Source organism: Equus asinus, chromosome X (assembly GCF_041296235.1).
Source record: "Equus asinus isolate D_3611 breed Donkey chromosome X, EquAss-T2T_v2, whole genome shotgun sequence".
In the NCBI taxonomy this organism is placed as follows: domain Eukaryota; kingdom Metazoa; phylum Chordata; class Mammalia; order Perissodactyla; family Equidae; genus Equus; species Equus asinus.
In genome coordinates, this window is record NC_091820.1 from 60,294,872 (window position 1) to 60,366,960 (window position 72,089).

General features: G+C 37.0%; 1 protein-coding gene across 2 annotated transcripts; it reads left to right on the top strand.

The window, feature by feature from the left end:
* The first annotated feature begins 7,077 nt into the window (after positions 1 to 7,077).
* Positions 7,078 to 59,122, top strand: MAGEE2 (MAGE family member E2). Of its 2 annotated transcripts, none has more exons than XM_070502626.1 (2): positions 7,078 to 7,202; positions 56,981 to 59,122. In XM_070502626.1, the coding sequence occupies exon 2, from the start codon at positions 57,021 to 57,023 to the stop codon at positions 58,590 to 58,592; it is 1,572 nt and encodes a 523-aa protein (XP_070358727.1). In that variant the 5' UTR covers positions 7,078 to 7,202; positions 56,981 to 57,020; the 3' UTR covers positions 58,593 to 59,122. The 2 variants fall into 2 exon arrangements, with proteins under 2 accessions (XP_070358727.1, XP_014690800.1); XM_014835314.3 differs by lacking the exon at positions 7,078 to 7,202 and adding an exon at positions 56,795 to 56,892.
* The last annotated feature ends 12,967 nt before the right edge of the window (positions 59,123 to 72,089 follow it).

Consider the following 72,089-nt stretch of genomic DNA (forward strand, 5'->3'; position numbering starts at 1 on the left):
AAGAAAAAGAAAAAATGATGATGACAGTACCCGCCAGCTTTAGCAAGGCAGAGAGAGATTGTGAAAATATTGCTCGCCAGCCTCCATCCCTGGAGATTATCACAGCAGGCCCCCACTTCTCCAGCCAATGCTTTAAGATTAGCAAATAAATCTCTTTCACGTAAAGTCTGGTGCTTTTCAAATGGCTGCTTCTGTGCTGTGCCTTGTGGCAAATGTGTCCATGCACAAGCCCTTTAAGAGTTGTTCCTCAGTTTGCTACAGCCCTTTGGGTCTCATAGATACAAGCTCCATTGGTTTTCAAAGCCAGATGTCTTGGGTTCTCATCTCTCAGGTGCAGGTTTTAAAAGTTGGGATGCCTGATTGAGGTACAATCCCTTCACTCAGAGAGAAGCTCCTGGTTTGTGAGTTCCCACCAAATTGTGGGTTGCCATGCTGGGGGTGGGGTTTATGGTGAGATTGGGTCTCAACTTCTCCTACCTGCTTTGATGTGGCCTTTTTCTTTTTTCCCAATGTGAAACAGCTACGCAGCTAGTTTTCAGGTCTTTTTTGGAGGAAATTTTTCTATATGCAGCTGTAGATGTGGTGTGCCTGTGGGAGGTGAGTTCAGGATATTTCTACATTGTCATTTTGAACCGCCTCCACGAGACAGTCATTTTAAAGTTTTTATCTAGTAAGTTCAAAGCCTGCCTTTCCTTATGGTTAGTTTCTCTTGATTTATTTTATTCCTTTGAATAAGTCATTTCCCTGTTTCTTTGTATGCCTTGCGAATTTTGGTGAAAACTGAATATTTGATGAAACAATCACCTCTGCCAATTTTTGCCAGCTGATTGTGCAGGGGAAGACCTTCAGCCTGGCATGAAGGCTTAAGATCTCAGACGTTTTCTGGGTATGCATCTTCCCTGGGTCTGTGTGTGTGCTTTTTCCTTATTCTCCAACATGCATGGCTGCTTTTAAAAATTTTAATTTCCCTGAGATTCTCGCCCATTTCTTCTCTGAGCCTTGGATGTTCTGTTGAATTCTTTTGCCTGTAATCTCTTGCCCGTGGCTCTGTAGTCTCTCTGCAGATTTCACACACCATAGCACCCAACATTGCTTTCAGTGGCCTCCAACCTGAGATCCAAACTATGTTACAATTTCTGACTGAGCTCCAAGTCAGATGAGACAGAAACAAGAGCATTGGGCAGCCATCAGACAGGCCAGAACACTGGAAACAAGTTCCATTCTTTCTTTCCATCGCAAGGGAGGAACTGGGCAGGTTGTACTGCACCAAGGGGAGAGTGGGGCAAGGGCAAGCAAAACACCACATAATTTCCTACTGTTTTGAGTGTGGCTTTGTCCTGACTGAGCATTCACCTGTTTGCTGAAGATTCTTGACTGATTTCTAGAGCTTTCACAGAACTATTTTAGTCATTCTGTTGTTGTTTACTTAATGTTTCCATGGGGGTGCTTTGTCCTGGAACTTCCTAGTCCACCATATTGCAGACATTACCCCTGCTATGTTGTGTTTTCATTTTTCAATTAATTCAAAATATTGTCTAATTTCCCTTTTGACCCTCTTTTGACTTATTCATTATTTAGAACTGTGCTGTTTAAATTCATAAATTTTACTAATTTTCCATGTCTATGTTATTGATGTTTAATTTGATTCTATTTGGGTAAAAGAAAGCACATGGTATGGCTTCAATTCTTCTAAATCTGTTTAAGTTTGTTTTGTAACACAGAACATGTCCTATCTTGGTGAATTCTTGATGGGCACATGAAAGCAAGTGTATTCTGTTGTTATTACGTAGAGTGTCCTATAATTTTAATTGGGTCACTTTTAAAACCAACTTTATTGAGATATAATTCACATACCATTCACCCATTCAAAAGTTTTTAGTATATTCACTACATGCAACCATCAACACAGTTAATTTTAGGATATTTTCATAATCTCCAAAACAAACCCCACACCCTTTAGCTATCACTCTAATGTTATCCCTTTGCCCCACCCCACATTGGCTCTAAGAAATGATTCATTTACTATCTCTATAGATTTCTCTGTTATGGATATTTCATATGAATGGAATCATCTAACGTGGTCTTTTGTAACTAGTTTCTTTCACTTAATATAATTTTTTCATAGTTCATTTCATGTAGTAGCATGCATTAGTACTTTATTCATTTTCATGACCAAATAATATCCCATTGCATAGATATGTCATTATTTTTAATCTATTCATCAGATGATGGGCCTTTGGGTTGTTTCCACCTTTTGGCTAATATGAATAATGCTTATGTAAACATTCATGTACAAATTTTTTGTGTGTAGATATATGTTTTTATTTCTTTTGGGTATATACCTATCAGTGAAATTACTGGGCTGTGTTAGGGTTCTCCAAAGAAAAATAACTAATTAGATATTTTATATTTAAAGTGATGGTATAAATTCCATTCCAAAGGCAGGAGAAGACCAATGTTCCAGCTCAAGTAAGCAGGCAGGAAGGGAAGAAATCCTCCTTTCTTCTGTTTTTCTTCTATTCAGTCTTTCAACAGATTGGATAATGCCCATGCACATTGAGGAGGGCAATGTGATCCACTCAATCTACCAATTCAAATGCTAATCTAAAACAGAAACACCCTCATGGACCACCTAGAAATAATGCACAACCAGACATTTGGGCATCCTTTATCCAGTCAAGTTGACACATCAAATTGACCATCACATGGCTCATATGGTAACTCCATGCTAAGCCTTTTGAGGAACTGCCAGACTGCTTTCCAAAGCAGCTGCACCATTTTACAATGCCTCCAGAAGTGTATGAGTATTACGATTTCTCCACATCCTTGCCAACACTTGTTGTTACCTGATTTTTTAAATTCTGGTCATTCTAATGGGTGTGAAGTGGTATTTCCATTGTGGTTTTTATTTGCATTTCTATAATTACTGAAGAAGATAAGCATCTTTTCATGTGCTTGTTGGCCCTTTGTACATGTTCTTTGGAAAAATATCTGTTTAAGTCCTTTGTTCATTTTTAAATTGAGTTATTTGTCCCTTTATTATTGAGTTGTAAGGGTTCTTTTTGAATTCTGGATACGTTTCTTATAAGATATATAATTTGCAAATGTATTCTGTGGGTTGTCTTTTCTTTCCCAGTGGTGTCCTTTGAAGCATAAACATTTTTTCTGTTGTTACTCATACTTTTGTTGTCATATCTAAGAATCCTTTGCCCCTATGTTTCCTTGTAAGAGTTTTATAGTTTTATCTCTTACATTTCAGTTTTTTCTCCATTTTGAGTTCATTTTTGTACTTATCGTGAGGTAAAGGACCAACTTCATTCTTGTGCATGTATCCATTCAGTTGTCTCAGCATGTTTGTTAAAAAGATTTTTTTTTCTTTTGGATGATTCTTGGCACCATTGTTGAAACTCAGTTTACCATTGTTATGGATGGTATTGTGTTTCCCCCTAAATTTATATGTTGAGTTCCTAACCCCCAGTACTCCATAATGTAAACATATTTATGGATAAGGTCTTTAAAGAGATAATTAAGTTAAAATGAGGCCACCAAGGTAGGCCGTAATCTCATTTGAGTGGTATCCTTATAAGAAGAGGAAATTTGGACCCAGACGGAGAAACAATCCTGTGAGGACCGAGGAAAAAATGGGCATCTATAAGCTAAGGAGAGAGGTCTCAGAAGAAACAACTTTGATGACACTTTGACCTTGGACTTCTAGCCTCCAGATCTGTGAGAAAATGAATTTCTGTTGTTTAAGCTATCCAGTCTGTGGTGCCCTAGCAAACTAATACAATCAAAAGATGTATGGGTTTATTTCTGGACTCTCAGTTCCATCCTATTGATTTCTATATCTATCCTTGTGCCAGTACCACACTATCTTGATAATGACTGCCTTGTAGTAAGTTTTGAAGTGAAGAAGTGTTTGTACTCCTACTTTGTTCTTTTTCAAGATCATTTTGGCTATTCTTGGTCCCTTGAAATTTCATATGAATTTTAGAATCAGCTTGTCAATTTCTATAAGATGTCAATTGGGATAATGATAGGGGTTTGTCAAATCTGTAGATTAATTTGAGTAGTACTGCCCTCTCAACAATATTAAGTCTTCTGATCCCTAAGCATGAGATGTTTCCCAGTTTAGTTATTTGATTTCTTTCAACAGTGTAGTTCTCAGAGAATGTTTCTTATTTCCGTTTTAAATTTATTCCTTAAAGATTTTATTTTTATGCTATTGTTAACAGATTTTTTCATTTTCAGATTGTTTATTACACATGAATAGAAGCACAGTTTTTATTTATTGATCTTGTACCCTGAAGCCTTGTTGAACTTTTTTTATTGGTTCTAATCATTTTATAACGGTTTCCCTAGGATTTGCTATATACAAGATCATGTCATTGAGAACAGAGATAGTTTTACTTCTCCCTTTCCAATGCAGATTATTTTTATTTATTTTTCTTGCCTAATTGCCCTGGCTACAGTATAATGTTAAATAGAAGTGGCCACAGTGGATATTATTATCTTGTTCTTGATCTTGGTGAAAAAGCATCCAATTTTTCACCATTAAGCATGACATTAGCTGTGGGTTTTTCATAGATTCCTTGTATTAAGTTGAGGAAGATCCCCTGTGCTCCTAGTTTGTTGAATGCTTTATGATGAAAAGGCATTGGATTCTGTCAAATAAATTTTTCTGCATCTACAGAGATGATAATTTGATGTTTGTTTTTTATTCTATTGATATGATGCATTACATTAATTTTCAGATGTTGAACCAACTTTGTATCCTTAGGATAAATCACACTTGGTCATTGTATATAATTATTTTTATCCTTTTACTTTCAATGTATTCCTGGATTTTGTTTAGTGGTATTTTTTAAGGAGTTTTGATCCATATTCAAAAGAGATACTCTGTAGTTTTCTTTCTCGTGATGTCTTTGTTTTGTTTTAGTATCAAGGTAATACTGGCCTCATAAAAAAGTGAAGAAGTATTCCCTTCTTGTATTTTTTGGAGAGTTTGTGAAGAATTGGTATTAATTCTTCTTTAAATGTTTGGTAGAATGTAGCTGTGAAGCCATCTGGGCCTGAGCTTTTCTTTGTGTTTAGATTTTTTATTACTAATTCAATCTCTTTGCTTGTTATAAGTCTACTCAGATTATGTACTTGTTTAGAGAACGTTTTGGTAGTTTGTGTTTTTCTAGGAATTTTACCATTTCATCTAAGTTATCTAATTTGTTGACATGCATATGTTCTAGTACTTTTTAATAAAACATTACATTTGTGTAAGGTTGGTATTAATGTCCCCTCATTCATTTCCGATTCTAGAAATTTTAGTCTTTTCTCTTTTTTCTGGGCTGTCTAGCTAAAGGTTGGTCAATTTTGTTGAGCTTCTAAAAGAAACAGATTTTGGTTTTCTTAATTTTTCTCTTTTGTTTTTCTCTTTTCTATTTCATTAACTTTTGCTCTAATTTTTTATTATTTCTTTCCTTTTCCTTGCTTTAAATTTACTTAGCTTTTCTTTTTCTAGTGTCCTAAGATGAAAAATTAATTTATTTATTTGAGATCTTTCTTCTTTCTTAATATAGGTACAGTCATGTGCTGCATAATGATGTTCCAGTCAATGATAGACTGCATATATGATGGTGGTCCCATAAGATTAGTGTCATATAGTCTAGGTGTGTAGTAGGCTATCCCATGTAGGTTTGTGTAAGTACATTCTATAATGTTTTCACAATGACGAAATCACCTAGTGATGCATTCCTCAGAGCATATCCCCATCATTAAGTGATACATAACTGTATTTACAGCTGTAACTTTCCCTGTAAGCACTGCTTTAGCTCCATCTCATAAGTTTTATGCTGTGTTTTCATTTTCATTCACCCAGGAGTATTTTCTAACTACTCTTGATTTATTCTTTGACTCATTGATTATTTAAGATTATATATTTTTTCAAATTTCCACATATTTGCGAGGTTGTTTTCTGCTATTGATTTTGGTTTTCATTCCATTTTGGTCAGAGCAATGCTTTGCATTTTTTCTAGCCTTTTAAATTTATTGAGGTTTGTTTTATGGCTTAGTATATGGTTTATGCTGGAGAATATTCTAGCACACTTGAGAATGTATATTCTGCTGTTGTGTAAAGTGTTCTATAGATGTCTGTTAGGTCAAAGTGGTTTATAGGACTGTTTATATCTTCTGTTTTCTTGTTGATCTTCTGAATATTCTATTAATTCTTGAAATACAGGTATTGAAGTCTTCAACTATTATTGTTGAATTTCTCTTTCTCCCTTCCTTCCTGTCAGTTTTTGCTTCATGTATTTTGGTGCTGTGTGATTAAATGCATACATGTTTTTAACTGTTATATCTTCCTGGTGGATTGACACTTTTATCATTATAAAATATCTCCTTTTATCTCTAGTATTTTTAAAAGTCTATTTTGCCTGATATCAATAATTTTGTTAGAAAGTGGACATTTTAGATAATATATTATAGGAACTCTAGGTACTGGTCCACCTCCTTACTCTGGTTTTTATTATTACTATTTGGTTGTTTATTTATTTAGTGACTTGGATTATTTTAGTGAAGTCTATTCACTCCCCTTCTCCAGTGGTTTTAAGCCTCTGATATTGCACCTTTGACAGGCACAACTTGTGGTATGCCCACAGTAATCATAGGACAACAGTGATTTTGGTGGAGCTTTGTTCCTCTCTTTCCCTGACCACACCCAGTTGTTGAACTCTGCTAATTGATGACTGATTGCTATATTGTTTTCCACAACACCCTGGAAGCATAAACTGCACTAAAAATTAATACAATCAAATTCCTTGAAGGCATACTTTCTGAAGACAGTGTTTGATATTTGTTTTGACTGCAGAAGAGCTCCTTCCAGGTGTCTTATTCTCTGGGTCTCTCCTGCAAACTAGCTAGCCTAAAATTTATCTTGTATCCTGAATCTCCTCCCAATTGCTTTTTGCCACAATTTCACTATTCTTGAGAGTGTTCTTAGGCTGAAACTTCTCTTTGCTCTGTTGCAGATAGAGTCATTTACTTTGGGAAGCCTCAGCAACAGGTAACTAGGGGCAGACGTAGAAGCACTGTGGTCCTGCTCCTCCCAGGAAGAAAACCCTCTGATTTGGAGCTGAGGGGAGATGGAGCCCTGTGTTCTTGGCTGCAGCAATATGGATTGGAGTCTCCACATCAGTGAGTTGGGAGAGGTAATGGAGGGATAAGTCTTGGTTCAAATACCACAAATTTATATTTCTTACTGAATTTTCATAGATTTTTCTTGAACAGATGCTTCTTCATTTGTTGTTTGCCTTTGGAACCCTTCCAGAGGCTTTAAATGTTTGTTGGGGACTTAAAAATAATTTTCACCAGTTTTACTGGGGTGCAGGCCACCAGACCTCTTTACAATGTCATACCGGATATCAATTGTCTAGGTCACATTTTTTATATTTTTCTTCAGTTTCTTACATATTATTGTTGATTTTCTAACTACTGCTTCTGTCAATTACTGAGAGGAGTGTTGAAGACTCTAAGTATGTTTGTGGATTACTCAAACTCTCCTTTCAGATCTGCAAGTTCTGGCCTCATATGTATTGAAGTACTGTCTTAGGTGACTAAATATTTTTAATTTTTATGTTTTCTCAGTGAATTGATTACTTTATGTATTATCTTTCCTTATTCCTTGTAATATTGCTTGTAGTGAAGTTTACATTGTCTGGTATTAACAAAGCAACTCCTTTTTTCCATCCTGATGTTGTTAACCTATCCATATATTTTAAATTAAAATGGGTTCCTTGAAGACAGTGTATAATTGGATCCTGATTTAATCTAATCTGAAAACATCTGTCTTTTAATTGGGGTATATTCACTTTCTATCCTTGCCATAACAAGCTACCACAAAAATAGCTACTTAAAACAAAACCAATTTTAATGGCATTTCTATAGGTCAGACATCCAGGTGGTCTCAAGTGGTTCTCTGCTTAGGATCTCACAAGGATGAAATAAATTCATCCTGAGCTGAGGTGGTGTCCCACATAGCACAACTAGAAGAACCTACAACTAGAATATACAACTATGTACTGGGGGGCTTTGCAGAGAATAAGAGAAAAGAAAAAAGATTAGCAACAGATGTTAGCCCAGGTGCCAATCTTAAAAAAAAATTCAAGTACACATGGAACATATGCTAAGAAAAACCATATTTTGAGCTATAAAACAAATAGCAATTAATTTTCAAAAGTCCCAATCATACAAGGTATGTTCTTGATAAAGATGGAATTAAATTAGAAATCAATGACAAAACCATATCTGTAAAATTCCCAAATATTTACAAAATAATAAAAACACTATTTAATGACCAATGGGTCAAAGAATAAATCAAAAGAGAAATTAGAAGTTATTTTGAACTGAAAGAAAATGAAAATAAAACATGCCCAAATTTGTGGGATGCCACTAAAGCAGTACTTAGAAGAAAATTTACAGCACTAAGCATCTATAGTAGAAAGAGGAAAGATCTGAATCAAATGACTTCATCTTCCATTTTATGAAACTAGAAAAGTAAGAGCCAATAAAATCCAAAATATACAGAAAAAAAATGAAATAAAGACCAGAGCAAAAAACAATGAAATAGAAACACAAAAATGATAGAAAAATAGCCATAAAACCAAAAGATGTTTCTTTGAGAAGATCAATAAAATTGATAAATCTCCAGGCAGACTGACTATAAAAAAATGAGAGGTGAAGAGAAATATCACCTCTACAGATATTAAATCAATAATAAGGGAATGTTATGATCAACTTTATGCCAATAAATTCAACAAATTAGAGGAAATTAACAATTTTCCTGAAAGACACACACTACCAAAATCATCCAAGAAATAGATAACTCAAGTGGCACCATATCTAATAAGAAAATTGAATGTACAGCTAAAAATCTTCCTACGAAGTAAATTACTAGCTCAGTTAGCATCACTGGTGAATTATACCAAACACTTAACAAAAAGAGATACCAAAATCCTCCAAAATTTTAAAAATTGAAGAGGAAAGAATACTTCCTAACTCATTCTCTGAGGCCCACATTGTCCTAATACTCAGAACCAGGCAACAACATTACTAGAAAGCTGAAATCAATATCTGTCATGAACATAAACACAAAAATTCTAAATAAAATTTTATTAAAATGAATCCAACCATATATTAAATGAATAACAAATACATCATGACTAAACAGGGTTGATTGCAAGAATGAAAGACAGGTTTAACATACAAAATTAATTAGTGTAATTAATCATTTACTCCACTTCAGCAGCCTAGGGTTTCACTGGTTTGGATCCTGGGCACAGACCTACCACCACTCATCAACTCATGCTGAGGTGGCGTCCCACATAGCAGAACTAGAAGGACCTACAACTAGAATATACAACTATGTATTCGGGGTTTTGGGGAGAAGGAAAAAAAGAGGAAGATTGGCAACAAATGTTAGCTCAAGGCCAATCTTTAAGAAAAGAAAACTCTCAACAAACTAGGAATACAAAGTAATTTTCTCAATTTGATAAAGGACATCTACAAACACCTACAACTAACACCATACTTAATGGTGAGAGGCTGAATGTTTTCACACTGAAATCATAAACTAGGCAAGGATGCCCTCTCCCACCATTTCTATTTAATATCATACAGGTGGTGCTAATTCATGCAATAGAAAGAAATAAAACACATCCAGAATAGAAAGGAAGAAATAAAACTCTTTTTAATTTCAAATGTCATGATTGTCTATGTAGAAAATCCTACAGAATCTGCAAAAAATCAAGAAGAACTAATAAACAAATTTAACAAGTTTTAAGGATAGTAAATCAATATAGAAACTCAACTGAATTTCAGTATACCAGCAAGGAGCAACTGAACATACTAACCTTAACAGTAGTATTAGAAATATAAAATATTTAGGGGATAAATTTGACAAAAGATGTAATTCTGTACAGTGATTTGTAAGACACAGAAATTTGTTGAGAGAAGTTAAAGAAGACCAAAAATTAATGGAGAGATATATAAAGTTCCTGGGTCAGAAGATTCAATATTGTTAAGATGTCAATTCTCCCAAAATTGATCTGTACATTCAATTTGCTTCCAATTACATCCCAGCAGTCTTTTTGCAGAAAATGACAAGTAGATTCAATAATTCATATGTAAAAGCAGAAGATCTAGAATAGCCAAGCAGGTTTGAACTAGGAGAACAAAGTTGGAGAAATAAAACTACCTGATTTCAAGGCTTATACTGTTATAGTAATAAAGACCTCATGGTATTAACATGAAGATAGACAAATAGACCATTGGAGCATAAATAGACCCACATATATATGGATAACTGATTTTTGACAAATGTACAAACACAATTCAGTGAATACAGGATCATGTTTCAAAAAATGGTGCTGGAAAAATTGAATATCCATATATAAGAAAAATAAATTTCAATCCATACCTCATAAAATATATAAAAATTAATTAAAAATGGATTACAGACCTAAACCTCAAAACTAAAATCACAAAATATCTAAAAGAAGAAAGAAAATCTTTTTTCAATTTGGATTAGGAAAATATTTTTTATATAGACAACAAAACGCATGATTCATAAAAGAAAAAAGTGAGGAATTGGACAACTGATTTTTGAATTGTATTGTGAAGACAATGAAAAGACAAGGCACACTGTGAGAAAATATTTGCAACCCAAGAAAAAAACTGGAAAAATATTTCAAGAGATTAAGCAAAAAAAGGTGTATGGATTGTAAATGAAAGCAAGATGCTTAGCATCATTGGTTATTAGGGAAACGCAAATTAAAACTAGAAGTCAGAGACTTCTGACTCACTTTACAAAGATTTTAAGACAACTGTTTCCTAATTGAAATATATTTGATATATAACATTGCATAAATTTAAGGTGTACAACATGTTAATATAATACATTTATATATTATAATATGATTGCCTTTGTAGTAGTAATTAGCACTTCTATTATGTAACATAATTATCATTTTTTTAGTGGTTGGAATAATTAAGTTCTAGTCTTGTAACAAGTTTGATGACTATAATACAATATTGAAGACAACTGTCTTAAATAGGGTCAGTGACCTAGAGGAGAATACAAACAGACAATGAAAGGAAATCAGAAAAGTGATATAAGAACAAAATGAGAATATCACTAAAGAGATAGAAATTATAAAAAGTAACAAATTCTGGAGCTGCAAAGTACAAGAGCTGAATTAAAAAATTCACTAGAAAGTTCAGCTGTAGATTTGAACAGGTAGAAGAAAGAATAAGTAAGCTTGAAGACAGGTCAATTAAAATTGTCAAATCTGAGGAGCAAAAGAAAAATGAATTAAGAAAAGGGAATAGATCCTAAAGGATTTATGGGAGACAATCAAGTGGATCAATATATGCTTATGGGTGTCTCAGAAGGAGATGAGAGAGAGAAAAGAGTAGATAGATTATTTGAAGAAATGATGGCAGAAAACTTCCAAAATTTGAGGAAAGACATGAATCTACAAATATAAGAAGCTTGCTGAACTCCAAGGGGTATAAATCCAAAAAAGCCAACACTGAGACACCATATAATCAAATTGTCAAAAAACAAAAACAAAGAGCAAGAAGAGAAAGGTTACTCCTCACATACAAGGGAGACTCAATAAGATTATGAGCAGATTTTTCAGCAGAAAACAGGAAGGCCAGAAGACAGTAGGATGATGCATTTAATGTGCTTAAAGAAAAAAACCTGTCAATCAAGAATACCGTATCTGGCATAGCTGTCCTTCAAAAATGAAAGAAATTAAGACATCCTAAGAGAAACAAAAGCTAAGGGAGTTCATTACCACTAGACCTGCCCTACAAGAAATGATAAAGGGAGTTCTTCAAGTTGACATAAAAGGACATTAGACAATAATTCAAAGTCATATGAAAATATAAAATTCTCCAGTAAAGGTAAATATATGTACAAATATAAAAGCCTGTATTACTGTAATTTTGGTTTATAACTCCACTTTTAACTATTTTATAGTATTTGAAAGACAAAAGTATAAAAACTGTACATCTATATTTATGGGTCCACAATAAATGAAGATGTAATTTGTGACATCAATAACATAAAATGGGGGAGAGTGAGCAGTATTGTAAAGAAATACATTTTTGCATGCAGTTGAAACTAAGTTGGGATCAGTTTAAAATAGATTACTATAACTTTAGGCTGTTTTATGTAATCTCCCTGTCAACCACAAAGAAAATATCCATAGAAAATACCCAAAAAGAAATGAAAGGGAATCAAAATGTGTCATTACAAAAAATCAACTAAACACAAAGGGAATAAAGGAGAAAGTGAAAAACAAAAATGGAGTAAGACATAAAGAAAACAACTAACAAATGGCAATTGTAAGTCCTTCCCTACCACTAATTACATTAAATGTAAACAGATTAAACTCCTCAATCAAAAGACTTCAATTGTAGGACTTCCAGTTTCCAGTTCTGTATATAAGAAGCTTGGAAGTTGCCACTCTGTCCTAATAACAAGTAAGAAGCTGAAGTTTCCTTGGGTGCATAAAAGAGGGGAGGGCACAGGGAAAGCCACTGCCCCCGAGATTGGAAAGACAAACAGGAAGATGCAGGGAGTCACAGGTTACCAGAGCAAAGACTCATGAGCAGAAACTGCCATGGGAGCCAGTGCTGAGGTGTGAAAATCCAAACTGTAATTGGTGAATTACTTGTGGCTCAATGTGAACAAGTGTGAAAGTTAGAATTTCCAGGAGGACCTCCCATAATATTGTGAGATTTATCTCCAGGAGCTCATAGAGGTACCTACAGAAAATATGAGAGAAAAATCCCCTTGCGATTCCAGCGGGGGAGAGGAAAAGGAACCATTTTGAAATACATGGAACACTCTGCTCTTTTTAACAAGGCATGCCCTCAGGGGAAAATAGTTAACCAGAGCCTAAACTGCTGGGGTATTATCAGAACCTAACTGACCTGGGGAAGAGAAATACTCAACTCCAGATGGCTCCAGTCTTCCTTGTGGGAGAAGGGAGAAAAACGGCTCTGGTTCACGCTAGCCAACCTGTCCCACCTAAGTGGGGAGAAAAAAACTGAGAAACACTTGTAAAGTTCACACTCCAGAGCATCAGCTCACTAAAGACTGAGACAAAATCCTAAGACTATAGGATGCTTCCCTTCCCCATATAACTCACCATCTCATTACTAAAGGCCTATATTTGCAGTTCCTTCTGTGATACATCATGTACAGCTATCAAGAAAAATTACAAGGCCTACTTGTAAAAAACACAATTGGAAGAGACAGTAAGCATCAGAACTAGACATGGAAGGGATGTTGGAATTATCAGACTGGGAATTTAAAACACCTATGTTTAATATGCTAATGGCCCTGATGGATAAAGTAGACAGCAAGCAAGAACAGATGGGCAATGTAAGTAGAGAGATGGAAATTCTGTGACAGAACCAAGAAGAAATGCTAGAGATAAAAAACACTATAACAGAAATGAGGAATGCCTTTGATGGGCTTATTACTAGATTAGATATGGCTGAGGGAAGAATATCTGAGCTAGAGACTATAGCAATAGAATCCTCAAAAACTAAAAAGCAAAGAGAACAAAGATGGAAAAAAAGAAGAGAATATCCAAGGACTGTGAGACAACTACAAAAGGTGTAACCTTAGTGTAAATGGAATCCCAGAAGGAGAAGAAAGAAAAGAATAGAAGAAATATTTAAAATGATAATGACTGAGAATTTCCACAAATTAATGTCAGACACAAAACCACAAATCCAGGAAGCTCAGAGAACATCAAGCGGGATAAATGCCCCAAAAACTACATCTCAGCCTTTAATTTTGAAATTACATAAAATAAAAAAATAGGACAAATCCTGAAGGAATCCAGAGGGAAAAAACCTTACATATGAAGGAAAAAAGATAAAGATAATCTCTCTCTTTTTCTCTGCCTGGCTAAAGGTTTATCAATTTTATTGATCTATTTGAAGAACCAGCTTTTCTTGTTGATTTACTCTGTTGTTTTCTTGTTGTTCATTTTGTTGATTTCTGTTCCAATTTGTATTTCCATTACTCTGCTTGCTTTAGGTTTTCTTTTCTTTAGTTTCCTAAGACAGAAACTTAGGCTATTGATTTTAGATATTTAAACATGAATTTAATACTATGCATTTTCCTCTAAGCAGGGCCTTAGGTGCATATCACAAATCTTGATATATTGTATTTTAATTTTAATTTAGTTAAAATATTATTTAATTTCCTTGAAGACTCCCTCTTTCATACGTGTTTTGTTTAATTTCCAAATATGTGGAGGTTTTCCAGATGTCTTTCTGTTATTGATCCTAGTCTAATTATGTTATTGCCAGAGAGCATACTTCATATGACTTCTATTCTTTGAAATGTGTTAAGATTTGTTTTATAGCCCAGGATATGGTCTATTTTGATGAATGGTTTTATGTGTACTGGAGAAGAATGCATATTCTGCTCTTGTTGGGAAGGTGTTCTATAAAGTTCAGTTAGACCACATTGGTTGACTTTTTAGGGTATTTTCACTCAGTATAGAATACTAGGTCGATAGTTATTTTCCTTCAACACTTAAAAGACATATCTTGCTTGTACGGTTTCTGAAGAGAAGTCTGCTCTAATTCTTATCCTTCATGCTCTGTAGGCAAAGTGCCCCTACCCTGGGCTGACTAAAATATTTTGTCCTTGCTGTTAGTTTTTAGCAGTATAATTATGACATGTGTAGGTGTGTATGTGTGTTTTTATTTTGTTTTGTTTTGTATTTAACATGCATGATGTTATCTGAAATTCTTGAGTCTGTAGTTTTTGTTAGTAATTTTGGAAATTTCTCAGCCATTATTTCTTCAAATATTTATTCGGTTCTCTCTCTTCTACTTATAGGATTCCAATGATATGTGTATATTAATTATACCATTTGATATTGTCCCATAGTGCTTGCATATTCTTTACTATTTTCCTACTCTTTTTCCACTTATTATTTCAGGTTGGGTAATTTCTATTGACTCATCTTCAAGGTTAGTGATTATTTCCTCAACTGTAGTGGGTCTACTGATGAGCACATCAAAGACAATCTAATTTCTGTTTTTGTGGTTTTTATTTATAGCATCTCCATTTTGTTCTTTCTTATACTTTCTGTCTTTCTGATGAAAGTAATGATGTAATATTGCCATTTTCTGCTTTTTCCATTAGACATTTTAACACAGGCTTTCAAAGGTTTTCCAACCTCAGCATAATAAACATTTTAAGCCAGATAATTATGTTGTAAGGTGCTGTTCTGAGCATTTTAGGATGTTTAACATCATCCCTGGCCTCCTCCCACTAGATGCCAGTAACACATCTTATGACAGTGATAAATACCTTCAGATATTGACAAATGTTCCCTGTGGGAAAAATTGCCCCCCTTTTAGAACCAGCGATTAAACATGTTAATCATAGCTGTTTTAAATTCCCTTTTTGATAGTTCCAATAGCCATGCCATATCTGAGACTGCTTCAGATGATTTCTTTTTCTCTTCAAACTGTGTTTTTTCACATTTTTTATTATCCCACATAGATTTTTTTGTTGAAAGATAAACATATATAGTAGATACTGAGACAATTTTTTTTATACCTCAAGATTAACAAGCTTTTCCTTCTGCTGGGCCTTTAGTGTGGATGTTTGTGTTCATATAGTCAGGAGTTACACAAGGCTTGAAATTTGCTTAGTTGCTATGGTTGCTATGGTTACCAGAGTTGGAATTTGTTGCTATGGTTATCAGAGTTGAATTTTGTTGTTGCTATGGTCACCAGAGATTTCAAAATCCTCTAGTGACACCCTGTTTTTATCTCTCCTCTTGGCTTGGATCTTTCATTTGTTTTGCACCCCATAGTCTGTCCCTTGCCATTCTTCCAGATGTACTTCATTACAACATTTACTCGAGGTTTGTTAGCCTGGTGAAGGGGAGATGGGTGAAGGGGGCATTCTCTGATGTTCTTTTTTTTTTTTTTTTTGAGGAATATTAGCCCTGAGCTAACTGCTGCCAATCTTCCTCTTTTTGCCGAGTAAGACTGGCCCTGAGCTAACATCCATGCCCATCTTCCTCTACTTTATATATGGGATGCGCACCGTAGCATGGCTTCTTGCCAAGCAGTGCCATGTCTGCACCTGGGATCCGAACCAGCGAACCCCAGGCCACTGAGAAGTGGAACATGCAAACTTAACCACTGTGACACCGGGCTGGCCCCTCTGATGTTCTTTTTAAGCCTCAGTTTTAGGCAAGTATTCTGAACCTGGGTTCTGAGGTATGTTCTTCAAAGTATTCTTACCCCTCCTCCAAATGTAGAAGCTTCTAGGGAGAAGAAATGGGTGCCATTTTGGTAGTGATCTCCATTCCCCTCACTGAACTGCAATGGCTTTCCACTAATGTGCTAAACTGAAGATGGGGTCTTTTGTTCTGTAGTGCAGATAGAAGGGGGAAGGATGTCGGTCTAGGTTGATTTGGGCAGTGCTTGTTGTTTTCCTCCAGCCAGAAACATCAGGGAACTTTCTTAGAATTCTCTTCAGTCTTGCCTGTGGGGTTTCTGGGGGGAAAAATCCTGCAAAGGGGTGAGAACTCACTTATGCCTAAGGCCACCAAGGGCTTCATGCTCTCATGCTAGTCCATAATTGGCCTTTAGCAGTTGGCTAAATATTTCTAGTTTAATATTTCTACAGCTTATATGGCACTCAGTGACATCTATTCTCAGTAGACAATGATCCAGTCCTGTCTTTCTCTGAAAGCAATTGTACCCAGATTTCAGGTCGATCACCCGCACTTTGACTTTAGTTCTCTGACAGCTTCAAGAAAAGTTGTTAATTCACTTTTTGTCCAGCATTTTTCTTGTTGTAAAGATCAAAGTGATGCTCTTTCCGCATCTCTATATCTTCCAGCTGAAATCAGAACCTACTGTTATAAACTTTTAAGGATATTTAAATAATAAAAATAACCTTATATGTTTTCCCACACGTTTATCATTTTTGGAGACATTCATTCCTTCGTGTATATCTATATTTCTAACTGGTATCATTTTCCTTCTGTATAAAAGGCTTTATTTAACATTTTTTGTGGTGTGGATCTGCTGCTGATGTAAGTCTGAAAAAGTCTTCTTTTTAGCTTCATTTTTTTGAAATATTTTTTTTCTTGGTATAGAATTCTAGGCTGACAGTTTTTTCTTTGAGTACCTGTATAATCAGAGTAATCCAGAGAAAAATAACCAACACAATACAATAAGAGAGAGAAAGAAAGACAGAGATTTATTGTTAAAAATTGGGGGATCAGAGGGAGAGAAGGAAGATGGCAGCATAGGAGGATCCTGAGCCTGCCTCCTCCCATGGACACAACAAACTTACACCTATCTGTGGAACAGTTTCTTCTAAAAGAGATCTGGAAACTGAAGAGAACCTCCACAAAATGCGAAAACAAAGAAATGGGAGTAAGAGCCAGAGACTCAGTGATGCAGAAGAAAAATCCACACTCTAGACATGGCATTTCATGGTCAGGAACAATTTCAAAGGTACAGAGAATTTCCTGGAGGAGCAGGGGATTTGAGCTCTACATTAGGCACCCCAGCCCTTGGGTCCAGTAGAAGAGTGATGAGACTCCAAAGTCACTGGCTTTGAAAATCAATGTGGAACATGCCAAGGAAAACTATAGAACTTCAGGGAAAAGAAAACCTGTCCTTAAAAGGGCCCATGCCTAGACTCACTTGACCCAGAAACCAACACAAAAACACAAGTGTGTAGTCCATTCATAAAAGAGACTCACTGAACTTGGAGCCCATCCCAGAATCAGGAGGTGGCTTTCACCCTCCCCCCAGGGAATAAGACACTGGTGGCAGCCATTTTTGTGACCTAGGTCAGCCATGCTGACACAGACTCTGGCAGGTGTCATTTGGAATCCCTTCTCCAGACTGGTAGTGCATGGGGCCTGCCCCACCCATTAGAGAGAATGTGGCAATACAGCACAGCCAGGCAGTGTAAGTAGCCTACCCAGGGACCTGCCCTTCCCACCAACATGCCTGAAATAGTTGTGTGCTGCCACTATCGGGGCCTGTCCAAACCATTAGTGCACCCAAGGAACTTGTGCACTGTCTGGCTGCATAGCCTGCCTATGCCTGAGGTTTGCCCTACTGAAGAGTGTACTGGCAACAGTTGTATTGCTGGGCCACAAACCCAGCTGCACTGGGGAACAGACAAGCCTACCCACATGCCTGCAGCAATAGCAGCCCTGCCACAACAGAAAGGCACATGCAGCCCACACAGGAGACACCCTTGGAGCATTTGGCAACAGTGACAAGAGGGGAGCATGCTGCTGAGCCCCATAAGATATCTCCTACATAAGACCACATTTCTAAGATTGAGAAACATAGCTGAACCTAATATATAGAAACAAGCACAGAGAGATAGGCAATATGAAGATACAAAGGAATATGTTCCAAATAAAAGAACAGAACAAATCCTCAGAAAAACAACTAAACAAAACAGAGATAAACAATCTACCTGAGAAAGAATACAAACTAAGGGTCATAAGGATGCTCACTGATCTTGAGAGAAGAACAGATGAACACAGTAAGAATGTCAACAAAGAATTAGAAAATGTAAAAAAGAACCAATCAGAGCTGAAGAATACAATAATTGAAATGAAAAATTCACTAGAGAGAATCAGCAGCAGAGTAAATGACATGGAAGAATGGATCAGTGATCTGGAGGAGAGAGTAGAGGAAATCACCAAAGCTGAAGAGAAAAAAGAAAAAAAGAATTAAAAATAATGAGGACAGTTTAAGGGACTTCTAGAGAACATCAAGCATACTAACATTCACATTATAAGTGTTACAGAAGGAGAAGAGAAAGACAAAGGGGCAGATAACTGATTTGAATAAATAGTAGCTGAAAACTTCCCTAACTTAAAGAAGGAAACAGACATCCAGGTACAAGAAGCACAGAGAGCACCAACAAGATAAATCCACAGAGGCTCACACCAAGATACATTATAATTAAAATGTCAAGAATTAAAGAGAGAATTCTAAAAGCTGTAAGTTATGCACAAGGGAAACTCCATAAGGCTATCAGTTGACTCTTCAGTAGAAACTTTACAGGCAATAAGGGAGTGGCACAATACACTCAACATGCTGAAAGGAAAAAAACCTACAACCAAGAATACTCTACCCAGCAAGGTTATCATTCAGAATGGAAGGAGAGATAAAGAGCTTTCCAGACAAGCAAAAACTAAAGGTATTCATCACCACCAAACTGGCCTTACAAGAAATATCAAAGGGACTTCCTCAAGTGGAAAAGAAAAGGCCACAAATAGAAATAAGAAAATTACCAAAGAAAAAATATCACTGGCAAAAGCAAATATATAGTAAAGGTAATGAATCAACCACCTATAAAGCTACTATGAAGGTTGAAAGACAAAAGTACTAATACCATCTATATCTACAACAAGAGGGTAAGGGACACACAAAATCAAAAGAGGTAAAAATATGATGTCAAAAACATAAAACCTGGGGGAAGAGTAAAAATGTAGAGCTTTTAGTATGAGGTCAAACTTAAGAGACCATCAGCCCAATATAGATTGCTATATATGTAGGTTATTATATACAAAACAAAACAAAAACCTACATTTAATACACAAAAAAATAAAGAGAAAGGAACCCAAATATAACACTAAAGAAAGTCATCAAATCACAAGGAACGAGAGGAAGAGAAGAAGAAAGGCTTGAAGAAGAACTACAAAACCACCCAGAAAAAGGTAACAAAATGGCAATAATTACATAACTGTCAATAATTATTTTAAATGTAAATGTGCTAAATCCTCCAATGAAAAGACATAGTGTGGCTGAATGGATATAAAACAAGACCTATATATACGGTGCATAAAAGAGATGCACTTCAGATCTAAAGACACACACTGAAAGTGAGGGGATAGAAAAAGATATTCCATGCAAATGGAAATGAAAAGAAAGCTGTGTTGGTAATAGTTATATCAGACAAAATAGACTTTAAAACAAAAACTATAGCAAGAGACAAATAAGGGCATTACATAATGATAAAGGGAACAATCCAACAAGAGGATATAACAGTTGTACATATCTATGAGTCCAACATAGGAGCATCTAAATACATAAAGCAAATATCAGACATAAAAGGAGAAATTGACAGTAACGCAATAATAGTAAGGGACCTAACACCCCACTTACATCAAAGGACAGATCATTAATATAGAAAATCAAAAAGGACACATTGGCCTTAAATGGCACATTAGACCAGACAGACTTAATACATATACACAGAACATTCCACATAAAAACTGCAGCATATACATTCTTTTTGAAGGCCCATGGGACAATCTCCTGGAGAGATCACCTATTAGACCACAAAACAAGTCTCAATAAATTTAAGAAGATTGAAATAATATCAAGAAACTTTTCTGACCACAACACTATGAAACTGGAAATCAATTACAAGGATAAAGGTGGAAAAGACAAAAATATGTGAAAATTAAACAAAATACTACTGAAAAACTACCAGGTCAACTAAGAATCAAAGGAGAAATAAAAAATACCCAGAGAGAAATAAAAATGAGAATACAACATACCAAAATCTACGGGATGAAGCAAAAGTGGTACTGAGGGAAGTTTATGGCAATACAGGCATACCTAAAAAAACAAGAAAAATCTCAAATAAAAAATCTAATATTTCACCTAAAGGAACTAGAAAAAAGAACAAATGAAGCTCAAAATCAGTTTGAGGAAGGAAATATTAAAAATCAGATCAGAAATAAGTGAAATAAACACAAATACACAATAGAAAAGATCAATGAATCTAAGAGCTGGTTCTTTGAAAAGATAAACCAAATAGAGAAACCTTTAGCTAGACTCACTAAGAAGAAAGAGAGAAGGCTTGAATAAATAAAATCAGAAATGAAAGAGGAGAAATTACAATGGTCACCAGAGAAATACAAAGGATTATAAGAGAATATTATGAAAAGCTATACACCAGCAAATTGGATAACCTAGAAGAAATGGATAAATTCTTATAATTATACAACCTTCCAAAACCAAATAAAAAATAAATAGAGACCGTGAACAGACCAATCACAAGTAAAGAGATTGAAACAGTAATCAAAACCTCCTAATAAAACAAAAGTCCAGGACCAGTTGGTTTCTCCAGTGAATTCTACCAAACATTCAAATAAGATAAAATTCTTATCCTTCTCAAACTTTTCCAAAATATTTAAGAGCAGGGGACACTTTCTAACTCAGTTTACAAGGCCAATATTACCCTGATAGCAAAAACAGAGAAGTACAACACAGAAAAAGAAAATCACAGGCCAATATCCTTGACAAACATGGATGCAAAAATTCTCAACAAAATTATCTAATTGAATACAACAGTACATTAAAAAGATCATACAGCACAATCAAGTGGAATCTACCCAAGGGATACAAGAATAGTTTAATATACACAAATCAATCAATGTGATACACCACACTAAGAAAATGAAGAATAAAAATCACATGATCATCTCAATAGATGCAGAGAAAACATTTGACAAGATTCAACATCCATTTATGATTAAAACTCTCAATAAAATGGCCATAGAAGGAAAGAACCTCAACATAATAAAGGCCATATATTACAAACCCACAGCTAACATCATACTTACCAGTCAAAAACTGAGACCTATACCTCTAAGAACAGGAACAAGATGAGGATGCCCACCCTCACCACTATTATGCAACGTAGTATTGGAAGTTCTATCTAGAGCAATTAGGCAAGAAAAAGAAATAAAAGAGATCCAAATTGGAAAGGAAGAAGTAAAACTGTCAGTATTTGCAGATGACATGATTTCATATATAGAAAATCCTTAAGAATCCATCAAAAAACTATTCGAAATAATAAATGAACAGTATAAAGTTGCAGGATACAAAATCACCATAAAAACATCAGCTGCATTTGTATACCCTAACAACAAAATAACGGAAAGAGAAATCAAGAATACAATCCCATTAATAGTCACAACAAAAATAATAAAATATCTAGGAGCAAATTTAACCAAGGAGGTGAAAGACCTGTACTTAAAACTATAAAACATTATTGAAAGAAATTGAAGACACAAAGAAATGGAAAGATATTCCAGGCTTATGGGTTGGAAGAATTAACGTAGTTAAAATGTCCATACTACCTAAAGCAATATACAAGTACAATCCAATCCTTATCAAAGTCCCAATAACATTTTTCACAGAAACAGAACAGAGAATCCTAAAATTTATATGGGACAACAAAAGACCCCAAATAGCCAAAGTAATCCTGAGAAAAAGAACAAAGCTGTAGGCATCACACTTTTTGAGTCGTACATGATTTCAAAGTATACTGCAAAGCTGTAGTAATCAAAACAGCATACTACTGGCAGAAAAACAGAGACACAGATCAGTGGAACAGAATTGAAAGCCCAGATATAAAACCACACATCTATGGACAGCTAATCTTCCACAAAGGAGCCAAGAACATACAATGGAGAAAGGGAAGTCTCTTCAATAAATAGTGTTGGGAAAACTGGACAGCCACGTGAAAAAGAATGAAAGTAGACCACTATCTTACACCATACACAAAAATTAGCTCAAAATGGATTAAAGACTTGAATGTAAGATCTTAAACCATAAAACTTCTAGAAGAAAACATAGGCACTACCCTCTTTAACATTTCTTTTAGGAGTATCTTTTTTGATATGTCTCCTCAGGCAAGGGAAACAAAAGAAAAAATAAACAAATAGGAGTACATCAAACTGAAAACCTTCTGCACAGCAAAGGAAACCATCAACAAAATGCAGACAACCTACCAATTGAGAGAAGATATTTGCAAATCATACATCTGATAAGAGGTATCCAAAATATATAAATAACTCAGACAAGTAAACAACAAGAAAAGAACAGGCTGATTAAAAGATGAGCAGAAAATCTGAACAGATATTTCTCCAAAGATTACATACAGATGGCCAACAGGCATGTGAAAAGATGTTCAATATCCCTAATTATTAGGGAAATGCAAATAAAAACTACAAGGAGATATCACTTCACAACTATCAGAATGACTATTATTAACAAGACAATAAATAACCAGTGTTGGCTAGGATGTGGAGAAAAGGGAACCTTTGTACCCTGCTGCTGGGTATGTAAACTTGTACAGACACTATTGAAAACAGTTTGGAGATACCTCAAAAATTAAAAATAGAACTACTATATTATCTAGGTATGCCACTTCCAAGTCTTTATCCAAAGAAAATGAAAACACTAATTTGAAAAGATATATGCACTCCTATATTCATTTTAGCCTTATTTACAATATCTGAGACATGGAAACAACCTAACTGCCCATTCATGGATGAATGGGTAAAGAAGATGTGGTATATATAGATATAACGGAATCTTAGCCATAAAAAATGATAAAATCTTGCTATGTGTGACAACGTGGACGGACCTTGAGAGTATTATGCTAAGCAAAATAAGGCAGATGCAGAAGGACAAACACCATATGATTTCACTCATGTGGAAGATAAACAAACAAACACATATATATTGAGACCAGATTGGTGATTACCAGCGGGGAAGACACGTGGGGGGAGGGCAAAAGATGTAAGGGCACAGAAGTTGAAGTATAATGATGTACATCTGAATTTTACATCATGTTATAAACCAGTGTTGCCTCAATAAAAAAATAAAAATAAAAAAAATTTGGAAGATCACACAATTATAGTTCCTTTTTGCCCAGGGGAAGGTAGTCTTTGTTGTATTAAGATCTTCAACTGATTGGATAAGGCCAAGCCACATTATGGAAGGCAAATTGCTTTACTCAAAGTTCACCAATTTAAATGTTAATCTCATCCAAAAAATGTCTTCACAGAAACATCCAGAATATTGTTTGACCAACTATCTTGGCATCATTTCCCAATCAAATTGCCACATAAAATTAACCATCACAGTACATTCAAGATGTTGATGCACTATCTTGTTTTCATTGTTTACAATGAGACATCTACTACCATCCTTGCACTTGTTCCTCTATATGTAATGTGTCTTGTTTCTCTAGGTGCTTTTAAGATATTTTTTTCACTTCTGTTGAACAATATGATTATGATATGCCTTGGTTTATATTTCTTCATGTTTTTGTACTTAGGGTTTTTGACTTTCTTGGATCTATTTTTATCAAATTTGGAAAATTTGGGCTGTTATTAAAATTTTTTTCTTCCTTTCCCTTCTCTCTTCCTTCTAGGACACCAACTGCATGAATATTAGGCCTCTTGAATTTTTCTCTCAGCTTACTGATAGTTTGTTCTTTTTAAACAACTTTTTCTCTGCGTGTTTTACTTCAGGTAGTTTCTAGTGCGATGTCATCAAGTTTACTTGTCTTTTCTTCTGCAATTCCTAATCTGTGATTAATCTCATCCAGTGTAGTTTTCATCTTGATCATTATAGTTTTCACTCTAGAAGTTTGAATTTTTAAAAATAATCTTCTTTAGTTCTATTTAACTTTTTGAACATATAGAATACAACTAAAATAATTTTAATCTCCTTGTTTGCTAATTCTTCAATCTTTGTAAGTTCTGGTCAGTTTTAATTGACTGATTTTTCTTCTTAATAATGAGTCACTTGTCCTTGCTTTTTGCATACCTGGTAATTTTTTATTGAATGGCTGACATTGTAGATTTTATCATATAGATGCTGGATGCTATAGATGCTATAAATATTCTTGAGCATTGCTCTGTGATGTGGTTAGGTTACATGGAAACAGTTTCAGCCTTTCCAGTTCTGCTTTTATTATTTGTTAGGTGGGACCAGAGCACTGTCTAGTCTAGGGATAATTATTCCTCACTACTGAGACAAGACCCTTCTGAAGTATTTTACCCACTAATCCATGAAAATTATGTGATTTTCCAGTCTAGATGTTTGGAAGAGACACTATTTCTGAATGAGCGCTGGGTACCCTTCCCTCATATTTTTCCACATGGTTCTTTTTCCTGCTTTTGGGTACTTTTGTCACATGCAAACTTGATCAGTAAACTACTTCATACTTGAGTGGAGCCCTCTGTTCATCTCTGTTATTCTCTCTCTGTGCAGCTAGCTCTTTTTCTTAATCTTTCCAGCAAACTCTAGTTACCCTGGTTTCCCCTTAATCTGTTTCATTTTTCTTCAACTCTGGTAGTCCCTGTGGCACTGTCTAGATTCATATTACTACACTTAGGCTTGGAAACTCCCCCAGAGAAGTAAGCTGAGACAATTATTGGACTCACTTTGTTTGCTTCATGATTCTCATGTATCACTGTATTTCACCGTCTGATTTTTTTTAATGGTTGTTTCATATATGTTGTCTGCTTTTAAATAATTGTTTCAGGAAGAAAGAAATATCTGGTCACTAGTACTCCATTTTTGCCAGAAACGCAAGTCTCATAAGTGAGTTCTTTGTGTATGTTAGATTTGGTGTATATTAAAAACCAGTGTAGACAGCTGGATCTGCCCACAGCAGCAGCACTAGCAGAGCCCAGGAGGTCAACACCTCCTCCCCTAATCTTCCCACAGAAGCAGTGTCAGGAGAACAGGAGGAGGGTACAACCCATGTCTCAGTCAATAGCAGTTAGACAGTATACCTGTGGCAGTGAAAAGAGGGGAGCCTAGCCCTTTCTTCAACTATGGCCACTGGTAGCAGTGGGCCAATCTTCCTTAAGCTGTGGCAAGAGAGGAACCAAGCAGGCCACCTGACTCATGTGTCAAACCCACCAACAGCAGGCAGGCCCCTCTGTTAGTACCAAGGGTGCCAATAGAACTGGTGTCTCCAACCCTCCACTCAGTGTGACAGAGAGCCACCTAGACCCAGAAGCTCCTGGCCTACCATGAAGTGGCAGAAGAAGATCCAAGTCAAGTGTCTCCTGAATTTCCACCCAATGGCAGAGGGCAACCAGGTCCACTGTCTTCTAGCCCTCCACTCAGTGGTAGAAGGTAAATCAGGCCGAGAATCTCTTGAATCTCCACCCTCCCAGAACCTGCAACTCTTGATCCTTTACTCACTGGAAGAAGGTGATACAGATAGGTGCTAGCCTTACCTGAAGCCATTAGTAGAGATAGAGTGGGGAGCTCACCAGCTTTGGGTGACTGGAAAACAGTCCAAGGGAAGTACTCTCTTTCCAATGGGAGTGGTGTCCTCTATCTTTCACCTGACAACACTAGTGGCCTAGGGAAAAACCTTTCATATCTACAGGTGACACTAGCATAAATACAGCAGGAGATGAAGAAGAACCAGAAGAACAAAGTAAAATAGAATAGCATTGGAAAGGCTTAGAAAACTAAATCGTCATTGTAACTACAGCCTATAAAATGCCAGAACTATATGCTAAACGACCTGAAGCTAAGTGAGAGTCATAGAACATATTCTCTCTCACAGCCCTCAGAAGAAACCAACCCTGCTGGTAACTTAATCTTGGATTTCTAGCCACAAGAACTGCGAGCCAATAAATTTCTTTTGTTTAAGCCACCCAATTTGTGGTACTTTATCATGGCAGCTCTAGCACACTAATACATAACCTGAATAAGAAAAGATAATCAACTCATGCCAACAGCAATATAAATCAGATGTTGGAATTATCTGACAAGAGTTTTTAAAATTTCATCAATTATTTACTGATCAGGAACTGTAGTAAAAAATTCATTGTAGTATCTGTTCAGCACCCCATTATCTAGGAATTTTATCTACTAAATTATTCCTACCCGCAAAACATGTTTTAAATCACCTCTGGCAACAATTGTGCAGTCTGGGCATGAGCGTGTACCCCAAAGTGGGACAATAAACACTTTCCTCTGGGAAATCTGATGCATAAAGTCTTTTGAGCATATCTTCATTCTGTACATATTGTCACTACACAGGGATTCTCAAGATCCTGAATTGTTATTTTTTAAAAAGATACAGTCAATCTTCCGCCATCTTAATAATTTATATTTCTGTTTTTTGCTTCTTTGTTGTTTGCTTTGTTATCTATCTTTTGTTATAAACTCTGTGGTTTTTTCCCCTCCTCTGATAATATGCAAAGTATATTGTCTGCTTTCAGTCTAATTAATGGTTTCATTCATGACTTTAAGTGATATGCTTAAACATATATTTCTTGATAAAACTACTGATTCGTATGAAGTTTGAGGTAATTATAATTATACAATATTATATATGCACTATTTCCTCTTACCATCAATTCTCTAATTTTAGTCAAATTTGCTATTTTTGCTTATACTTACGTTAAATTATTATTTTTATGTTGTAATTTCCCCTTAATTATGATTACAATGTGTTTTACAACCAGAATGACAATAGTTATTAAGATTTAATTTTACATTAACTGCTGTTCACTTCCAGTTACTTTACACTTCAACATCTCAATTTGTGACTTCTTTGGTTCTTTCTTTAGTTGGTGAGGTTACAATTTTAAGTAGGTTATTCAAGAAGCCCACGTAGGTAATAGGCTTCCTGAGTCCTCACATGATTAGTCCCTTGTCAACACTTAAGATGCAAAAACTGTCACCCTTCAGATAGTTTTACTTTCCTGAATCACACTATTTTATATCTTTCAAATAATTGTCACTATCTAAAATTATCTTATTTATTTTGTTGTTAGTATATTTTATTTTTTATTGAGGTAACATTGGTTTATAATATTCTATAAATTTCAGATGTACATCATTATATTTCAATTTCTGTGTAGACTACATCATGTTCATCACCCAAAGACTACCATCCATCACCATACAAATGTGTTCAGTCACCCCTTTTGCCCTCCTCCCTTCCCCAGACAAGGATTTTTTATAAACAGATCTATTGAGATATAGTTCATGTAACTTACAGCTTACCCATTTAAAGTGTGCAGTTGAGTGTTTTTTAGTATATTCATAGAGTTGTGCAGCCGCAACCACAGTCTAATTTTAGAACATTTCACCCCTCCTAAAAGAAACGCATATCTATGAGGAGTCAGCCACCACCCTCTTTCTATCCTCAGGCCTAAGAAACAATGAATCTACTTCCTGTCTTTATAAACTTGCCTATTATGGACAGTTGATATAAGTGAAATCATATAATATCTTATCCTTTGTAATTGGCTTCTATCACTTAGCATAATGTTTACAAGTGTCATCCACATTGTAGTGTGTATTAGTATTGCATTCCTTTGATTGGTGAATAGTATTCCACTGTATGGATGTACCATATTTTTTTATCCATTCATCAGGTAGTGAACATTTGGGTTGTTTCCACTTTTTGGCTATTATAAATAATGCTGTTATATGTACAAGTTTTTGTAGGGATGTATCCTCTCATTTCTTTTGGGTTTATACATAAAACTGGGGTTAGTGGATCATATAACTCTATATTAAACTTCTTGATGAACTTCCAAAGTGTTTCCTATACTGGCCACACAAATTTGCATTTATACCAGCAATATATGGGGTTCCAACTGATCTGAACAATTTTTTTTTCCTGAGGAAGATTTACCATGAGCTAACATCTGTTGCCAATATTCCTCTATTTTTCACATGAGCTGCCATCACAGCATGGCCACTGATAGACGAGTGGTGTAGGTCTGTGCCCGGGAACTGAACCTGAGCCACCAAAGCGGAGCATGCTGAACTTAACCACTAGGCCACCAGGGCTGGCCCTGAACAGAGATTTTAAAGCAGTCATCATAAAAACATTTCAACATTTCAACAGTAAATTACAAATTCTCTTGAAACAAATGAAAAATTACAAAATATCATTTACAAAATAAAAGTTATAAAAAAAGACCAAATGGGCATTCTAGAACTGAAGAATAGAATAAAGAAAAAAATTTGCTTATTGGCTTAATAGTAGAGTGGCACTGACAGAAGATGGAATTAGTAAACTTGAGGATAGAATAATATAATTATTCAATCTGAAAAACAGAGAGAAAATAGACTGAAAAAATAAACAGGGCCTCAGGGTTCTGTGAGACAATAACAAAAGACCTAACATTCATATCATCAAAGTCTCAGATGAAGAGGAAAAAGTGGGTAAGGCTCAAAATGTATTAAAAAAAATAGTAGCCTAAAACATTCCAATTATGGCAAAAGATATATACCTACAGACTAAAAAGGCTGAGTGAACCCCCAAAATGGATAAACCAAAAGAAACCTGTGTAAAGACACATCATAAACTTCTCAAAAGTAAATATCAAGAAAACACATCTTAAAAGCAGGTAGAGAGAAATGATGCATTGCCCGTAGAGAAAAACAATTTGAATAACAGTGAAATTCTATGGAGGTCAGAAAGGAAGTGGCATATCTTTCAAGTGCTGAAGGAAAATTATTGCCAACCATCAATTCTATATCTGGCAAAACTATCCTTCAGAAATGAAAGAGAAATAATGACATTTTCGTAAAAAGGAAAACAAAGAGAATTTGTCACTAGCAGACTTCTCTTTAAGGAATAGCTAAATTATTTTTCCTAAACAGAAAGGAAATAATAATAGAAGAAAACTTAGACATTCAGAAAGGTAACAAGAACAACAGAAAGGGTAAAAACACAGTAAATATAATAGACTATTCTTCTCTTCATGAATTTCTTAAATCATATTTGAGGTTTGAAGCAAAATTTATAATAATACTGTGGGCCTCAATGTATGTAGAGGAAGTATATGAGACAATTAATTTTTTTAAATGGGGAGGATAGAAGGACCTAAATGGAAGGAAGATTTCAATACATCACTCAAAGTGGTAAAATATTGATAATAACAGGCTGTGACAGTTATGTATATATGTTTTAATTCTTAGAAAAAACACTGAAAATTATACAAAGTGATGTATACTTAAGAAAACTATAAATAAAATAAGATAGAATCATTTAAATGTTTCAGTTACCACAGGAAGGCAAGAAAATGGACAAAGGGGAATGGGAGAGAAAGGAAAGAAACAGAAAACAAATAATAAAATGGCAGACCTAACCCAAAATAGTTAAAAATTACATTAAATAGAAATAGTCTAAATAGGCTGATTAAAAGACAGAGATTGGCAGAGTGGATTAAAAAAATGACTCAACTATAAGATGTCTATAAAAACCTCACTTCCAATATAATTATATAGGCAGATTGAAGTAAATAGATGTAAAAAGATATACCATGCGAACATTGATCAAAAGTAAGCAGAGTGCCAATATCAATATAAGATAAAGTAGAGATCAGAGCAAAGAAAATTACCAAGGTCAGAGAAGGACATTGCATAATAATAAAAAGATCAATTAAGCAAAAATACATAGGAATCCTAAATATCTATGCACAAAACAACAGCAGAAACATACATGAAGTAAAAACTGATAGAATTGAAAGGAGAAATTTTTAAAAAGCCGCAATTATAACTGAAGACTTAGACTCTGCTCTTTCAACAATTGGTGTGACAACAAGACAAAACCATCAAGGATGTAGAAAAACTCAACAATATCATCAGTCAACAAGATCTAATTGACATTTATAGAGCACTCCAGCCAAACAACAGCAGAATACACATCCCTTTCAAGTGTCCATGGAAAATTTACCAGGACAGATCATAACTCAGATTATAAAACAAATTTCAACAAATTTAAAAGAATTAAAATCATACAGAGTTTTCTCCAATAATGAAGTTAAATCACAACTCAATAATAGAAAAAAAGGAAAATCTTTCAACACCTGGAAATTTTTTTTTTAAAAAAAATACACACTTTGAAAGAATCCATGAGTCAAACAGGAAGTCTCAAAGAAAATTTATATATATATATATGCACCATTTATAAAAATTTGTGGAATGCAGCTACAATAGTGCTTAGAGAGAAACTTATAGCACTAAATGCTTACATCAGAAAAAAGGATGTATCTCAAATCAATAATCTGAATTCCTACCTCAAGTAACTAGAAAAAGTAAAATGAATCTAAAACAAGTAGAAGTTAATAAATAATAAAAATAGCAGAAATCTATTTAATTGAAAACAGGAAAACAACAGAGAAAATCAGTGCGATCAAAAGCTAATTCTTTAAAATAAATCAGTAAAATTGATAAACATCCATCGAGATTGACAAAGATAAAAAGAGAGAAGACACAAACCACCAATATCGGGAATGAAACTGAGGATGTCACTACAGATCCTGCAGTCGTTAAAAGTATAATAAAGGAACACTATGAACAGTTTTACACTAATAAATTTGACAACTTAGAAAAATGCACCAATTCCTCAAAACTACAAAATACCACATCTCAACCAAGATAAAACAGATAACTGGAATAGTCTTATAACTGTTAAATTAATAGAATTGGTAATTAAAGAGCTCCCCAAAGGAAAGCTTCAGGTCTAGATGGCTTCACTGGAGAATTTTACCAAACACTCAAAGAAGAATTAACAAAAATTTTATAAAATCTCTGCCAGAAAATAGAATAGGCAAGAACAATTCCCAACTCTTTTTGTGAGGCCTTGACACCCAAACCAGATAAAGACAGTAAAAGAAAATCAAACTATAGATCAATATTTCTCATGAACTTAGATGCAAAAATATTCAGCAAAATATAAGCTAATCAAATTCAGAATTATACACCATGAGCAAGTGGGATTTTTCCAAACATGTAAGGCTGGTTCAACATTTGAAAAAGAAAAGTCATATGATCACAACGACTGATGCAGGAAAAGTATTTGACAAAATCCAACACCCATTCGTGATATAAAGTCTCAGAAAACTAGATATAGAGGGGAATTTCCTCAACTTCCTAAAAAGTATCTGCAAAACACCTACCATTAACATTATACTAAATGGTGAAAGTCTGAGTATTTTCTCCTAGGATTGGGAACAAGGAAAGGATGTTCACTCTCACTACTCTTATTCAACATAATACTGAATGTTCTAGTGAGTACAAAAAGACTAGAAAAAGAAATAATAGGAATACATATAGGAAATGAAGAAATAAAACTCTTTGTTTGCAAATGACATGACTTCCTACATAGAAAATCTCAAAGAATCTACAAAAATATTTTCCTAAAACTTGAGTTCAACAATGTCACAGCTTATAAGACAAACATATGAAAATCTATTGTATTCCTATATACTAAGAATAAACATGTGGATATTGAAATAAAAAATACAATAGCATTTACAATCACTACCAAAATAACTCACACAATACTGATGTATGAATCTAACCATCCCAAAGCACAGGACTTTGTTGCTGAAAACTACATAATGCTGATAAAAGAAATGAAAGAAAACAAATAAATGTAGTGACATACCATGTTATGGATTGGAAGATTCATCACAGCAAAGATGTCAGTTCTGCTCAAATTGATCTACAGGTTAATGCAATTCCTATCAAAATCGCAGTAGGTTTTTTTTTTTGTAGACATAGACAAGCTTATTCTAAAATTCACATGGAAAGGCACAGGTCCTATAATAGTTAAAACCAACTGGTTGGTAAAGTGATATGCAAATATCTATCAAAATTGAAAATGCAAAAGCTTTTCAACCCATAAATCCTACACTTGGAAACTTATCATATAAAAGTACCAGTACACAAGAACATATATATGTGCTGTTTGTAGTGGTAAAGTTTGGAAACAACCTATCAATAGAGAACTGAATCAATTGTGTAGTACCTATAGACTATACATATAGACTAGTACATATAGACTATTATGCAAATATTAAAAATAATTTTTAGGAGAGGGGAGGAAGGAGTCATATCCATAGCACAAGTGCAGATGTCAGCCTTTAATAGAAACAGGAATACGTCATCCATTATAAAAGGAAGGAAGGCGAAACATATGGGTACAGTTATCAGTAAGTTGGTAGCTCTGGTGGATGGAAGACAATCGAATTTTCATCTAATTGTGATTATTTTCTGAATGACAAATGAGGCAGTCATGAGCTTGCTGTAAGGGAGGGGAAGCGATGGAACAGTGGAGGTTTGAAGAAGAATAAGAATTTTAGCAAATAGGAAAGAAAACACAGTAGGGCAGCATATTAAGATTACTGGGCAATACTATCTTCCCATCTGAGATTTTGAGTTCTTTGATATAAATGAGAACAATCAGTAGGGATGTGTACACTTCTTCAGCCACAATAATAATGTTTGAGAAATTGTAAGTTTTTTATGCTATATGTTTGTGTGTGCATGTGTGCCTGTGTGTATCTATTTATACCTTTATATTTTTCTTACACATTAAAATCAATGTATAACAACCACCTAAAATCATCTCAAGGACTACCATTCACTCCAGATGGAGAAGCACTGACTGGGAAAAGCTCCTACTGTGCACAAATATCACCTTTTCTATGAAGTATTGCCAGACACCCAGATACATGGTTAAGAATTCCCTCTCATATGCCTCAACAGCATCTCACACTTAGCCCTATTCAGCTCCTTCAGGATATGGACTCTTCTTTAAAATCTATATTCCCGTGAACTAAAGGGGTCTGGAACACTGTAGAGCCCAGTATATGTTTGCTGACTGACTGACAGGTAAATGATCTACAGACCCAAGTACTCATCAAGGTTATAAAAACTAAGCCTCCTCTATAACGTCCATCAAACATCTATCTGCCCCTACTTGAGAGACAGCTGGGCAACGTTTGTCACTAGGGAGCATTGTTCCCTAGAAGATCGTTGTGTATATGAAATCCTTAGCTGAAGGATATGAAAAAGATGTGATTTTCAGCAGGAATACGAGAATCATGTATTCTACCTAAACTCTATATGTAGGAAGTCTTCAGTGTTCTGTCCTAAACCCTTGTTTCTTCCTTCAGTCTACACTCTGCTCCCGGGTGATCTTTCCTAGCTTGATGGTTTTAAATGAAGGCTCCAGTCCAGGCCTTTCCAGATTCACAAACCCAAAAGTTTACTTAATTCTGCTGTTTGAATAAATAATAAGCCACTTCAAATATTACATGACCAAATAGAACTCCTGGTTTCCTCTAAGCAAACATATTCCTTTTCCAATCTTCACCATCCTAGTAAAATGCATACCTATTTCTTAAGCCAAAACTTTAAAATTCACTCTGAATTTCCCCCAAATTCTCTTACCCCTCACACATAATACATCACCAAATCTTAACAATTCTTTCTAATATATACTGAGAATCTACCAAACTTTCTCCATCTTATAGCATAATCCAAATCCAAGCCACCATTATCAATAACCTGGATTATTCCAATAGTCCATAGTCTCTCTAGCTCTACTTTTGCTCCTTTCTACCATCCATTGACCAGAAAGCAGTCAAAACAATCTCTTAAAAACAATATTTTATGTCCATACTACCCAAAACCATTTATCAGTTCAACACAATCCCCATCAAAATACCAATGGCATTCTTCACAGAAATAGAAGAAACAGTCCTCAAATTTATATGAAACTACAAAAGACCCCAAATAACCAAAACAATCCTAAGGAAAAACAACAAAGCTGGAGGTATCACGCTTTCTGATTTCAAATTATACTACAAGACTATAGTAATAGAAACAATATGGTAGGGGCATAAAAACAGACACATAGACCAATGGAACAGAACAGAGAGCCCAGAATTAAACCCCCACATACACCTGTCAGCTAATATTTGACAAGGGAGCCAAGAACACCTGATGAGAAAAGCATAGTCTCTTCAACAAATGGTGCTGAAAAAACTGAGTAAACATATGCAGAACAATTAAATTGGACCCCATCTTACACCACTCACAAAAACTAACTCGAAATGGATCAAAGACTTAAACATAAGACCTGATACCATAAAACTCCATGAAGAAAATGTAGAGAGAAATCTCCTCAACATTGGTCTTGGCAAAGATTTTTTTATATAATACCAAAAGCACAAACAACAAAAGCATAAATCAACAAATGGGACTACATCAAACTTAAAAGCTTCTGTACGGCAAATGAAACAGTCAAGAAAATGAAAAGGCAACCTACAGAATGGGATAAAATTTTGCAATTATATATTGGATAAGAGGCTAATATCCAAAATATATAAAGAACTCATACAACTCAATAACAACAAAAAATCCAATTAAAAAATGGGGAGAGGAACCAAATAAACATTTTTCCAAAGAAGCCATCCAAACGGCCAATAAGTACATGAAAAGATCACTAATCACAACTCAACATCACTAATTATCAGGGAAATGTAAATTAAAGCCACAATGAGCCATCACCTCACACCTGTTAGTGGCTATCATCAAGAAGACAAGAGATAACAAGTGTTGGTGAGGATGTGGAAAAAAGGAAACCCTTGTACCCTGTTGGAGGGAATGTAAATTGGTTCAACCACTATGGAAAATAACAGAGAGGTTCCTCAAAAAATTAAAATAGATCTAACATATCATCCAGTGCCGGGAGCCGTGGCTACATCATTCAATTGGCTGTTTCACAGGGTCCAGCCGATTAACGCCGAGGGGTGCAGGGTCGCCCCTTGGTGAAGAATAACCGGCCGGCCCCTCACATAGTTCTGAAACCTGTGCTGCTTCTAATTGCCCTTCATTCCTTTTCCTTTCTTAACCTCCAGTTTTCACTCCTTTGGGTGGCTGCTTGGGAGGCACTACCTCCCGGGAAAATTAGATATAGTAAGAGAATGTGACCACCTGCAGGTAACTTTCAAGATACTTTTCAGTTAATTAATGGAGGAGCACAGGGTCCCTTTTGAGACAAGCAGAAAGGAATCCTGCCCAGATAAGATGTCGAATTAGGTTTATGGCCTCCATCTGGTTAATGTTTCCTTCTCCCTCCAGTTCTTTGTCTAAATATATATATGCATCGTCCTTCTAAGTTTGCTGGTTAATTGGATGATCAAGAAGTATCTATATATTATTCTTGACCTTCTGCTTTCTGTTAAAATGTTATAGAGGTTTTCTCCTAAAAGCAATAAATAATAAATAATTCATGAGTAGAAGGGCCGAGGGGTGCAGGGATGCCCCTCGGTGAAGAATGGCCAGCCTACACCCCTGATATTTTCTGAATTATATGCATGCTTTCTATCAAGGTTATGTCTATACTTATTTCTGGTTTTTATTCTTGAATATATATAGTTTAGCTTAGCTTTTCAGCCCTTTACTTTACTAACAAAATGATATTTTCTCCGGCAGTGTGCTTAAGGGACTGTTAGCTCTACAATCTAAAAGACAAAGGAATGTTTTCACCCCCTAAAGTGTGCGGGAATGTAAAGATGTTTAACTGCCCGCTGAGAATGCAAATAGCCCTGGGGATAAGATACCCTGGAGTCGCCTTTTGTTCCCATTAACCGTCCACACTAATGGTGTAAATGATTGAGGGAGGCAGGGATGGCTCCCCCAGGATGTAACCAGACGGAATGCTGTCCTGTCCGGAGGCCTGGACCTTCTCTCTTTGATTTAACTTTACCATGAATTACAACAGATGTCTAGGTACCTATCTCTTTTAGCTCAGAGACAACAAACGCTGGTTAATTGCGGAGAAGACTACCATTAACCTTATGCTCTATAGAATAGAATGCTAATAAATATTCTTGTGCTCGTTTTTTTACTTCCTTATCTCTCTGGGAATATTTGTAGAGCTATTTCTGTACTAATCCTGAAAAATATAAAAACGACACTTGTGCACAGTAAAGTTGGACTTGCTAACACCAACCCAAGTCTCACGTCCTCTTTAATTTCCCCTCATTGCGCTGTCGCCGTCCATCCCTCAGGAACCTGGATTCAGCCGGGGCGGGACCCCGGCAATCCAGCAATTTCACTTCTGGGTACACACCCAAGGGAAATGAAGACAGGATACCAAAAAGATATATGCACTCCCATATTTACTGCATCATTATGCAAAATAGCCAAGATTGGAAACAACCTAGGTGCTCATTAATAGATGAATGAATAAAGAAGATGTAGTATATATACACAGAATATTATTCAGCCATGAGAAAGGACATACTGCCATTTGCAACAACATGGATGGATCTTGAGCACATTATGCTGAGATAAGTCAGAGAAAGATAAGTATTGTATGATGTCACTTAAATGTGGAATCTAAAAAAGCCAAACTTGTAAAAACAGAGAGCAAAATGATGGTTAGCAGGGATGGGAGTGGGGAGAAAGAACAGAAGTTAAGAGTAGAAACTTGCAACGAGTAGTAAAAAAGCTCTCAAGCTCTAATGCACAGTATAGTGAATATAGACAACAATATTGTATCATAATCATCAAACCTGCTAAGAGCCTAGAACTTAATAATTCCAACCACAAAAAAGAAAGGATAATTATGCAATGTGATTAACATGGTATGTCTTTCTCTATCCCTTAACTTTTTTTCTCTTTTTTCTTTTTTTGAGGAAGATTAGCCCTGAGATAACATCTGCTGCCAATCCTCCTCTTTTTTACTAAGGAAGACTGGCCCTGCACTAACATCCGTACCCATCTTCCTCTACTTTATATGTGGGATGCCTACCACAGCATGGCTTGATAAGCAGTGCCATGTCCACACCTGGGATCTGAACCGGCGGACCCCGGGCCACCAAAGTGGAACGTGCAAACTTAACCACTGCGCCACCAGGCCAACCCCTCTATCCCTTAACTTTTAATCTATATGTCTTTGACTTTCTTTAGTATAAGTATGATATCCTGAGGTAAAGATTTTTTTGGTATTATCCTGTGTGGTGTTCTCTGAGCTTCCTGGGTCTATGGCTTGGCATCAATCATTAATTTGGAGAAATTATCAGCCATTATTGTTTTAAATATTTCTTCTTTTCTTTTCTCTCTTTCTTCTTCTATACCAGAAGCTTTCATCATATGTATGTTACACCTTTTCTAATTGTCCCACAGTTCTTGAATATTCTGCTTTTTTTCATTCTTTGTTCTCTTTGCATTTCCATTTTGGAAATTTCTATCAACATTTCTTCAAGCTCACTGATTCTTTTCTATGGGCTTCTTCATTTCTATTACAGCGTTTTTTATTTCTAGCATTTCCCTCTAATTCTTTCTTAATATTTCCATTTCTCTGATCACATCGTCCATCTGTTCTTGCATGTTTTGCACTTTTTTCATTAGAGCCATAGCATATTAGTCATAGTTGTTTTAAATTTCTGGTCTGATATTTGCAACATCTCTGCCATATCTAGTCTCATTCTGATGCTTGTGCTTCCTCTTAAAACTGTGTGTAGGGTTGGTTTTTTTTTTTTTTTTTTGGTCTTTTAGTATGCATTGATGGTGAATGCTGGAAATGATGTACTGGGTAAAGAACTAGATAAAAAGAACTGAAATAATTAGACCTTTAATGTGTGGTTTTATGTTTATCTGACTAGGAATTAGGCTTTGTTTACTGTCCACTGCAGCTGTAGACGCCAGAGGCTAAAATTTCCTTTAGTATTCTTATCTTTGGGTTTTCTAGGGACTTCTTCAATAAGAACTAGGATTTGCATTTTTTTCTGTTGTAATCTCGTGTTATCATACAAGAGCCCTATTGACGTGATGGTAATGCATGGGAAGAGGAAAAATATTCCATAGTCCTATGATTAGGTCTTCTTCTTTTGGTAAGCCTTGCCCCTGGGCTATGACCTTCATAAGAGCCTCTCAGACTCCCCCGACCCCTTTAGGTGAGGCAAGAAGTCTAGAGGGACTATAGCTGGGTATTTATCTTCCCCTATATTGTAGGCTAGAGGGTCTGAAATTTGGCATTTCCCTTCCCCTATGTGGAAAGGTAGAGGGGGTTGGAACTGGGTATTCCTCTTCCCCCACAGGGAAGATTAGAGTGGGCTGAAGTTCAGTATTTCACTTTTGCCATGCTGGAGGTTAGAAAGGGCTGGAGTTGAGTGTTTTTATTCCCACGAAAAGAAAGACAAAGGGCACTGGAATTGAATATTTCCATTCCTTCAGGTCATCTAGGCTCTGGTAAAATAGTTTCCCTTTTGAAAAGGCCCTGTTAAGAAGAATAAAATTCTCTGGTTGCATTTCCAAATTGCTACTTTTCCCTCCCCCTGCCAGAGGCATGAGATTTTCTCCAATCTTCACTGTGATATCATGGTAGGGCTCCTGGAAGTAAAACACAAAAATATATGGGTACCCTTAAGACTGGAACCCCCTGCAAGTTGTAACTCTCAAACAAGTCCACACTGAATCTCCAGCAATTCAGCAATTACAGTTTAGGTTTTTCTATTCCAGTGCTGGTTCCAGCAGAGATCTGTGTTCCTGGGTTTCTCTCCAGTAAGATGTGATTATCTGTATCTGCATGTTTGTCTCTGAAATTTTGGGGGCAGCCATTTGCCTTCTGACTTTAATTCTCTGATGTATCTGAAAAGAGTTGTTGATTTTCCATTTTTTGGCTTTTTCCTTGTTTTGAGCATGTGAGAGACTACTTCCAAGCTCCTTACATGCTGAATAGGAAACCAGAAGTCCTCTACTTCATTTTTGAAGGAGAATTTTGCTGGATATAGAATTCTAGGTTGACAGCTGTTTTCTTTCAACACCTCGACCATGTCACCTCACTGCCTTCTGGCCTTCATGGTTCTAGTGAGAAATCAGCCATTAATACTATCAAGTATCCTTGTATGTAATGAGCTGTTCTCTCTTGCTGTTTTCAAGAGTCTCTCTTTGTCTTTGTCCTTTTGACAGCTTGATTATGATGTGCATAGTTGTGGATCCCTTTGAGTTTTATCTAATTTCAATTTCACTGGGCTTCTTGGATGTGTAGATTAACGTTTTTCACCCAATTTGGGAAGTTTTCTTCAAATATTCTTTCTGCCTCTCTTTATTCTCCTTCTATGAGTTTCATTATATGTATGTTGGTATGTTTGATGGTGTCCCATGGGTCTCTGAGACTTCATTTTTCTTCACTTTTTTTCTTTCTTTTCCTTCAACTAGATAATATCAATTGACTTATCTTCAAGTTTGCTGATTCTTTTTTCTGCCTGCTCAAATCTGATATTGAAACCTCATGGCATTTTCTCAAGCTAAAACTGTAAATCTCTTAGACTAAACACCTGTTTTCTTCATGTTTTCTCAGTGTAATGTTAACTTGTACACTTTTCTCAAAAATGGCACAGTAGGGACAATTTGGAATCACAGTGGCAACTTTGGAGATCTTTTGACATGAACAAAATTGTTTGTTTGGGAGGTACCTTAAAACAAAAAAATGAAGAAACCCTCATGAGGAAATTGTCTTGTTTATCAAAAACAGGCATAACTTTCTTTTTATTAAAAACACAAGAAATAACAAGTGTTGGAGAGGATGTGGAGAAAAGGGATCCCTCATATACTGCTGGTGGGAATATAAATTGGTACAGCCACTATGGAAAACAGTATGGAGATTCCTCAAAAAATTAAAACTAGAACTAGTATATGATCCAGCTATTCCACTTCTGGGTATTTATGCAAGGAACACAAAAACACTAATTCAAAAAGATATATGCACCTCTATGTTCATTGCAGCATTATTTACAATAGCCAAGACTTGGAAACCACCTAAGTGCCCATTGATGGATGCAAGGATAAAGAAGCTGTGGTATATATATACAATGGAATATTACTCAGCCATAAAAAATGATAAAATCCTGCCATTTGTGACAACATGGATGGACCTTGAGGGTATTATGCTAAGCAAAATAAGTCAGGGGGAGGAAAACAAATACTATGTGATTTCACTTACATGTGAAAGATAAAAAAATAACAATTTCAAGATAAAAGGCAAATTTTGTCATGATTCAGATTCTTGGTTTACCTTATAAAAATGTTAGCACAATATGTTGGTTTGATTCAAATTTCCTAAATTCCCTACATTAGTTTATGAGCTAAATAACTTTCCACTTTTTCCATAACTTGTTTAAAATAAAAAAATATGTGTATAATGAGTTATTATATTCAGTAATACAATAAATGTTATATAATATAATGAATATTATAATGTTATAATGGATGTCTTTTAAAACAGATTAATTTTATGAAATTCTTATCATGCTTCAAATCATAGAGATTTAATGTGATAGCTAAATTACGATTTTCAAATCTGGAACTAACTTTAAGACCACAGACCTAAGTTAAATTACAAATAAACTTTGCATTCTTGCACAGTTCTTTAAAAATAAAAATATAAAATATTGGCTAATAAACGGTTTTAATATACTCTTATTTCCTAAAATCAATAGATGAACAAAATTTCCAAATGCTTTTGGATGATTATACGTATATATATATTTTTACTTCCTCACAGTTGTTAAAATAACATGAAAAATGCTCATTGAAAAAATAAACAATTTTGGGTTTTCTGCCCCTTATTTTTCTCTTGTATCTGGATAAAGGAAAAGTTGGTTATTTTGATTAAAGTTAATAATTAATATAAACAGTTAATCATACCAGGTACAATACTTTCAGATAATACAAAAAAGTATACAAAACAATGGCTATGATTTTGTTTGTTTATTAAGAAGGTTATTGCAGTTAATTCAAAAGGTAAATTTAATAAGATACATGTACTTTTATTTGGCCCACTCTGTTAATTATATTTTAAGACTATAGTTAAATCTTTAAATTGCTACCTATTACTACCTATTACCTATATCTGTGTGTGCCTATGTTCATAAATATAAAAGCATATTAATTAATCCTTTATTCTAAACTGTTATATGAATAATATACCAAAGCAATAACATTAGAATTCAGGTCTTTTCACGTAAAATGACTACATTAGTTTGTTATTTTATGCCCAGACTAGTAGAATTTTTGTCACCAAATTATTCCCTTAACTCTTAGAACTTTTTGACTTACCCCCAAATTTTTCTTGATTTTTGCTTTCCCAAATTCAGCTCCAAATTCAGAATAATAAAATTACTAAGATATCTATTATGCTTTAACTATCATTGAATTTCCTAAAATGGACTTAGATAACACAAACATTTGTTCCTTCACCTCGTAAAGGAAAGAACAATGAAAATAACCAGATTTGTCCAAAAATCTCCAAATTTTAATTGTTTAAACAGTCATGATAGCTTTTATTTACACAACTTAATATAAAATAAAAGAGAATTCAACTTCCTTGATTAGTTATTTATAATTAAAATATGCCAATATAAATATGTTTCAATGACTGAATATTTTTTCAAGCCAAAGAAACATACTGATATTTAAGCATAAAGACCGATACAGTAAATTTCTATGCAGAAAATGTTACCCTGATTTTAGATTTACAAATTTTTTCTTTTTTTTCATAATGGGTCTGTCTAGGCACTAAAGGTACTTATTCAATACACAGAAATCATTATAGGCCTATAGCTTATTTCAGCCTTTCATTAGATACAGTAGACATATTCACCTTATATAAGAACTATAAAAGCAATAGCAAAATATTAAAAAGCTTCAATTAAATTAGGTCTTGAGTCTCTGCTAAACTTAATGCTTTCCCCTGCCACATAAATTCTTTCAGAAAAATAAAAAAATAAAGAAAACACTGACCCATTTTCAGCTAGGCACCTAACTTCTTATGATTGCTTTCTCTTTCACACATCACTGTCCATTGCTACAACATTTCAAACCCAGCTACTTACATTCCTTTAACTGAAAATAAAAATACTCCATGATTTCTTACCTCTGTTAGGAGACTATCCATACCCAACACAGATATTCTAAAGACTCCCTTGAACAATTCTGATTTAATTGTATTTGTTAATGGTTCACAAATAAAAAGTACAATTAAAAATTTTCACAAAAGATACACTATCATAGACTTAAATTAACCCCATCAAATATAAGCTTCTCACAGAAATTAAATTATTCATATGGCTAAATTAATAGCACCCACCTGGACTTACCAATTGACAAAAGATAAACAAATAAATATCATATTGATTAAGTATGTGCTTTTAGGTTAGTCTATGACTTTGAAATGCTTCGGAAACAAAGAGGTTACCTCTATAGGAACTTCTATTAAAAAATTGATGGCAAATTAAAAACTTTTAAATGCTTTGCTGTTACCTAAGGAAATAGCTGTAGCAAAAATGAAAGGTCATTCAAAGTGTAAAGACCCAGAATCTCATAGTAATTCTTTAGGTGACCACTATGCTTAAAAATATATATATATATAAAATATATATATTAATATATATAATAATATATAATTAATATGCTTTTATATTTATGAACATAGGCACGCACAGACATAAAAATATAGTAATAGGTAGTAATTTAAAGATTTTAACTATAGTCTTAAAATACATACTTTATATATATATATATATATATATTAAACAAGATAGATTAATTGCTCCCATAATCACATAGAAAAGTGAAGCCTTGGAGGAACTCAAATAATCTTATATTAACTGTTAGAGATAAGCTCTTGATTCAAAAAAATTAGATAATATTGTGTGCTTTTAGGATAGCTGACTAGTAGCACTATATCATTTAAAATGGAGTTTAGTAAAAATTCTTCATGATGGTACCCACAATAGCTGCGATAAATTGGCCATGATATTAAACTAACTAGCATTGGTGGGTTAATTTTAGAGGTATTGCTAACGATGTTTCCCAAACATGTTCTAGCTGCCAACAATGAAATCCTAGCAAAAGTGTGAGAAAAGGACAGTTTCCAAAACTTTTGTGGCTTTCTGAATACTGCCAAATGGACTTTACACAAATACCTCTTGCAATGAGTTATGGATATATTCTTGTTATTGTTTGTTTTTTGTCAAGTTAGATTGAAGCTTTTCCTTAATGGAGAGCTACAGCCATAACTGTGGCAAGAAAAAAGCATTTGCTTTCATTTTCCCAACCTGGGGAATTCCGATTTCTCTAGTGACAGAAGCACTCATTTTACTTGCCTTATTATTAAAGGAACTCAGTAAAGTTCTACCTTTTACCAAGAAACTTCACTATCTTTATCATCCACAGTCCGCAGGAAAAGTAGAGAGGCCCATTGGAATTTTAAAACTAAAATCAGCAAAGCTCTTAGAAACCCTCAAACTTCCAAGGCCCAGAATATTGCTATTAGCCTTATGACAATAAGATCAAATCTCTCTAGGACCCACGGGTTATCTCCTACTGAGTTAATAGCAGGTTCTCATGCATTTGGGAATTTCGCTTAAAACTGGAGATTCTACCCTATTACAGGCTTATGTGATTAAATACACATACAATACTTTCAACTTTATCATCAACAGGTACAAGATGCATTTACAAAATACCCAAACAACCTCTGTGTAATCTACAATCTGGAGATTTGGTTTTTTGAAATAGGCATCAGAGAAAAACTGAGTTTGAACCTAGTTGGAAAAGACTTTATTAGGTACCACTAACAACTGGCATAACAGTAAAACTCTAAGATGTTGATACTTTGATTCATGTTTCTTAACTTAAAAGACATATATTACTTCCTCCTGACTACTGGAATATCCATTCCATCAAAAGATCTTAAACTGAGAATTCTTAGGAATCCTCCAGAAGTCTATGACTACATAAGCGGACAGCTTCCACCCAAGACAATGCAGCAAGGTTGATTTTTTTATCACTTTCCTGAATCGTTGCTTTACTACTAATCTTATTCTCCCTTATCGTCATCCCATTATCTTTGACCTCAAATGGTCTCCTTGTGTCACTTAAGGGAAAACAAAACTCTCTTGAATGTTTTTTCCATACCATAGCTACTACGAATTTAACTGATGGCTGATTATGACATCTTTCACCTGACCCTGTTGGTAGAGAGACAGAGATAGAGATAGGGATAGAATTGATAGAGATAGAGAGATTAATTAAACACTTCTTGCTGTACTGACATACTTTAAGACAAATAAATAAGCCGATGATTACCTGAACTTCTAAAATAGACCCAGCTGGATTCATTGTCTGGCTTTTATAACACAGGTCCTTGACTTGAAGAATTGTTTAAGGACTAATAATCAATTTGTTTCTCAAAATTTCTTGTGTAACAGTTGGCCAACAGATCCTATCCAGAGACTTAAATGCTACTGCTCAGCCCTTATGTTAGAGAATTCAACTCATTCTGAAACAAATGAAGCAGGAGAGACTAATCTGAGTCCACCTACAAACTATATCCTTTAAATAACCTCTGGTCAACAAAATCTCAACAATGATGAAAACCTGGATATCATGGATTAATTTCCTGTGGCCTGACTTTGTCTGCCCTTGGCCAAAAGGGAGCACTGAAAAGAGAAAAGCAGCCCCTGACATACAAGAACTGGCCTGTTACACTATCAAACAGACCTTAGTGCTCTCCTGTTGAACACGTATAATTTCACAAATCATCATCAAATAAGACCATTCTGTGACCATGATCGACAAAGACAAACATGAGACCACTCCGTAATCAGATCTGAACACAGAAAAAAACCATGAAGATTATCTAAGCCACGCAAATTACCAGACATCCCCCTACCCTGGCTAATATGAGTGACTGCTACTCTTTTACCAATCATATCCTCAGCCTCATTCTAGTCTGTCATCCTTCCAGATAAGATTTATTAGGATATTCAAACATAGAACTGCCCCCACTTTCTGATAGCATCCAGTCTAGAGTGCACCCCCACCTCCTTTAGATCTTCCTCCAAATTGTACAAATTAAGCCCACATCCTACAATAAGGTCTTCTCACATCCTCTTACTGAGACAGTTCCCCATGATGTGTGTTATCCCTTTAATGAGAAATAAACCCAACTTTTTCAACTACAAGAATGTTCTTATGGCTAGAGGAAATTGACACTCAAAAGCATTACTGAGAGAGATTAGAGAAAAAACCAAAATAAATGGAGGGATACATTATATTATTGGATTGAAAGATTCAATATTTTAAAGATATTGATTCTTCCCAACTCAGAAATCACAATCAAATTTCCAAGGCTTTTGTGTGAACATTGAGAATGTCATTCTAGAATTTATATAGAGATGCAGTGGGGCATGAATAGTCAAGGTGATCTTGAAAAAGAACAAAGCTGGAAGGCTAACATTACCAGATATTGATACATATTATACAATTAAAACAATTAAGAGAGTATGGTATTGTTGCAAAGATAAACAGCTTGACCAATGGAACATAATTGAGTATCCAGAAACCAATCCACACATATTTGATCACCTGATTAATGGTAAATGTGACACTGCAGTGCCATGATGAAAGGACAATTTATTTTTCAATAACGATACTTGGTCAATTGATGATTGGTGTGGTATTTTACTATTTACTATTTGGTAAAAAAAAAGAAATGAATTTTTATTTATTTATTTACTTTTATTGATGTAACATTGGTTTATAACATTATATAAATTTCAGGTGTACATCATTATATTTCAATTTCTGTGTAGATTACATCATGTTCACCACCCAAGGACTAATTACCATACATCACCATACACATGGGACTAATCACCCCTTTCGCCCTCTTACCTGCCCCCTTCCCATCTGGTAACCACCAATCCAATCTCTGTCTTTATGTATTTGTTTGTTGTTGTTTTCACCTTCTATTTATGAGTAAAATCATACTATATTTGACTTTCTCATTCAGACTTATTTCGCTTAACATAATATCCTCAAGGTCCATCCACGTTGTCACAAACGGCAAGATTTCATCTTTTTTATGGCTGAGTAGTATTGCATTGTGTATATATACCACATCTTTATTTCATTCATCCCTTGATGGACACCTAGGTTGCTTCTAAGCCTTGGCTATTGTGAATAATGTCACAATGAACATAGGAGTGCATATATTTTTACACATTCACATTTTCACTTTCTTTGGATAAACACCCAGCAGTGGTATAGCTAGATAATATGGTAGTTCTACTCCTAATTTTTTGAGGAATCCCCATAATGTTTTCCATAGTGGCTGCGCCAGTTTGCACTCCCACCAGCAGTGTGTGAGTGTCCTCTTTTCTCTTCATCCTCTCAAACACTTATTTCTTATCTGGTTAATTATAGACATTCTGGTGGGCATGAGGTGATATCTCATTGTAGTTTTGATTTGCATTTCCCTAATAATTAGTGATGTTGAACATCTTTTCATGTGCCTGTTGGCCATCTGTCTATCTTCTTTGGAAAAATGTCTGTTCAGATCTTCTGCCCATTTTTAAATTGGGTTGTTAGTTTTTGTTGTTGTTGAGATGTATGAGTTCTTTATATATTTTGGATATTAGCCCCTTGTCAGATACATGATTTGCAAATATCTTCTCCCACTTATTAGGTTGTCTTTTCCTTTCATTGATGGTTTCCTTTGCTGTGGAGAAGCTTTTTAGTTTGACGTAATCCCATTTGTTTATTTTTTCTATTGTTTCCCTTGCTTGGTCAGACATGGTACCTGAAAATACGCTGCTAAGACCGATGTTGAAGAGCGTACTGCCTATGATTTCTTCAAGAATTTTATGGTTTCAGGTCTTACATTTAAGTCTTTAATCCATTTGAATTTAAGTTTTGTGTATGGTGAAAGATAATGGCCTAATTTCATTCTTTTGCACGTGGCTGTCCAGTTTTCCCAACACCACTCACTGAAGAGACTTTCCTTTCTCCATCGTATGTTCTTGATTCCCTTGTCAAAAATTAGCTGTCCATAGATGTGTGGGTTTATTTCCAGGCTCTCAGTTCTGCTCCATTGATCTGTGTGTTTGTTTTTGTGCCAGTACAACGCTGTTTTGATTACTATAGCTTTGTAGTGTATTTTGAAATCAGGAAGTGTGATACCTTCAGCTTTGTTCTTTTTTCTTAGGATTCTTTTGGCTATTCAGGGTCTTTTGTTGTTCTATATAAATGTTAGAATTTTTGTTCTGTTTCTGTGAAAAATGGCATTGGAAATTTGATAGGGATTGCATTGAATCTGTAGATTGCTTTAGGAAGTACGGACATTTTAACTATGTTAATTCTTCAAATCCAAGAGCACAGAATGTCTTTTCATTTTGTGTCTTCTTCAATTCCTTTCAACAATGTTTTATAGTTTTCAGTGTATAAGTCTTTCACCTCATTGGTTAAATTTATTCTTTGGTATTTTATTATTTTTGTTGCTGTTGTAAATGGGATTGTATTCTTAATTTTTCTTTCTGCTACTTCGTTGTTAGTGTACAGAACTGCAACTGATTTTCATAAGTTGATTTTGTATTCTACAACTTTACCATGTTCCTTTATTATTTCTAAAAGTTTTTCGGTGAATTCTTTAGGGTTTTCTATATATAAAATCATCATCACTTTAAATATATCATGCCACTCCTTTCTAGACTGAAAGGTTTCTGCTGAGAAGTCAGGTGACAGCCTCACAGGCTTTCCTTTGTGTGTAACTTGTTGCCTTTCTCTTGCAGCTTTTAAGATTCTCTCTTTAACTCTTGCCATTTTAATTGTGATGTGTCTTGGTGTGGAACCCTTTGGGTTTACCTTGTTTGGTGCTCTCTGTGCTCCCTATACCTGGATGTCAGTTTTCTTCCTTAGGTTAGGAAAGTTTTCAGCTATTATTTCTTCAAATAGATTCTCTGACCCTTTGTCTCTCTCTTCTCCTTCTGGGACACCTAAAATATGGATGTTAGTGAACTTGATGTTGTCCCAGAGGACCCTTAGACTGTCCTCATTCTTCTTAATTCTTTTTTTCTTTTATCGGTTCAGCTTGGGTGATTTCCTCTAGTCTTTTGTCCAGCTTGCTGATCTGTTCTTCTTTATCATCTACTCTGCTATTGAGTCCCTCTTGTGAATTTTTTATTCCCATTATTGTATTCTTCATTTCCAATTGTTTCTTTTTTATATTTTCCAATTCTTTGTTGAAGTTCTCACCAAATTCATCCATTCTTCTCCAAAGATCAGTGAGCATCTTTATGACTATTAGTTTGTGCTCTTTATCAGGTAGATTGTTTATCTCTGTTTCCTTTAGTTCTTTTCCTGAGGATTTATCCTGTTCCCTTGTTTGGAACATATTCCTTTGTCTCCTCATTTTGCCTCTTCCTCTGTGCTTATGTCTATGTATTATGTAGGTCAGTTATGTCTCTTGATCTTAGAGAAGTGGCCTTATGTAAGAGATGTTCCAGGAGTGTCCCCTGTGTGGGCTACGTGTATCCTTCTGTTATGTCAGGGGTACATTTGCTGCCTGTGCCCAGGGAGGCTAGGGTGTTCCCCTGGCTGGCTGGTTGTAATGTTCAACTGCGTGTAGCTGCTATGGTCCCTTCAGTGACTTTATCAGGCATGGGGAGTCCTAGCACAGTGGCTACAAGCTCTAATAGCACATTCTTGCTGCAGTTTTTCTGTTAAGTGAGCAGGCCCCCAATGTGGCTGATTGCTAGGCTCAGAGGCTTACAATTGCTGTAGGTCTCTGGGCTTCAGGGCTGTTGTCAGCCCTCTTAGGAGTGCAGCTGAGTGCGGCCAGCCCAAGGCATGGCAGCACAAAATTGTTTCAGTCATTGGAAGGTAGGGCCAACCCCCTATGTGGCTGTTTGAGAAGCACAAGTCTGATACGGCTAACAAGGCCCACTGCTTGCACAGCCAGACACCCCATCAACACAGTCCTGCCCCATGTGCATGCGCTGACCCCTTGAAGTGCACCCATTCACCCCACTGCAGATCCCCTCAACATCCCTCCAACACAGGCCCACCCCTTGCACACACCCTGCTCCCCAGAGGCAGACCCACCCACCCTACTGCAGAGGTCCCATACACCCGTCCTATGCAGGCCTGTAAGTTGCCCAAGGACTTGCTGTTGAGTGGGGCCAGTCCCTAGGGTCATCTTCCTGCCCATGCTGAGCTGGATTAAATTTGTGTTGTAGTGGGTGGGGGAGATCCCTTTGCTAAAAGGCCAGGGGAAGAAATCCAATGGCATCTGCCAGCACCTGTACTAAGTCACAACAATGGCTGCCACCAATGTGTCAGTCCCTGTGGAGGTGGTCCCAGCCTGGGGAGGTCTCACCACTTGCTGAGATGTGCCCAGAGCCTATCAAGTGAGTCTTTTCTCACCAAAGGACTGTGCACATTTCTTTCTGGTGATTTTAGTTTTCTTTCCAAAACAGGTGAATTTGTGTATGGGCTCTTTAAGAGGAGGCTTTTCTTTCCCCTAATGTCTGATAACTTTCCTGGGGATGTTCTCTGTTGTTAATAACCAGCAAAGCCAGATATTATGACACTTGTCTTGGTTATGCTAAGTTCAAAAGCTGCTTATTGTGGCAAATCTCTCCCACTCAGATCCCCTACTCCTCCAGGAAAAGTTTTGTACCTTAAGACTGCTCCTGGCTGAGGTGCCATGTCTAAAATGTGGCTTTTCTCTCCAGAACGGAGTTTCTGCCTCTTCCATCTCAGTCAACACTATCCCTTGTTGTGCAGGTTCTTTTTATCCGATTTTCAGTTCTCTCTCAGGTGTAAATGTTCCAAAAGTAGTTGTAAATTTGTTGTGTCCATGGGATGAGATGAGTTCAGAGTCTTCTTACACTGCCATCTTCCCAGCAGTGCTCAAGAAATGAATCTTGATCTCTTACCTCACACCATATTCAAAAATAAATTCCAGATGATTTTGAGATCTCAAAATGAAAGGTAAACTATAAATCTTTTGGGAAGACAGCATAGAATAACGTCATTGTGACCTTGGAGTATTCAAAGATTTCTTAAATGTGGCTCCAAAAGCACTAACCAGAAAGGAAATTAATTGAGAAATTGGACTACATGATAACTAAGAACCTCTGTTCATTGAAAAAAGATAAAGTGAAAAAGCAACCCATATATAGAGAACATGTATAGAGAAAATGCAATACATGTATTTGACAATAAACTTGTATCTATAAAATATAAAAACTCTACAAAAAAAAACCAAGAAAAGACTCATAGCCCAGTAGAAAAAAATGGGCAGAACACTTGAACAGGTAATTAACAAAATGGCTAATAAATTATCTAAATGGCTGATAAATATGTGAAAATGAGCTTGATTTCATTTGTCATAAGTGAAAAGTATATTAAAACCACAATATCATACCACTACACCATCCACCAAAATAGTTATAATGGAAAAGAAAGAAAATACCAAATGTTGATGAAGATGTAGAGAAACCAGAACACTCATTCCCTGCTCATGGGAGTATAAATTGGTATAACAACTTCAGGAAACTCTTTGTCAGAAGGTGAATGTATACATAGCCTATGATCCAGCAATGAATGGCATTCCTAGGCACCCAGTGGAAATGCATGTAAAAGTTCATGAAAAGACATGTACTAGAATATTCATACCAGCACTAGTTATTCCAAAAACAAGAAATTACCCAAATGCCCATCAACAGTACAATGGATAAAAAAACTTTCTGATATGTTCACAAAATAGAATAATATACTGTAAAGAAAATGAACGATTAACAGCTACAAGCAATAATAGGAATAAATCTCACAAATATACCGTGTGAGAGAAGCTAGACACAAAAATAATTATACTGCATGATTTCAATTACATAGAATTCAAAAACAAGCAGAATGAATCTATGGTGTTAAAACTTAGGACAGTGTTTACCCTTGAGGCAGAGAGTGTTCTAATGAGTGGAAGAAAGTGCAAGGGGGGCTTCCAGTTGGTGGTAATATTCTGCTTGTTAACTGATTTCTGGTTACACAAATATGCCTAATTTGTGAGAATTCATTGATCTGTATACTTCTAATTTATAAATTTTTCTATAGAAATGTTATATTTCACTAAAAAGTAGGGAGAAAAGAGACTTAGAAGAACATATAGTAAAATGCTAACAGTAAATGTCTCTGGTTGGTGGGAACATGAAAAATTTGTGTGTGTGTGTGTGTGTGTGAGGAAGAGTGGCCCTGAGCTGACATCTATTCTCAATCTTCCTCTTTTTGCTTGAGGAAGATTGTTGCTGAGCTAAGATCTGTGCCAATTTTCCTCTATGTTATGTGGGATGCCACCACAGCGTCACTTGACAAGTGGTGCTAGGTCTGCACCCAGGATCCGAACCTAGGAACCCTGGGCTGCTGAAGCAGAGCACATGAACTTAACCACTGTGCTATGGCTGGCCCGGAACATGAATAATTTTTAATTTTACATGTTCTTATATCTTCCAACTTAATCATAATCAAGTCTTGTTATTTGACTCTGAATAAAATATTATTGTTTAAAAAGTAAACTGAAGGATCATTACAATTTTAGATATAAAGATATAAATATTACTAAAAATTTGGGTATAGTTACCACAATGTTGTATCCATACAGCATTATCCAGGAATGAGATTTTACATATGTGAATTTTCTAAGTAATTGAATTATTCCTTTAAGTACTAAACCTTTTTTTAAAATGTTATGTATTTTCTGGATTAATAATTTTATAATATATATTTATCTGTTTTCTTAAGCAGAAGTTAAGTCTAGGTCTTTAATGATTATATGGTGTAGTGAAAAATTTGAGGACAATTAAGAAATCTAGGAGTTTTTGTCCTTGTGCTGAATACCCTAACACTATAGTATTTTAATTCTTTCTTTTTCTGGTTTTCTGTTTGTTTGTTTGTTTTTTTTTTTTTTGTGGAAGATTAGCCCTGAGCTAACATCTGCTGCCAATCCTCCTCTTTTTGCTAAGGAAAACTGGCCCTGAGCTAACATCCATTCCCATCTTCCTTACTTCATATGTGGGACGCCTACCACAGCATGGCTTGCCAAGCAGTGCCATGTCCACACCCGGGATCCCAACCAGCGACCCCGGGCCACCGAAGCGGAACGTGTGAACTTAACCGCTGTGCTACCGCCCCGGCCCCTATAGTATTTTAATTCTAATTTCATCTTTTAATAGTGTCTCTATCTCCTTCCCTTTGAGTGTCTACCAATCATCACGTCTTGCTGCTGTCTTCTACCTGACTTCTAGCATCTCCCATCCTTCTTAATTTTCTGTCTTTACTATCCACTGGCCAAGAAAACAAATGACAAGTCTTGTTTGAAAGTAGTATAAAAAAAGTTAAATAAGAGTAAGGGAAAAAAACCTAAATGGTATACCATAACATATCCATTAGAATGCCTACAATTAAACAGACTGATACTACCAAGTGTAGACAAGAATATAGAGCAATAGGAACTCTTATGCAGTACTGGCTAGAGTGTAAATTGCTGTAACAATTTTGAAAAATTCTCTGGAAAGATCTATGAAAACTGAAAACACACATTTATGATCCAGAAATTCCATTTATAGATTTATTTCCAACATAAATGTACCTGTGAACCAAAGACAGGTACAAGAAGGTCCATAGCAGCATTATTTGTGATAGCCACAAACTGGAAACAAGGTAAATGTCGATCAACAGTTGACAGAATAAATTGTAGTACATTCATACAATGGTAAACTCCACAATAATGAAAATGAACAAATATTGTGATACACAACATGGATAAATAAGATGTGAGTTTTTATTGGAAAAAGAAAGCTATAAATGAGTACATACTGTATAATTCCATTGATATTATACAAAGCTCAGAAACCAGCAAAATGAATCTATGATGCTAGAAGTCAGAACAGGGCTTCCTCTTGGGATAAATGTGAGAGGAGAGATGAGGGAAAGTGTCATGGGAGCTTCTGAGATGCTAGTAATGTTCTATTTCTTGATCAGCATTGTGGTTGTATGGTGTGTTAAATCTGTGATAATTTATCAAGCTCTACATTCATGATTTGTGCCCTTTACACTGTATATGTTATATACCTCAGTAAAAGCACTTTATTATAAAGTAAAAATACTTCATTAACATTATGCTGAAGATAAACAATTGTATGAAAAGATATTCACATGTTTTTAAAATGCAAAAAGGAAGTCAGAAAGTATCAAAAGAAGTTCAGAATGGAAACTTTTTTTACATTCACATTTTTTACATTACATCTTTTTACAGTCACACTTAAGCAGAGTGGGAAACATGCCATATGTGACAGTCGCAGGCAAAGCTCCTTCATTTTTCATTTAGCAATAACTAGAAGTGTTTGTAGACCAGTAGAATAGAGATGGCTGAAACCAAGAGTATAGCTCAACGTGGCTAGGGAGCAGATTTCATGGAAGGATGTTCTGGGGGATAAAGATAAAGATGCAGAGACAGGGGGCTGGCCGCGTGGCCGAGTGGTTAAGTTCGCGCACTCCGCAGCCGGCGGCCCAGTGTTTCGTTAGTTCGAATCCTGGGCGCGGACATGGCACTGCTCATCAGACCACGCTGAGGCAGCGTCCCACATGCCACAACTAGAAGAACCAACAACGAAGAATACACAACTATGTACCAGGGGGCTTTGGGGAGAAAGAGGAAAAAAATAAAATCTTAAAAAAAAAAAAAGATGCAGAGACAGGTAGGGACCAGTTTGTGAAGCACTTGAATGCTGTGGAGTGGGATCAGGATGTCATCTCAGAGGTAAGATGCTGCCATCCAATGTTATTTGTATTAGATGGAGGGATATAACAGGTTAAACTCATGAATAAATGTGAGCTTGATTTCAGGAAAAAAATTATCTGTTTTCTTTTATGGCTGGAGAATTAAAAATCCTCTCTGAATCTACCCCTGGGCAGCACCTGTCTAGACAAGGAACATGCAGCCCTTCTGGGGAAAGGAGAAGATCAGGGCGAGGGATCCCATTAGATCTGATCTCAACTACATCTCTGTAGCAGCTCAGGAAGACAGTGCTGCTTTTCACAAGATTCTCCTAAGATGGAATCAGCACACAAACTGCACATTTCTACCTTGTAGAACATGCACATTCATTTATATGAACATTGATCTCATGGACCCAGTTTGGCCAAATCCATGGTCCTGAACTGCCTGCTCTGCTACTGTAAGGAAGCACCTGGGATGTAGAAAATGTCAGAGTTAAGTGTCTGGCCCCCATATATGATGGCACTGCCTTCTGAAGGAATTCCAGGGCACAAAATAACAGAATGCAGTGGTATTCATTACTATCAAGAATTTAAGGAAGGGGGCTGGCGCAGTGGCATAGTGGTTAAATTTGCAGGCTCTGCTTTGGTAGCCCGGGGTTCACAGGTTTGGATCCCGGGCACGGACCTACACACTGCTTGTCAAGCGATGATGTGATGGCATCCCACATACAAAATGGAGGAAAATTGGTACAGATGTTAGCTCAGGGCCAATCTTCCTCACCAAAAAAATTTAAATAAATAAAAATAATTTAAGTAAGGATTTAAATTGTGACTACAAATGGCAACCTTATGTAAGTTTTTTCTCCTTTCCAATATTCTACAGTGTGCCTTGACAGTTGAGGGCTAGGATTCAGACCAATTATTTTAGTAGCACTCCGGAAAAAAAGTAGCTGATTCCTCTTTCCTAGTCAGTGTTTGGATTATGCCTCCCCAAACACATGGCCAACCTCCTAAATAACCAGGCCCTATTCTGGTGTTGCTGTTCCCAACTTGTGGGGCCCCAACCAGTTCTGACATATTGCTAAATGAAGAAACAGGAAATCTAATCATTCCTGTCTCACCACCTTCATCCTCACCTCCCACCCATCCTAGTGCACTTTGCCTCTAGCCACCTTGGTTGACCAGCTGTTATATAAACTTATTTTCTACTTTCACAGCTCTGGACATTCTCTGACGCTGATCCCCCAGCCAGGAGTGCCCTTATAAGTGCTTCCCATCCTATTCATCACTTAAAGGCACGTGCCTCCCAATCGAAGACAACTCAGACTAAGCTGTAATTCATTGCTTGCTCCTTCTTCTGTGTTTGTACCATATGTTAATTGACACTCCATCAGAGCACTTATTTTCATCTACTTTATATGAATAATTTTTAATAAATAGGGCTAAACACTATGAAGCACAGAGTGTGAAAGTACTTATGCTTGAGACTCTGATAGACCTTGGTTCAAATACTGGTTTCTTCCATTTGTTGCTGCCTGATTTGGGACAGGTAAATTCACCTCTCTGGCTCAGTTTCCTCATCTGTAAAATGAGGGCCATTAAGAGTAGCTACCTCTGAGTCAGCCTTGTGGCCGAGTGGTTAAGTTCACAAGCTCCACTTCAGCGGTCCGGGTTCGCTGGTTTGGATCATGGGTGCAGAATTATACACCACTCATCAAGCCATGCTGTGGCAGCATCCCACATAGAAGAACTAAAATGACCTACAACTAGGATATACAACTATGTACTGGAGCTTTGGCGAGTAAAAAAAAAGAGGAAAATTGGCAACAGATGTTAACTCAGGGCCAATCTTTCTCACCAAAAAAGTATACTTGAAAAAAAAGGAAAACAGAGAGTAGCTACCTCATAGCTAGGATTAAGTGATTTAATTTGGGGAAAGTGAAAGTACCAGAAACAGTGCCTAGTACAGAGTGAGTGCTCCACAAGGGTTAGCTCCCATTATTATTACCATTGTTTGAACCTATCCTATATTGTAAGCGCCACATAGAAAGGGATAATCATTATGTCCTGTCTTCTGGTGTACCACTGTGTGTACTTCTGGTGTACTGAGCTTGGCATGTGGCATGTACTCAAGAAGTATCTGTTGAAAGGATGGATGAATTGGTGAATCCGTAAAATAATTCTCATCATTAGCATCCTTCTTCTCCTCCTCTCTGAATCCCCTACTATCTATTAGCATGGTGCTTTATACCTTACAGGAAAACTTCAAGCAGAGCGTTACCGAACATCCCCCATCCCTTGCCCCTTTTGCTTTATCTCTCTTCGTTACCTCCTTTCTTGAATTCTCTTCTCTAACAAGTTTGAGCCCAGCAGCATCCACTTTAACCAGCCTCGCCTGCCTGGCAGAGGTAGGGGGCAGGAGCAGGGGACTGGGAGCGGGGCGTGGTCACCACGTCACAGAACCTGATTGCGCCTGCGTAGGCTGCGGCAAAGCTAAACGTTCTGAGGCTTGCGGGTCATTACCAGCTGGTGTTTGTGTAGAAAGATCGCTCCTCTCACCAGGTCTCACTCCTCATCTGCCCAGCTCCCGGGTCTCTGGCTTTGACTTTGTGCCGAGTCGCTGACGCATCTACTATCTTCTATTCGACAGATCGCTGACTTCCTCGTTTTTGCTCCTGTCTCCTGGAACCATGTCTCTGGTAAGCCAGAATGCACGCCACGGCAGCGCAGAGACCACTGCAGATTACAGCGATGGCCAGGGTGAGATGCGGGCTACTAACGCCTCCAGGCCCCTCACCTCCATGCTAGTTCCCGATTCCCCCCAAAGTCCTCAGACGCCAATCGACACTCAGGGTGCCAGCGCTTCCCAGGCTACGCAGGACCCGAACGACCTCGAGGTCCTTATAGACGAGCAGTCCCGACGCTTGGGGGCGCTCAGGGTCCATGACCCTCTAGAAGACAGGTCGATTGCTTTGGTGAATTTCATGCGAATGAAAAGCCAAACCGAAGGGTCTATTCAGCAGACAGAGATGCTAGAGTTCCTCAGAGAATACTCAGATCAGTTTCCTGAGATCCTCAGACGAGCCTCAGCCCACCTGGATCAGGTCTTTGGGTTGAACCTGAGGGTTCTGGATCCCCAGGCTGACACCTACAACCTAATCAGCAAACGTGGTATACAGACCAATGATCGCGTAGCAGAATCCTTGGACATGCAAAGGGCAGGTCTCCTGGCCCTGGTCCTAGGCCACATCCTCCTGAATGGCAACCGGGCAAGAGAGGCGTCCATATGGGACCTGTTGCTAAAGGTTGATGTGTTTGATGAGCCCCAGAGGATCAACAACCTCTTTGAGAACACAAGGAACCTTCTCACTACTGACTTTGTGCGCATGCGGTTCTTAGAGTACTGGCCAGTGTATGGCACTAATCCCCTCGAATTTGAGTTCTTGTGGGGCTCTAGAGCCCACAGGGAAATCACAAAGATGGAAGCCCTAAAGTTTGTGGCAGAGGCCCATGACGAAGAACCCTGGAGCTGGCCAGAAGAATATAACAAGGCTCTGGAAGCTGACAAGGCCAAAGAAAGAAGCCAGGCTGCTGGCTTGGAGTTCTGGTCAGAGGACACTATGAATGATAAGGCAAATGATTTGGTTCAGTTGACCATTAATGTCACTGAGGAGTTGCTGCCTATTCATCAGGATGAGCTATTGGCTCACACTGGCAAAGAATTTGAGGACGTGTTCCCAAATATCCTTAGTCGAGCTACTCTAATCCTTGATCTGTTCTATGGGTTCTCTCTGATTGAGGTTGATACTAGTGAGCACATCTACCTCCTCATCCAGCAACCAGAATCAGAAGAAGAGCAAATGATGCTAGAAAGCCTGGGGAGACCCACTCAAGAATATGTGATGCCAATCTTGGGTTTGATCTTCCTAATGGGGAATCGTGTCAAAGAGGCCAGTGTCTGGAATTTGCTTCGGAGATTTGGTGTGGATGTAGGGAGAAAGCATGCCATCACCTGCAAGCTTATGAGACAGCGCTACTTGGAATGCAGGCCACTGTCTTACACTAATCCAGTTGAATATGAGCTTCTATGGGGTCCTCGAGCTCACCTTGAAACCACTAAAATGAAAGTCTTGGAATACATGGCCAGGCTCTACAGAAAGCGACCACAGGACTGGCCAGAGCAATACAGGGAGGCTGTTGAAGATGAGGAGGCCAGAGCCAGATCTGAGGCAACTGCCATGTTCTTCTTTGGCCCCATGTGAAGTCTGGGGAAAATGTATCACTTCAGTTGCATGGGATCAGTTAAAAGGGCCCTGGGGAAATGGGCAGTGGGGCCCCAAATCAGAAGTCAGGCAGGGCTGGTGGGGAAGTACACATTGTGCTTGCTATTTGTGTTCCATTTCTAATACTATTTCTTTGCTCTTAATATACTCTTGAATTAGGTTCATAATCAGTGTTTATAAGTGAAGTTTCTCATTTGCCATCCCTGTCTTGTCTTAGTATAAAAGTTCAAATAGCTGTGTAAAATGTACTGGTAATATTTACATCTTTCTATGGTGTAGAAGAGAATATAAAGTTGTTCATTAACTGTTTGAAATAATCAGTAAAATGGTCTGGTACAGGAGTTACATAACAACCGTAACAACACACACACAACAAAAACACAGAATCACTCATCTGTGGATGCCCTCCCTTTGTGTCTACTGTCGTGTAAAAAAAAAAGACTGGTATTTAACTGTATTTACTTTGCTGTTCCAGCGTGTAGTGAAAAATAAAAGCATAATGAATTAGACCCTGTGCTTAAGCACTCTTATTCAACAAATATCTATTAAGCACCTGCCATGCTCTGAGCACAGTGCTTTGTGCTGGGAATGTAAGGGTGAAGAAGACCCAGCTGAGCCCCAAGGCTTAAAGGGGAGGGGCCATGGAAGTAAACCAGCAATTATATTGTTACTGTGGCAAGTGGTATAATAGAGGTAAGCTCAGAGTGCTATGAGAGTCCACAGGAATAACTCCTAACTAAAGTTCAGGTACTGGGAGGGGACAGTGGAGAAGATGATGGGCTGGGGAAGGGGTAGGGGTGTCAAGCAAAGGATGAGTGGAGGAGTGGTCAGGGGTGGTGGTAGTGGAGGGTGAGGTGTTACGGATGGCTGGGGACAAGCTATCCTTTAGTGGCTTCTATTGTGAGACCTGAGGTTGGAGAGAGGGAGGGATGGTTCATGAAGTCAGGGGCAGTATGTAAAAGGCCTTCGGGAGATTTAAAAGTAGCTCAGAAAAACAACGTTGAGTTCAAGGCAGGGAGTGGGAGAGATAAGCCTGTGTCAGAGATAACAAAAGGCCCATTTCCTCAGAGATGGGTCTTGGGAACCAACCATGGTTCCGAAGGCAGCTGGTCTTGGATCTTGGGTCAGACCAAAACAATCCACCTGGAGACGCTCTCTACACAGCAACCTCTGCCGGCGCAGTTTATTTCTGCACCCAAGCTGTTACGGTCAAGGTTAGTATTTTGGCTCTCGTCATCCTCATTCCTCTCGCAGCCTCTAACCCTGCTCGCAGCTCTCCCCAAGCCTTCCATAGAGAGTCGGCAGCTAACAATTTCTGTAAGGGAGCCCTGGCTCAGTAGTGGATATTATATGGAAAATCACCTATGACGGGGGTTGGGGGCTGGGGGGGGGGGCGGGGTGGCTGCCTACCAGTGGTGTAGGTTTTATGTTTCCTCACCTCCTGGCGCCCACAAGCTTTCTGCCCTTTCATCTATTTAATCACTAGGGACTACCCCCAACTGCCATCTCCTACCATATGGGAGAGAGAAGACTTTCCTCACATTTATGTCAGCTTCAGGAAGAGAACGACACAGCCGTCTCGCCGGAGGATGGGACAGGAAGAGGGGAGATATACCCTTTTGGCCCCCAAGTCCCGTCGCTTTGCAGAAGCCAATTGGAGCTGCCTGCTCGGGAAAGCTGGTGCGCAGGCGCACTCCGCTTTGCCCGGGAGATAACAGTCCCCCTATGTCTCAGTGATCTCCCCTATTGCAGCATTCTGAGGAAAACTGAAACTGAACGCTAAGGGCCGGATTTCCAGTGACAAGAAAATGAGTAACTGGAGAGCCTAGCAAACGGGTTTTGGAAAATGAGATGGGGGTGGAGTTGTGAGGCAGGAGAGTATCCAGCTTAAAATATGGGACCTTCAGGCGGGGTCCTGCCTATGCGCTAGACTGAGAGCCTCTCCAACATCCTTGGACCCTTAATCTATACATGCTTGTGGGGTGGGGGAGGAGGGGCAAGCAGATTAAGGTGCCAAGTTTTTCTTGCTCTGATTTTTTGGATTAGTGCAATTTCTGGATTCTCAAGCACATCAGCTCTTCTGGGGGCACCAGCAGAGAGAAACCTGCTAAAGGGAAGGTGTAGCATCTGGACCAAAAATAAGGTAAAGCTATGAATTTTTTAGTATTAAATTTGTACCAAGCACCAGGTCTCCAAGAAGCATTTTAATAGTCCGATGTGACACTATAGGAAACTGAGGCTTAAGTAATATGCCCAAGGTCACACAGCCAGTCAATGAGAGCTGGAATTGGAAACTGCCTTTGGCCATGGTTCACACTCTTTCTAGTGCACGGCATCACAGGCCCCCTCCAGCTTGTGTTATATTCTCACTTGAATTTGTTGACTGTCAAGAAATACAAGAAGGGGCTTTAATGCCATAATGGGAAGGGCAAGAACATAACCCTCTGAAGGAGGATGAAAGTGAAGCTGAAATTTCTCCAGGCTCTTGCTTGCTCCATCACTCGGGCTCCATGAAAACTATCTAGATGTAGAATGTGCATTTCTGTCCAATCTCCCTACTCTGTCCTATGAATCTTGCCCAGTTTGCCCTCTTTCTGCAAGCCTCCAGCCTTATCTGCTGCTTTTCAACCAGGGAGAGTCAAATATACCATTTCTGGACCTCCAGAAGTGTTCGGCAATGTTTTTTGCAAGGGGTTCTGGGAAACAGAGCTCCTGCCTTGCCCAGGGGAGCTCAGGATGCAAAAATAGAAGTGGGAAATAGCATCTGTTTCACAGATGCCTCGTGCAGTTTCCCAGAAGTGACAAAAATGAGACTTGCGCAGAGCACATACCTGTGGTGAGGGAAAGGGTGCAGTCTCTCTTTGGCTACAGTTATTCCTTTGAAGGCCTTGAAAGGCTTGGCTACTCTCCTTTCTTCATGCACCAAATGAGAATCAGCACCCACTAGGGGAAACACTTAGGGGTGGAAGTGAGTGTCTGGTAAACAAGACCTACAAAGGCTGCTGCATGAATTACTCCGATATACAATCACCATTAAGCTTTTAGAACACTAGACCAAATATCCTTCTTATCTGTGTGAATTAATTTGGAAAATGGTACAGTCTGAGTTCATTTTCAGACTCTTTGGGCCATCAATACCCACCAAGTATTGACGTTTTGTCCAAGTTGGGGCTTGCAGAATGGATGTTGGTTAGATATCGGTTCATCAATCTATATATATAGTGCCATCCGGAGTCTTCTTTGATCTATGATTGGGATCCTTCCTGAGGAGAAAATGTGGAGAATACATTCATTTTCAATTGCTGAGGCCCAGGAGTGCCCTCTTTTGGAGAAGACGGGTGATTAGGGAAGCCTTTTCCTGTGCTTCTTTCTATCAGCTTCTGTACACACTCTCAAGCCATCACAAATAAACATTACAATCCAATGAAAAGCTGAGCTAGACTGACAAATGGGAATTCAAGGCAATTCTCCCAACCCCAGGATTGCTGCTCCTTAGCCCTCTGACACCAACAACCTACACCAGTCCATAAGCACCCTTCAGGTTCAGACAAGGACCCCACAGTCTCCTCCCTTCCCAGAGGGGATCTCCATCCAGTGAGATTTCTCACTCAACAGGGTTTCTCTTTCCTCTCAATGAGTACTCAGCAACGTGTTAAGGAATTCTTTGCAGGCAGGGTTTGAGGCTAGTTGCAAATGAAATTGGAAAGGAATTATCTGAGTGGGCCCTGATTTCTGAGACATTTTTATTCTAGTTCCCATATGAATTCACTAAGTACATGATAAGGAGGGGACAGTATATCAGAATGGTTATGAAATCTGGATCTGGACAATGCTGCTTCTGTCTCTTCCTAGCTGTGTGAACTTGGGCAAGTTACTCAACATCTGTTTCTATACTACTTAAAGCTGTTTTCAAGAAATTGACAGAAAAGCCCCCGGTCATACATTTACTATTTGATAATGTCAGAACTATAAACCAGGCCAATTGTATCCTGGTTTAGTGATATGTCCATCCTACACTACTGCTTTTAAGACTGCTACTTGTCAACACCTTGGTAGCTGAGTTCAAATGAATACTGGGTTCTTAGAATTACTAATATTTTTTTTCTTTGGTAAATATTAGCCCCAGGTGGTTATGAGTTAGTGCAATTTAGCTACATTAATAATATATTCTTTGCAGACACCCATCTACAAGACAGTTTTCTAGGGGCTCATGGGTGGTCTCTTTAAGCAGGCCTCAGTGACCTACAAGGAATCACCCGCTTTATACACCACCCAGGGAGTCTCAAAGAGTGGAGGTGACTTCCCTTATAAGGGGTCAGGGTTAGGAAGGGAGTTGGGACCTGAAGCCTAAGGTCTGAGCAGCCTATCTCAGATTGCCTTTCTCCTGAGAGCACTTAGTTTGGCATGGGCTGGGTCAGGGTAGGGAGTCTTTCCTCTGAGTGTCCACCTCCCTTGAAATATACAAAAGAAGGAGGATGAAGAAAGAAAGGACACAAAAATGGTCATTACTTCTGAAGCTGCCCTCTGTTCTGAAACTTCAACCTGCTTGGACCACAGCTCAGAGACGCTTCCCTGCTGGTGAGGGCTGCAGGAAACAGGGTGCCCTTGGATGGCCCCCCTGTGTATTTCTCTCCTTCTTCAAGAAAAACAGGATTGCTTTCTTAGGGGAAAATGTTCATTATTCCAAACAGTGAAGGAGACCACCCCGAGATCCAGCTGTGGAAGCCAGATGTGGAGAGCTAGTTGCACACAGGACTGCTCTCCTTTCTCTGGATTGGGGGGTGGGGGGGTACAAGGCCTAGGAGGGAAGACGTAAGGAGAGGGAGCTTTGGCACAACTGTTAACCATTTGTATAATGTTTCCTCACACAAATATGGCCATGGACGTCCTCATAGTTCCTGACAGGGAAAAAGGACAGTAGCCAGAGACATGCTAAATGAAGAGAAGTCAATCACTAGCTCTGACAGGAAACAAACTGGCCGCTGAGGTCAACAGCAAGGCCAAAGTCTCTTGTATAGATGACCTTCATTGCCAGTCCACCCGCAAGGAGCCAGACCCAGCTCATCCCAATCCTCAGGTCGTTCCACCTAAGGCTGTCCTGGCCCCTGAGACTCATCTACACTGGAGGAGCCGCTGGATGTCAGGCTTGTCCACAGGCCACCTACCCAGTTCAGTTTAATAGCAATTGATGAACAGCTGATATATGCTGACCTTGTTATATTGGACACTGGGGCACAGGGATTAACCAGATGTGGCCCCCACCTTATCTGTGTTCCAACTCTCTATTCAGCTTTGAAGACTGGTCAACTATATGAGCAATCTCTTAAGGTTTTTATTTCAATGCATATCTTTTTAAATTTCTAGAATGTCTAACTGTTTCTTTTTCAAATATACCTTATTTTAAAAAAAATAAGGATCTTGTTCCTTTCTTACGGGTTCCAGACCCTTTTTCATGTCTTTAAACATTTTAAGCAGTCTTAGTTTAAATTTCTTTTCATATTTATCTATTATTGCTTATTTCTTTAGTTGTAAATTCTGACATTTGTTGGGTCTGCTCAGTATCTACTGGTGGTGAGTTTTTGTATGTGCTTTAAAACTTGTGTCTGTGTGCTAATCTTTAGCAGGCATTATGTTCAGAGAGACTCTCAGGCTGCCTCTGCTGCCAATATCTCCCTCTTGGGGAGGAAGGGGGGAGTTATGTGCAGTCTGGTGCAGCTGTTCCACTCCAGTCCTTACAGCACAGACACAATGTCTTTCTGAGCTTGGAGGCTCTCTGGGATTCCCCTGGAAAGAATACCTCCTGCCCCATGGAAGCCTTCTCCTGTACAAATGTCTTTGAGATAGTTATCCAAATCTCTGCTGCCTTTTATGACTCAGTACTCTTATAGTTTACTCATTTTATCAATCTTTAGTGTAATTTAAATAGGATTTTAGAAAGTAGGAGAAAAGAGGGATATAATCCCACATCTTGACCAGAACACAACGTTTATTTTAATAGGTAAACATTGAAGTTAACCTAAATTCTCACAGCAAATATTTTTACTTGTTAATAGAATTAGGGCCCCTCCTTTTAATGGAACAGTACAAAATATTTGGGAATGGTGGAGTAGAAAACTGTGAAAGAATAGCAAATGATGTTCAACATATATTGCTAAATACAAAATTTAAGCTATGAAACCATGAACATAGAGTTAATATTGTCTTGTAAAAATGTATGTGTAAATAATGGAAATATGTTTCTTTTTTAAACTTATGAATAGTAGTGTGGGAGACAAAATAATGGTCCCTCAAACATGTCCATATCCTGATACCTGAAACCTGTGAATATGTTACTTTACATGGCAAAAGGGACTTTTCAGATGTGATTGACTTAAAGGTATTGAGATAGGGAGATTATCCTGAATTATCCAGATAAACTCAATATAGTCACAAGAGTCTTTATAAGAGGATGGCAGTAGTAGGGGATGTGACAAAGGAAGCAAGAGATTGAAGTTATCTGAGGAAGGGGTCATGAATCAAGAAATGCAGACAGCCTCTAGAAGCTGAAAAAGTTAAGGAAATGGATTCTCCTCTCAGAGCCTCAAGAAAGAACTAGCTCTGCTGCCACCTTGACGTTAGTCCAGTGAGACTGATTTTGCACTTCTGACCTCCGGAATTGTAAAGTAATAAATTTTTATCGTTTTAAGCCACTAAGTTTGTGATAATTTGTTGCAGCAGCAACAGGAAACTAATAAAAGTGCTTACCACAGGGTAGAGAAATCTAGAGTGATTTAAGTTTCCACTTTGGCTTGAAAAGAAATTAACATTCAGATAAATAAGACAAATAAAATACAATGTTTAAAGCAGCTGAATCTGTCCATAGAAGTGAGACTCTGGTGTCATCTTATGATCATAAAAAATAAAAGCGCTGTAATATCCATAGGAGAATGCAGAAGGAAAAAAAGTGCGTGTACTTAGGTGTCTCATAAAAGTATAAATCGGTAGTGGGTTATGGAGGGCTACATTAAATACCACATAAAAAATTTTAGGAAATGTTTATGTCCTGGTACACTGCAAGTCCATTTCTAAGAATGAATTTTGAGAAATCGTTCTTCGATGTGAGCTTACATTTGGTTTGAAGGATCATTCCAGGCTTAATTTAAATGAGGAAAAACACCAACTAAAACCAACTAAATCTTCAATAATATTTGATTGGTAAGGGAAATAACGGTCTGTCTAAGTAATGGAATGGCATACAGACATTAGGAATGATGATGTACTATAATGGTTAACAGCAAGAAAGTTTAGGAAACAATATTAACAGCACGACTCAATTTTGTTTGTTTGTTTGTTTGTTTTGAGGAAGATTAGCCCTGAGCTAACTACTGCCAGTCCTCCTCTTTTTGCTGAGGAAGCCTGGCTCTGAGCCAACATCCGTGCCCATCCTCCTCCAGTCCATACGTGGGACGCCTACCACAGCATGGCTGCCAAGCAGTGCCATGTCCGCACCCGGGATCCGAACCAGCGAACCCCGGGCCGCCGAGAAGCGGAACGTGCGAACCCAACCGCTGCGCCACCGGGCCGGCCCCCAGCACGACTCAATTTTTATGGAATGAAAAAGGACTATTTCTCCAGCCATATTATAATCTTACTCATCTTTGGTTAGTGGTTTTACACGTGCTTTCTATTTGTGTGTGTGTCTGTGTGAGGAAGATTGGCCCTGAGCTAACATCTGTTGCCAATCCTCCTCTTTTTTGCTTGAGGAAGATTGTTGCTGAGCTAACATCTGTGCCAAGCTTCCTCTATTTTATGTGGGATGCCACCACAGTGTGGCTTGACCAGCAGTGCTAGGTCCGCATCCAGGATCTGAACCTGTGAACCCTGGGCCGCTGAAGTGGAGGACACGAACTTAACCACTACACCACCAAGCCAGCCTCACTTTCTATTTTTGTATATATTTTTATATGTATTGTTCTTTATTTTCCACAGTGAAATTATATTTGTTCTAATGAATTGAAGAAAATACCAAAGGCATTCTGTGATGACCTCTTTCTTTTGAAAAGTGTGAAAAGAATTTCAACATTCTGAATGTGGGTTGCGTTGAGGAGACAATCTCTTGTGCTGTGGGTGGGAGCATACACACAAAGAGCCCCTTTATGCAGGGTATTTGGCAGCAAAACAAGAGTTTTGAAGGTTTTTTCGAGAAATAATCCAGCAGATAAATATAGTCTGGCTACATGGAGTCCATAGAAGTATTGATTTAATAGGCTAAAATTTGAAATGATTTAAAAAAATAAAATTACTTACAGAAAATAGGATTTGTTCATTAAATTGAATGGAATTCTGTCACTGAACAGGAAGGAGCAGAAACATATTTAGAGGCACATAAATGCTAAGGATGTATCATTTTGTGATAAATAAGCAAATATCTGGTATGATTATATTTTTGTAAAAATAGGCATATGACACAAAATTTATACAATGGAAAAGAATGCTCTCAAATTAAGCTTTGGTCACATCTCTGTGTTGCATGGAATTCTGTTTTTTTGTATCTTCTTATCATGATTTATTATTTATCTACAACAAAGTACTGGCTATTGTGTAATAATATTTTTTAAAGCCTGAACAAAACAATAAGAGGAACCAAATAGTTTTAGTCAATTTAATGAGCACAGACACAATGTAATTAAATATACCCTATAGAGGCATTCATTTGGGCACTATATCACATTACCCATGAGACTCTATATTGGAGCACCTTCATTTGTCCCTTTTTACTGCTATATAGTATTCTATGGTGTGCATGTTCCATAGTTTGTTTAATCATTCACCTATCAGGGGACATTTGGGTTGTTTCCAGTTTTTCACTATTACAAATAAAGCTGATATGAAAAAGTTGAGGAAAATTCCCTTGATTTTTAATTTTCTGAGAGTTTTTAATCGTGAATGCTGTTGAATTTTGTCAACTGCTTTTTCTGTGTTTGATCATATGAGTTTGCTCTTTAGCCTGTTAATATGGTGAATTACATTGACTGATTTTCAAATATTGAACCAGCCTTACATTCATGGGATAAACTCCACTTAGTCATGGAGTATAATTTTTGTGTGTGCATATATAGCTTAATTCTATTTGCCAATATTTGGTTAAGAATTTTTGCATCTTTAGTTATGAGTGACATTGGTACATCATATTCTCTTTTTATACATTGTGTGTTGAGATTTGGTGTCATGGAAATATTGACTTTATTAGAAAGAACTGGGAAGTGGTCCTTCCTCTTATATTTTCTGGAGGAGATTGTGTAAATTGGTATTAATTCTTATTCAAATGTTTGGAAAAATTCTTCAGTGATGCCATCTAAGCATGGAGTTTTTTTCTTTGAAATCTTTTTATTCCTTTTTATTTTTTATTGAGGTTATGATAGTTTACAACCTTGTGAAATTTCATTTGTATGTTATTACTTGTCAGTCATATTGTAGGTGCACCACTTCACCCTTTGTGCCAACCCCACCCCCTTTTCCCCTGGTGATCACTAATGTGTTCTCTTTGTCCACGTGTTTAACTTCCACATATGAGTGGAGTCATACAGAGATTGTCCTTCTCCATCTGGCTTATTTCACTTAACATAATACCCTTAGGTCCATCCATGTTGTTGTGAATGGGATGATTTTATCTTTTATATGGCTGAGTAGTATTCCATTGTATATATATACCATATCTTCTTTATCCAGTCATCGGTCGATGAGCACTTAGGTTGCTTTCACGTCTTGGCTATTGTGAATAATGCTGCAATGAGCATAGGGGTGAATGGGTCTCTTTGAATTGCTGATTTCAAGTTCTTTGGATAGATACCCAGTAGTGGGATTGCTGGGTCATATGGTATTTCTATTTTTAATTTTTTGAGAAATCTCCATACTGTTTTCCATAGTGGCTGGACTAGTTTGCATTCCCATCAACAGTATATGAGGGTTCCTTTTTCTTCACAACCTCTCCCACATTTGTTATTTTTTGTTTTGGTTATTTTAGCCATTCTAACGGGTGTAAGGTGATATCTTAGTGTAGTTTGAATTTTCATTTCCCTGATGATCAGTGATGTTGAGCATCTTTTCATGTGCCTCTTGGCCATCCGTATATCTTCTTTGGAGAAATTTCTGTTCATATACCTTGCCCATTTTTTGATTGGGTTGTTTGAGTTTTTTGTTGTTGAGTTGTGTGAGTTCTTTATATATTATGGAAAAGAACCCCTTGTCAGATATATGATTTACAAACATTTTTTTCCCAATTGGTGGGTTGTGTTTTTGTTTCAATCCTGTTTTCCCTTGCCTTCTAGAAGCTCTTTAGTCTGATGAAGTCCCATTTGTTTATTCTTTCTATTGTTTCCGTTGTCTGAGAAGACATGGTGTCTGAAAAGATACTATTTTTAAATTTTTTATTGAGTTAATGATAGCTTACAATCTTGTGAAATTTCAGTTGTACATTATTGTTTGTTAGTCGTGTTGTAGGTGCACCCCTTCACCCTTTGTGCCCACCCCCCACCCCATCTTTCCCCTGGTAGCCACTAATCTGTTCTCTTTGTCTACATTTTTAAATTCCTCATATGAGTGGAGTCATACAGAGATTGTCCTTCTCTATCTGGCTTATTTTACTTAACATAATTCCCTCAAGGTCCATCCATGTTGTGGCAAATGGGAAGATTTTGTTCTGTTTTACGGCTGAGTAGTATTCCATTGTATATATGTACCACATCTTCTTTATCCAATCATTTGTTGATGGGCACATAGGTTGCTTCCATGTCTTGGCTATTGTAAATAATGCTGCAATAAACATTGGGGTGCATGGGACTTTTGGAATTGCTGACTTCAAGCTCTTTGGATAGATACCCAGTAGTGGGATAGCTGGGTCGTATGGTAGTTCTACTTGTAATTTTTTGAGGAATCTCCATACTGTTTTCCATAGTGGCTGCACCAGTTTGCATTCCCACCAGCAGTGTATGAAGGTTCCTTTTTCTCCACAACCTCTCCAACATTTTTTACTATTAGTTTTAGTTATTTTTGTCATTCTAATGGGTGTAAGGTGATATCTTAGTGTAGTTTTGATTTGCATTTCCCTGATGATCAGCGATGATGAACATCTTTTCATGTGCCTATTGGCCATCCGTGTATCTTCTTTGGAGAAATGTCTGTTTTTTTGATCAGGTTGTTTGATTTTTTGTTGTTGAGTTGTGAGAGTTCTTTATATATTATGGATATTAAGCCTTTGTCAGATATATGACTTGCAAATATTTTTTCCCAGTTAGTGGGTTGTTTTTTGTTTCAATCCTGTTTTCATTTGCCTTGAGGAAGCTCTTTAATCTGATGAAGTCCTATTTGTTTATTCTTTCTGTTGTTTCCCTTCTCTGAGAAGACATGGTGTCCAAGAAGATCCTTTTAATACTGATGTCAAAGAGTGTACTGCCTACATTTTCTTCTAGAAGCTTTATGGTTTCAGGTCTCACCTTTAGGTCTTTGATCCATTTTGAGTTTATTTTGGAGAATGGTGAGAAAGAATGGGCAATTTTCATTGTTTTACATGTGGCTTTCCAGTTTTCCCAGCACCATTTGTTGAAAAGACTTTCTTTTCTCCATTGTATGTTCTCAGCTCCTTTGTTGAAGATTAGCTGTCCATAGATGTGTGGTTTTATTTCTGGGCTTTCAATTCTGTTCCATTGATCTGTGTGCCTGTTTTTGTACCACTACCATGCTGTTATGGTTTCTATAGCTTTGTAGTATATTTTGAAGTCAGGAATTGTGATGCCTCCAGCTTTGTTCTTTTTTCTCAGGATTGCTTTAGCAATTCGGGGTCTTTGGTTGCCCCATATGAATTTTAGGATTCTTTGTTCTATTTCTGTGAAGAATGTCATTGGGATTCTGATTGGGATGGCATTGAATCTGTAGATTGCTTTAGGTAGAACGGACATTTTAACTATGTTTATTCTCCCAATCCATGTACATGGAATGTCTTTCCATCTCCTTATGTCGTCATCCAATTCTCTCAGAAAGGCCTTGTAATTTTCATTATATAGGTCCTTCACTTCCTTAGTTAAATTTACCCCAAGGTATTTTATTCTTTTTGTTGCGATTGTGAATGGTATTGTGTTCTTCAGTTCTTTTTCTGTTAGTTCATTATTGGAGTATAGAAATGCTACTGATTTATGCAAATTGATTTTGAACCCTGTAACTTTGCTGTAGCTGTTGATTACTTCTAAGAGTTTTCCAATGGATTCTTTGGGGTTTTCTATATATAAGATCATGTCGTCTGCAAACAGTGAGAGTTTCACTTCTTCCCTCCCTATTTGGATTCCTTTTATTCCTTTTTCTTGCCTGATTGCTCTGGCCAGGACCTCCAGTACTATGTTAAATAAGAGTGGTGATAGAGGGCATCCTTGTCTCGTTCCTGTTTTCAGGGGGATGGCGTTCAGTTTTTGCCCATTGAGTATAATGTTGGCTATAGGTTTGTCATATATGGCCTTTATTATGTTCAGGTAGTTTCCTTCTATGCCCATTTTGTTCAGAGTTTTTATCATAAATGGCTGTTGGATCTTGTCAAATGCCTTCTCTGCATCTATTGAGATGATCATGTGGTTTTATTCCTCAGTTTGTTGATGTGGTGTATCACGTTGATCGATTTGCGGGTGTTGAACCATCCCTGTGTCCCTGGTATGAATCTCACCTGATCATGATGTATGATCCTTTTGATGAATTGCTGAATTCTGGTTGCCAAAACTTTGTTTAGAATTTCTGCATCTATGTTCATCAGTGATATTGGCCTGTAGTTCTCTTTTTTCATCGTGTCCTTGTCAGGTTTTGATATCAGCGTGATGTTGGCCTCATAGAATGTGTTAGGAAGTGTTCCATCCTCCCTAATTTTTTGGAATAGCTTGAAAAGGATAGGTATTAAATCCTCTCTGAAAGTTTGGTAGAATTCCCCAGGAAAGGCATCTAGTCCTGGGGTTTTATTCTTTGGGATGTTTTGGATTGCTGTTTCAATCTCTTTCCTTGTGATTGGTCTGTTCAAATTGTCTGCCTCTTCTTGAGTGAGCTTTGCGAGATTGTAGGAGTCCAAGATTTTATCCATTTCCTCTAGGTTATCCATTCTGTTGGCATATAGTTTTTCGTAGTATTCTCTTATAATCTGTTGTATTTCTGCAGTCTGTTGTTATTTCTCCTCGCTCATTTCTGATTTTGTTTATTTGAGCTTTCTCCTTTTTTTTCTTTGTAAGTCTGGCTAGTGGTTTGTCAATTTTATTTATCTTCTCAAAAAACCAGCTCTTTGTCACATTGATCCTTTCTACTGCCTTTTTCGTTTCAATAGTATTTATTTCTGCTCTGATTTTTATTATTTCTCTCCTTCTGCTGACTTTGGGCTTCATTTGTTCTTTTTTCTCTAGTTCAGTTGGGTGTAGTTTAAGGTTGCTTATTTGGGATTTTTCTTGTTTGTTAAGATGTGCCTGTATTGTGATG

What these genes read in the sequence shown, in the direction of transcription:
- MAGEE2 (XM_070502626.1), top strand. Translation starts at nt 57,021, where the DNA reads ATGTCTCTGGTAAGCCAGAATGCACGCCACGGCAGCGCAGAGACCACT.